This window comes from Bufo bufo, chromosome 6 (assembly GCF_905171765.1).
Source record: "Bufo bufo chromosome 6, aBufBuf1.1, whole genome shotgun sequence".
In the NCBI taxonomy this organism is placed as follows: domain Eukaryota; kingdom Metazoa; phylum Chordata; class Amphibia; order Anura; family Bufonidae; genus Bufo; species Bufo bufo.
In genome coordinates, this window is record NC_053394.1 from 294252395 (window position 1) to 294313342 (window position 60948).

The 60948-nt window shown below is 45.8% G+C and overlaps 3 protein-coding genes across 4 annotated transcripts; 2 read left to right on the plus strand and 1 right to left on the minus strand.

Annotated features, from left to right (window-relative positions):
- Window positions 1–2978: 2978 nt before the first annotated feature.
- ANKRD60 (ankyrin repeat domain 60) lies at window positions 2979–14465 on the plus strand. The gene is made up of 4 exons (XM_040437176.1): window positions 2979–3200; window positions 4899–5029; window positions 5908–6073; window positions 13988–14465. Exons 1-4 carry the CDS (start codon window positions 2987–2989, stop codon window positions 14383–14385), a joined length of 909 nt encoding a protein of 302 aa, XP_040293110.1. The 5' UTR covers window positions 2979–2986; the 3' UTR covers window positions 14386–14465.
- Window positions 14466–23924: 9459 nt separating this feature from the next.
- Window positions 23925–43612, plus strand: NT5C3B (5'-nucleotidase, cytosolic IIIB). Of its 2 annotated transcripts, XM_040438835.1 has the most exons (10): window positions 23925–24177; window positions 32204–32302; window positions 34245–34314; window positions 34409–34455; window positions 35015–35100; window positions 36207–36296; window positions 36388–36550; window positions 37983–38183; window positions 41234–41382; window positions 43512–43612. In XM_040438835.1, exons 1-9 carry the CDS (start codon window positions 24172–24174, stop codon window positions 41342–41344), a joined length of 873 nt encoding a protein of 290 aa, XP_040294769.1. In that variant the 5' UTR covers window positions 23925–24171; the 3' UTR covers window positions 41345–41382; window positions 43512–43612. The 2 variants fall into 2 exon arrangements, with proteins under 2 accessions (XP_040294769.1, XP_040294768.1); XM_040438834.1 differs by lacking the exon at window positions 43512–43612 and having other exon boundaries at window positions 41234–42120.
- Window positions 43613–45292: 1680 nt separating this feature from the next.
- FKBP10 (FKBP prolyl isomerase 10) lies at window positions 45293–60709 on the minus strand. Its single transcript, XM_040438832.1, has 10 exons — window positions 60516–60709; window positions 53925–54070; window positions 53617–53806; window positions 52828–52973; window positions 51916–52105; window positions 51381–51526; window positions 51021–51210; window positions 48250–48392; window positions 46710–46873; window positions 45293–45953 (listed from the first exon to the last, which is right to left on the minus strand). The coding sequence occupies exons 1-10, from the start codon at window positions 60707–60709 to the stop codon at window positions 45768–45770; spliced, it is 1695 nt and encodes a 564-aa protein (XP_040294766.1). The 3' UTR covers window positions 45293–45767.
- Between the last annotated feature and the right edge of the window lie 239 nt (window positions 60710–60948).

Genomic DNA, 60948 nt, shown 5'->3' on the forward strand with positions numbered 1-60948 from the left:
GGTCTCATGCTCCGGGTGCTGTGTCCTGACAGCAGTCAGTGTGAGGACATGGTGCGCACAGGAGCGATGTGAGGTCAGTACAGAGCTGCAAGAGGAGCGTGCCTGATCTCCACAGTGCCGGTGACTTCCGGAGCAGGGGAGGCAAGTTTCATTTTTTTTTTTTGCCTGATACAAGGTCTTTTTTATGGGAGGGATATTATAAGGGCCATTACTTTGGGGTCTGTTATGAGATCTGATTGATGGAGGGGGGCAGGGAGGTGTTATATTGGGGCCATGACTTTGGGGTCTGCTCTGAGGTCTGACTGATGGAGGGGGGAGTATTATAGGGGCCATGACTTTGGGGTCTGATCTGCGGTCTGATTGATGGAAGGAGTGTTATAGGAGTCATTACTTTGGGGTCTGATCTGAGGTCTGATTGATGGAGGGAGTGTTATAGGGACCATTACTTTGGGGTCTGCTCTGAGGTCTGACTGATGGAGGGGGGAGTGTTATAGGGGCCATTACTTTGGGGTTTGATCTGAGGTCTGATTGATGGAGCGAGTGTTATATAGGGGCCCTTACTTTGGGGTCTGATATGAGGTCTGATTGATGGAGGGAGAGTTATAGGGGCCATTACTTTGAGGTCTAATATGAGGTCTGATTGATGGAGGGAGTGTTATAGGGGCCATTACTTTGAGGTCTAATATGAGGTCTGATTGATGGAGGGAGTGTTATAGGGGCCATTACTTTGGGGTCTGATCTGAGGTCTGATTGATGGAGGGAGTGTTATAGGGACCATTACTTTGGGGTCTGATTGATGGAGGGAGTGTTATAGTGGCCATTACTTTGGGGTCTAATCTGAGGTCTGACTAATGGAGGGGGGTAGGGAGGTGTTATATTGGGGCCATGACTTTGGGGTCTGCTCTGAGGTCTGATTGATGGAGCGAGAGTGTTATAGGGGCCATTAATTTGGGGTCTGATATGAGGTCTGATTGATGGAGGGAGAGTTATAGGGGCCATTACTTTGAGGTCTAATATGAGGTCTGATTGATGGAGGGAGTGTTAAAGAGGCCTTTACTTTGGGAGTTTGTTCTGAGATCTGACTAATGGAGGGGGTGTTATATTGGGGCCATGACTTTGGGTCTGCTCTGAGGTCTGATTGATGGAGCGAGTGTTATAGGGGCCATTACTTTGGGGTCTGATATGAGGTCTGATTGATGGAGGGAGTGTTATTAGGGGCCATTACTTTGGGGGTATGATATGAGGTCTGATTGATGGAGGGAGAGTTATAGGGGCCATTACTTTGGGGTTTGATCTGAGGTCTGATTGATGGAGCGAGTGTTATATAGGGGCAATTACTTGGGGCCTGATCTGAGGTCTGATTGATGGAGGGAGTGTTATATAGGGGCCCTTACTTTGGGGTCTGATATGAGGTCTGATTGATGGAGGGAGAGTTATAGGGGCCATTACTTTGAGGTCTAATATGAGGTCTGATTGATGAAGGGAGTGTTATAGGGGCCATTACTTTGGGGTCTGATCTGAGGTCTGATTGATGGAGGAGGGAGTGTTATAGGGACCATTACTTTGGGGTCTGATTGATGGAGGAGTGTTATAGTGGCCATTACTTTGGGGTCTAATCTGAGGTCTGATTGATGGTGTTGTGTTATAGGGCTGTTACTTTGGAGTCTAATCTGAGGTCTGATGCATACCTCCCAACTTTTGAAAATTGCAAAGAGTGACAATATGTGCTGGCATGCATTGTGGCAATTTTTTTCAAATGCATTGCAAGAACGGATCCGTTTTGATTTTTTTTTCACATTTTATCGGTCTGCGCATTTTGAATGCCGGATCCGGCACTAATACATTCCTATGGAAATTTTCACTGATCAGGCAAAAGATAAAACCACAGCATGCTACGGTTTTATCTCCGGCGAAAAAGACTGAAGACTTGCCTGAATGCCGGATCAGGCATTTTTTTCCATAAGAATGTATTAATGCCGGATCTGGCATTCAAAATCCTGGAATGCCCGATCCGTCCTTCCGGTCTGCGCACGCACAGACCAAAAAAAAAGGTGAAAAAAATAAATGCCGGATCCGTTTTGCCGGATGACACCTGAAGCACGGATCCGGCATTTCAATGCATTTTTCAGACTGATCAGGCATTTTTCAGACTGATCAGGATCCTGATCAGTCTTACAAATGCCATCAGTTGGCATATGTTTTGCCGGATCCGGCAGGCAGTTCCGGCGACGGAACTGCCTGCCGGATCACTCTGCCGCAAGTTTGAAAGTAGCCTAAAACCATAGCATGCTGCGGTTTTATCTTTTGCCTGATCAGTCAAAAAGACTGAACTGAAGACATCCTGATGCATCCTGAACGGATTGTTCACCATTCAGAATGCATGGGGATAAAACTGATCAGTTCTTTTCCGGATTTGAGCTCCTAGGACGGAACTCTATGCCGGAAAAGAAAACCGCTAGTGTGAAAGTACACCAAAAGTCCTTCAATGGCTTTTAGCAGCGACTTATCTCCAAGTGGCAGGTGACCACAGAGGCTCAGCGCTGGAACAGAGCGGAAATGAAAAGGTACATTTTTAAATTTATGTTATTTTACAGGGCTTAACCGATTTCTGAAAAAGAGATAAAACTAGCAGCAAATGTTCTAAAATAAAATTAAAAAAACACTACTCGCACATTTGACTTATGTTACCATGACAGCAGCTTCGTGTGACATACGTCTTGTGACGTCATATGTGATACTCGGCGTGTCATAAACGGTAATGCTAGACAGTCCGTGTCGTCACACATCTCTGACTCGACTTCTCTGAAAGCTCGGCATAAGGGAAATCGCATGTGGGCGTTGTGATTGGAGGAAGTAAGGAGGCGGGAACTGAGGTTGCCTGGCAACGCGCATTGTGATTGGCGCGCGACTTCTTGTTGCTAAGTAACGGTACACACGGGAGGAGGGAGTGATTGGTCGTTGCCTAGGAAATATTGCTTCTTTCAGGATGGCTTCCCGGGGCAGGGTGAAGCCCCTACAGCCGGGGACCAGCAGTCCTCATGATGGACACTTCACTGTCAAAGTCCGGCTGCTCGAGACCGGGGAGAGGTTCTCGGTAGCCGGGTGCAGCCAGCGTATGAAGGTGGGAGAACTGAAGGAGAAGCTGGAGCTGCTGGCTGGGATCCCTAAGAACCTCCAGACACTGTCCCACCTGGATGATGGTGAGTGACTGCCTCTACATCTGCTGGGGATCACATCAATGGGCTGATCTGCAATACCAGACATTGCCCACAGACAAAAGTGGCGCTGTTTCTGGTCAAGAATAAAAATGGTTCTTTTGCCGAATCTTGTACAATCCCTTTCATTTGGAACATATATGTAAAGCCATAAAAGCTAACACTAAGCTCATGGGGTCATACTGACCCCAAACCTTTAGCCAACGAGGGTGTAAGGAACCATGTGGCTCCTGCAGGGGATCACTCTCTGCCATATACATGCAACTTTAGAAAAATCCAACAGCGGTGCCTATCTATACATGCCCAATCCTGCCAGTCCCCTTTGTGCCCCCTCACAGTAAGGATACCTGCTTAAATGTCCCTTTGGTGCCCCTCAGACAGTAATAATGCACTCAGTGCCCTTGGCACAGTATGATGTCCCTTTAGTGCCCTTGGCACAGTATGATGTCCCTTTAGTGCCCTTGGCACAGTATGATGTCCCTTTAGTGCCCTTGGCACAATATGATGTCCCTTTAGTGCCCTTGGCACAGTATGATGTCCCTTTAGTGCCCCTGACACAGTATGATGTCACCTTAGTGCCTCCCTACGCAGTATGGTGCCCCCCTTAGCATCCCCCATGCAGTATGCCACACCTAAATCCCCCCTCACAGTAGAATCTTCCCATAAGTCCCCCACCCAGTGTAATACCCATGACTAGTGCCCCCTCCACAATAGAATGCCCCCCTCACAATGTGATGTCCCCTTAAAGGGGTTGGCCCATCTGGGACATTGATGGCATATCGCTAGGTTATGCCATCAGTGTAAGAGATCCCATCTCCAGAAAGGGGCCCCCGATGTGAAGGAGAGCGCACCACACATGCTCATCCGCCCTTTGTTCACGGCTATGGAAGTTCCAAAAACAGCCAAGCGAGTGCGCTCAGCATTTTTCGGAGGTCCCATAGCAGTGAATGGAGAGCGCACCGTACATGCGCAGCCGCCTCTGTATTCAAAGGTATGGGACTGCTGGAAGTATTCGAGCTGGCGCTCTGCCATTTTCAGGACTCCCATAGCGGTGAACTGAGGGTGACTGTGCATGCGTGTCTGCGCTCTGTCCACTTTGAGGGCCCGTTCTAGAGATAGAAGCGGGTCCCAGAGGTGACATTGATGGCATACCCTAGATATGTGCTGTCAATGTCCCAGAAGGGCCAACCCCTTTAAGTGGCAAAACAGAATATAGAATATAGCAGCACTATGTACAGTATGCATGATCTATATATACACTAATACCACATGACATACAAAAAGACATAAAATAAATCTATTTTGATCAAAAATATCTGTGCCCGTCCACAACAACAGGGTGACCTCAGTCTGGACGGGAACCTACTCGATCACTATGCCGTATGGGCATCTAGATTCATGGAGAGTAGAACCCGCATATCTACTGTGTCTGCTACAATGGTTACCTCTCCAGCAGGCCACGACTTGTTACCTCGCTCTATGCCAGAAGACCAACTTCTGCTGAAAAAACCCATTGTGTGAACAGGCCCTAAATGAGGCACTGGGAGCAGCAGCATGTGGATAGTCACAGAAATCTCGGGCATAGAAATGGGCCGTATACATGAACCAAGAATAGGGGTGCCCAGTGTCAGACCCGCTGGACTTCATATTTTCTGTGTAGTCTGATGTTCTCTTCTCTTGTAGGGGACCTGCCAGATAGTTCCACATTCAAGTTCAATGGCATTTTTCCTGGAGCCAAGCTGTCTCTGAGCGTCTGGCCATATGATGGTTTGACTGATCTGATACAATTTGCAGCGACGGGAAACTTGGCAAAGGTATGACTCCTTGTAGAGGGTGTTCTAGGGAGTCGCTCAGCTATTTACCTGGCAGTATACAGCTAGAATGACATCACGGTTCACAAATGGTACCTTTCTCAGTGTTGTCTGCGGCTGTGATGTGGAAAAAAGAAGTTTTCAGAGTAATGAAAATGATCTGCAAGTGCCCGGGGGCGGTTCCTATTGCTGCAAGTGCCCGGGTGCGGTTCCTATTGCTGCAAGTGCCCAGGGGCGGTTCCTATTGCTGCAAGTGCCCAGGGGCGGCCCCTATTGCTGCAAGTGCCCGGGGGCGGCCCCTATTGCTGCAAGTGCCCGGGGGCGGCTTATATTGCTGCAAGTTCCCGGGGCGGCTCCTATTGCTGCAAGTGCCCGGGTGCGGCTCCTATTGCTGCAAGTGCCAGGGGAAGGCTCCTATTGCTGCAAGTGCCAGAGGGCGGCTCATATTGCTGCAAGTGCCCGGGGAAGGCTCCTATTGCTGCAAGTGCCCGGGGGCGGTTCCTATTGCTGCAAGTGCCCGGGGAAGGCTCCTATTGCTGCAAGTGCCCGGGGAAGGCTCCTATTGCTGCAAGTGCCCAGTCCCCCTTACTGGTCAGTAGCTGCTCCCCTGGCTTTCTGTAAGCCAGCCAGCGTCCTGCTTATGTCACTCTCTGCTCTCGAAATCCCACGCTACCACACATCACTGCCGGGCATACGGAGTCCGATCCGTGATGAAGGTGCCCACAGTGGAGGATCGGACTGCAATTCTAGAAGTTTATGGTGAGGAAAACAGCTGAGACTCCCTATTAAAGGGGTATTCCAGGGGTCGCATTAGGCACTGATGGTCTATTACCATATAGTCTCTGCAGCTATATAGTACCATTATTCCATTCTTCCACCAGCTGATCGGTGTGGGGGTCTCCCCTGATTCTTCATTCAACACAGAGAATTCCTTACGTTTAAATATGAAGCAGAAGAAGGAGTGGTTGGCTGCTAGGTCAGGGCTAGCCTTGTACGTCGCATCCCATCGAGGCCACCTCCATGTCATACGATTCCTTCTACAGAACGGTAAGAGGATTGTTTCACCCTTGACCTCCGCAGTTGGCATGCTATTCATTCATATTGTTATATCGATGGCCTATCAATATCAGATCGGCCTGGGTCTGACACCCTGCACTCCCTAATAGTCTGTTTTGGAGTAGCTTTGGCACTACAAAGGTCCATCCACCGTGTAGTGGACAGAGCTGGTTTACTGCATGGGAGTAATGCTGCAGTAACCAGCTCCGTCCAATACACATTGATGGAGTTGTATCCTTCTGGTGCCTATTTCCAGCATCAGAGCTAGTCCTGAACAGCTGATTGGAGGGTGTGGGGTCGCAGAACCTCGCTGATCTGATAATGGTGGCTTATCCTACTGGAAAACTCCTTTCAAGGAGTTGTCTACCTTGGACATCTTTTTGTTAGACTAGTTTTATTATCAGAGGGTCTCCTGCTTCTGGAAACCCCAGCAATCCACTGTAGTCTGCCGGAGAACCCAGCAGCAAGTGTTCATCTTCCCTCAAGCGCCTCTACAGGGGAACTGAAGCATTACACTTTTCCTACTGCAATCAGTAATACATAGTCAGGTCCATAAATATTGGGACATGGACACAATTCTAACATTTCTGGCTCTATACACCACCACAATGGATTTGAAATGAAACGAACAAGATGTGCTTTACCTGCAGACTGTCAGCTTTACTTTGAGGGGATTAACATCCAAATCAGGTGAACGGTGCAGGAATTACAACAGTTTGTATATGTGCCTCCTACTTGTTAAGGGACCAAAAGTAATGGGACAATTGGCTTCTCAGCTGTTCCGTGGCCAGGTGTGTGTTATTCCCTCATTATCCCAATAACAATGAGCAGATAAAAGGTCCAGAGTTCATTTCAAGTGTGCTATTTGCATTTGGAATCTGTTGCTGTCAACTCTCAAGATGAGATCCAAAGAGCTGTCACTATCAGTGAAGCAAGCCATCATTAGGCTGAAAAAACATAACAAACCCATCAGAGAGATGGCAAAAACATTAGATGTGGCCAAAACAACTGTTTGGAACATTCTTAAAAAGAAGGAACGCACTGGTGAGCTCAGTAACACCAAAAGACCTGGAAGACCATGGAAAACACCTGTGGTGGATGACCGAATAATTCTTTCCCTGGTGAAGAAAACACCCTTCACAACAGTTGCCCAGATCAAGAACACTCTCCAGGAGGTAGGTGTATGTGTGTCAAAGTCAACAATCAGGAGAACACTTCACCAGAGTGAATACAGAGGGTTTACCACAAGATGTAAACCATTGGTGAGCCTCAAAAACAGGAAGGCCAGATTAGAGTTTGCCAAACGACATCTAAAAAAGCCTTCACAGTTCTGGAACAACATCCTATGGACAGATGAGACCAAGATCAACTTGTACCAGAGTGATGGGAAGAGAAGAGTATGGAGAAGGAAAGGAACTGCTCATGATCCTAAGCATACCACCTCATCAGTGAAGCATGGTGGTGGTAGTGTCATGGCGTGGGCATGTATGGCTGCCAATGGAAGTGGTTCTCTTGTATTTCTTGATGATGTGACTGCTGACAAAAGCAGCAGGATGAATTATGAAGTGTTTCGGGCAATATTATCTGCTCATATTCAGCCAAATGCTTCAGAACTCTTTGGACGGCGCTTCACAGTGCAGATGGACAATGACCCAAAGCATACTGCAAAAGCAAACAAAGAGTTTTTTAAGGGAAAGAAGTGGAATGTTATGCAATGGCCAAGTCAATCACCTGACCTGAATCCGATTGAGCATGCATTTCACTTGCTGAAGACAAAACTGAAAGGAAAATGCCCCAAGAACAAGCAAGAACTGAAGACAGTTGCAGTAGAGGCCTGGCAGAGCATCACAAGGGATGAAACCCAGCGTCTGGTGATGTCTACGCGTTCCAGACTTCAGGCTGTAATTGACTGCAAAGGATTTGCAACAAAGTATTAAAAAGTGAAAGTTTGATTTATGATGATTATTCTGTCCCAATACTTTTGGTCCCTTAACAACTGGGAGGCACATATGCAAACTGTTGAAATTCCTACACCGTTCACCTGATTTGGATGTAAATACCCTCAAATTAAAGCTGACAGTCTGCAGGTAAAGCAAGTCTTGTACGTTTCATTTCAAATCCATTGTGGTGGTGTATAGAGCCAAAAATGTTAGAATTGTGTCCATGTCCCAATATTTATGGACCTGACTGTAAATGTGCCAGGTCCTCCATAAAGAGGTTCTCTACGTAGCTACTTTCCATGAAGGGATATTCCCATGTCATAAACTTATTGCATATAGGTAGAACATGCCATCCCTGTATAATTGGTGGGAACCTGCCATTCCTCAGAAGGAGTGGAAGCAGTCCCGATTCAGTGCTGTGGCCCTTTTCCCTGAACAGCAGTGCCCTGTCCACCCGACTGTGCAGTGAACCTCAGCACAGCTCTCTATGTGAATGGGGCTGGTATCTGTTCCCTGCACAATGCCTATGGGGAGCTGCAGCCACCAGATTCTCAGAAGTTGGAACCCCACAGATCAAAAGAATATGTAATAACACCCTAATACATGAGGGTCCTGAATGGCGGACCCTCCCCTCTATGAACTTCTAATTCTCTAATAGGGTTTATCTTACCCCCTTTAACCCCTTGCTGACACAATGATTTTCCATTTTTGCGTTTTTCGCTCCTGCCCAGAGTCATAACTTTTTTATTTTTCTGTTGACATAGCCGTATGAGGGCGATTTTTTTTTCATCACTTTTTATTAAATGATTTTTGAGAAGTTCTGGAAAAACTGCGAATTGGCCATTTTTTTCCCCCTTAACGCCATTCACCATATGGGATACGTTTTTAATGTTTTAATATTACAGGCGTTTTCACATGCGCCGATGCCCGTGATGTTGTTTTTGTTTTTAATTATTTTTATTTTGAGGAAAGGGGCATTTGATTGCAATTTGTATAGAACAGGGGTACTCAACTGGCAGACCGCGGTCCAAATACGGACCACGGCCGCCAGTTGTCCGGACCCCGCCCATCCTTCAGAGCGCTCCTCCTCTCCTGCACACTGTACCGTGCAGGAGGAAGAGCTTACCAGCGCACTTTTTCCTGTCCCAGAGCGCAGTGAGACAGGGCTCCCTCCACATGTAGCGCTTTTCTTCTCCTGCACACTGTACCGTGCAGGAGGAGGAGCTTACCGGCGCACTTCTTCCTGCCCCAGGGGCGCAGTGAGAGACGGCTCCCTCCACATGTAGCGCTCCTCCTCTCCTGCACACTCTGGTACGTGCAGGAGGAGGAGCTTACCGGCGCACTTCCTCCTGTCCCAGAGCGCAGTGAGACAGGGCTCCCTCCACATGTAGCGCTCCTCCTCTCCTGCACACTCTAGTACGTGCTGGAGGAGGAGCTTACCGGCGCACTTCTTCCTGCCCCAGGGGCGCAGTGAGAGACGGCTCCCTCCACATGTAGCGCTCCTCCTCTCCTGCACACTCTGGTACGTGCAGGAGGAGGAGCTTACCGGCGCACTTCTTCCTGCCCCAGGGGCGCAGTGAGAGACGGCTCCCTCCACATGTAGCGCTCCTCCTCTCCTGCACACTCTGGTACGTGCAGGAGGAGGAGCTTACCGGCGCACTTCTTCCTGCCCCAGGGGCGCAGTGAGAGACGGCTCCCTCCACATGTAGCACTCCTCCTCTCCTGCACACTCTGGTACGTGCAGTAGGAGGAGCTTACCGGCGCACTTCTTCCTGCCCCAGGGGCGCAGTGAGAGACGGCTCCCTCCACATGCAGGCACCAGCGCTTTCTCCCTCAGTGCGCTCACAGGTCCCTCCTCCCCTGCAGCAGCGGCAGCAGGTAAGGGAGCTTCAAGCTCCAAAGGACACTTACGTGCTGCTGGAGAGGGGAGGGACATCACCACTGCCACCAATGAAATAAATGTCACATTTGGGAAGGAAGGGGGGCGTGGAGAGGGTTACCTAGAGGCGGGAACACGTCACTGACTGCAGGAAAGGACTCCAGTCAGTGTCGTGTTCCCATCTCTCCTGGGCCATCTTCTTTAAAATTAACGGTAACCTGGGGCATTGGATGCGGACCCCTTAGTTTCAATGGAGCGGAAAAAGATGCAGACAGCACACAGTGTGCTGTCTGCATCTCTTGTGGCCCCATTGTAATTAAGGGGTCCGCATCCAATCCCCCAATAATGGGAATTGGATGCGGAACAAAACTATCATATGTCTGTTCTGTGGCTTGGGTTGCCACCCGGCCAGTAGTTCACCAGCAAGGCTGGTATTTTAGTTCCCTTGCTGGTGACAGAATTTTCCTGTAAGGACTGTTAGGGTACTTTCACACTTGCAGCAGGACGGATCCGACAGGCTGTTCACCCTGTCAGATCCGTCCTGACGCTATTTCGCCGGACTGCCACTCCCCATTGACTATAGCGGGAGTGGAGCTACAGCGCAGCATGGCAGTGCACGGCGTGAGGCCGCCAGACGAAAAAGTCGGACATGTAGTACTTTTAGTCTGGCGGCCTCTCACCGTGCTGCGCCGTAGCTCTGCCCCCATCCCCATTATAGTCGATGGGCACAGAGCAGCGGCACGGCGAAGTAGTGGCAAAATGGATCTGACAGGGTGAGCAGCCTGTCGGATCCGTCCTGCTGCAAGTGTGAAAGTACCCTTACTAATGAGCGCTTCCATCATGGAACGCCCATTAGTACAGCCTTTACCTCCACCACTACTTGTGCTAGTAAAAAAATAAATAAAATTACGGTACCTCCACCTCCATTTGCTCACGCTGTGGAGAACACTCCCTGCTGACTAGAAGCTCAGGACAGGACCTACAAGACGCCATCACGTTAGAGCCCCGGTCCTGAGCTTGCAGTCAGCAGCGAATGTTCACCGCAGCCAGGTGAATGCAAATTTATTTGTATTTTTTTGCAAAAGCAGAGAAGGGGGGCACTACTCTTACTGGGGGCACTAATGGGGACATTATTCTTACTGGGGCACTAATGTGGCCATTACTAATTCTGGGACTTACCCGGGGCGCTCCACTATAACGTCAGAGCGCCCCACGCGCATGGATCACATGATCGCATGGCATCTTTACTGTTGGCGTTCAGCTCGGACCTTCACCTGACTGCAGACCCAGGTATGTGGACCTTTAATAAAACTAGTTGAGTACCCCTGGTATAGAATAATGGAATCTCTATTATTCTATATAGAATTAGGTATATTAGTTCAGTTCAGTGCTGCCACCTGCTGGCCTGAACTGTAATATATAGGTAATGAGCTTAGGCTACTTTCACACTTGTGGCAGAGTGATCCGGAAAGCAGTTCCGTCGCCGGACCTCCCTGCCGGATCCGGCAAAACGTATGCCAACTGATGGCATTTGTAAGACTGATCAGGATCCTGATTCCGGTTTTTTGAATCATTCCTATGGAAAAAAATGCCGGATCTGGCAATCAGGCTAGTCTTCAGTTTTTGGACGGAGATAAAACCGTAGCATGCTGCGGTTTTATCTTTTGCCTGATCAGTCAGAAAGACTGAACTGAAGACATCCTGATGTATCCTGAACGGATTGCTCTTCATTCAGAATGAATGGGGATAAAACTGATCAGTTCTTTTCCGGTATAGAGCCCCTAGGATGGAACTCCTCTAGTGTGAGAGCCTAGTACAGGCTCAGACTCATTACCAGCATAGAATGCTTTCTCTGCTGGGGGAAACCTGACCACGTCATCTGAGGGGTTAAAGGGGTTGTCCAGACATACTCACATTTTCACCCAGACAGGCCCCCTGATAATAGCATCAGAATATTTCATGCTCCAATGCTCTCTCTTGCCCTGCGCTAAATCGCACAGGGCAAGGGCTTCTTTATTTATGTTTTTAGACTGCTAGGCGGAGGCTACCACCCAGCAGTGTATTCGGTGACGTCACTGGTTCTGATGGGCGGGCTTTAGTGCTGCCCTAGCCATTAGCCACAGGTGTTTGCTGTATAAAACAGCAGTCACCTGGTGGCTATGGCGCTCACTCCACTCAGGAGCAGACGCCATCTTTAAAGACCCAACATCCGCCATACATGTACGACGGATGTCGGGAAGGGGTTCAGTACTTTAATACCACAGACAGACAACCAGTGTTGTTGTTGCAGTTGTTGAGTGGAGCAGTTAGGTAGCTGGGTGATACACTGTGAAAGGTGGGCAGTATCTTAATAAAGGGGAATTCCCATATAGCAACCAAAGGGTTAACCTGCAATACTGTGCAGATAAAAGGGTATTCCCATCTCTGACTTTTCTGCAGATATACCTTAAATTTCTCATAGATGAGGACTCTATCTCGAGAACAGAATTACTGTATATCTGCCTACTGCAGTGTATGGAGAGGTGGCTCCACATGCGTGGCTATCTCCATTTACTTCTATGGGAGAATGGGACCCATGGTGGGGCCTGCATCTATCAGTCTTGTGAATGTCTTGTGAATGTGCCGTAAAAGTCTTACCTGCAGTCCTATGTAACACCACAGATCACACAATGATAGCTCTCTGAGTACAAATAATGTTGTAGATGTTACTTTCAGTCCTATGTAACACCACTGATAACTTAGTGATAACTCGTGGAGTACAGATGATGTAGTAGATGTTACCTGCAGTCCTATAAAGAAAGGGATGCAAATGAGCTCTTAACAAGCTTTGTAAGTCAATGTTCAACCCTTTAACTAGGCCTTGAGACATGACATGACTCTAGATATTAAATAAGCCAGCACCTCATCTGCAGGGAGCTGTTTTGGGGTGATTGCCCTCATCAGAGCAGAGTGTACTCACTTAACTGGGTGAGAGGCCTAAGTCAGGATTTGGGGGGTACTATTTCTCCTTGGGACCGAACGCCTTAATCGGTGGCAGCTGTCTGCAGATGAGATGCTGGCTTATTTAATATCCGAGTCATGTCTCAAGGCCTAGTTAAAGGGTCGAACATTGACTTACAGGATAGCTGCCTTACATCTGGTGGCATTAAAGGTAGAGTTTGCTCATGCTCATTTGCATGCCTTTCTTCCCAGAATTCCAGAGGAGCATGTATCGACTATAACTCTCCTCATGCCGATGAAGGCGCTCTCTCCCCAAGAAGAGATAATACTTCCCCCAAATCCTGCAGTCCTATGAGACACCACAGATAACACAGTGCTAACTCTCTAAATACAGATACTGTAGTTGTGGTACCTGCAGTCCTATGTAACACCACAGATAACACAGTGCTAACTCTCTAAATACAGATACTGTAGTTGTGGTACCTGCAGTCCTATGTAACACCACACATATCACAGTGATAACTCTTTAAGTACAGATAATGTAGTAGATGGTACCTGCAGTCCTATGTAACACCACAGATAACACAGTGCTAACTCTCTAAATACAGATACTGTAGTTGTGGTACCTGCAGTCCTATGTAACACCACACATATCACAGTGATAACTCTTTAAGTACAGATAATGTAGTAGATGGTACCTGCAGTCCTATGTAACACCACAGATAACACAGTAATAACTCTGTGTACAGATAATGTTGTAAATGGCACATGCAGTCCTATGTGCAGGGCTGAAAACTGGCTCTGCTGCCTTCTTGCTGCGCTGCTGCTGTGACTTGCTCCTCTTCCGGTAGCAGCTGCGCAGCAACGTCAGAACCTTATCAGCATCACTCTGGGGCCGGGCTGCAGCGGTGAGTGGGGCTTCAGAAGACTTGAGCGGGGGCGGCGTGAGGGAACACTGTAGACAAACCATGGATAAGCGTGGCGCTGTTTCCGGTAGAAAGTAGCCATGTTTTCCAACCTCATAAGCTAGTTATGTCATGGGAAGGTTAAAACCTTAAAGGTGCCAGAGTAAAACTGCCTAAACCCCTCTGAGCATTGTATTGACGATCTACTCGACTACATTGAATGTGGTTATCTTTTCTTCAGGATGCAACGTGCGATACAAGACTCATCTTGGAAATACTCCTCTTCACGCGGCAGCGGCCACAGGCAAATACGACTGCATAGATGAGCTCTTGGCTAACGGCGCGCAGATGCAAGACACTAACGGGGAAGGACACACAGCGCTGGATGTGGCTCGCGTCTGCGGTCACAAGAAGGTGGAGCGTAGGCTTTTCTTTTTCCAGTGGGAAGAAAGAGCAGCCAATTTGTCAATCAAGAGGCACCTTGACCCATCTGAACTCTTCGCTCATCAGAAACATGACTCAAAACTAAAGACTTGGTTGAACGGGTCTCATGCCAAACGTTACATGTCTAATCTGATCCCATTTCAAGAATTCCAGGGGTCGCACTTAAGTGCCCCCCCAAAGAGGAACCCAGTCTGAGGGGGCATTCACATGACCATGTGTGTTTTGGGGCCTGCAAAACGCAGATCCCGCAAAATACAGATGATGTCCATGTTGCATCCGTTTTTTCTTTGCTGACCCATAAACTTCAGTAGGTCCGTGAGCCACGTTTTGCAGCCAAGAATAGGACATGTTCTATCTTCTGCAGAACGGACATACGGATGCGGAAAGCACACGGAGGTCTTCTGTGTGCTTTCCACATCTGTATGGGGATAAAACATGGACTATTCTTGGCTGCAAATGTGGACCACGGACTCATTGAAGTCAATGCGTCTAAAAAAGGATGGACGTCATCCATATTTTGCGGACCGCAAAATACATACGTCGTGTGCATGCACCCTTAAAAAGACAAAAACATGAAAGCGTGGAGGATGAAAATGGTGGAGCCAAAAGACCGATAAGCAGGATAAAACCTCAGAAGGAAAGGACCAGGATAAGGTGGTGCCCAGAAGAAGAGATGATGTGGTGCAATAAGACCACGTCTCAGGGTCTGTATAACCATCTTCAGATCCCAACAAACGTGTAGCACAAAACAAACCCGTGCCATCCATGCAAATAAAAAAGCCCAAGTTTTTGGGGTCAAAGGTGCTCAGGCCTCCTGGAATCTAGAATAGAGGAGGGCTAGGCTACAGATATATAGGAGACGGCAGTCATGTGCTTCCTGACAATGGTATAAAAACGAGAAGCCCGGTGGTTATTACTAGAAAGGTTGCTGTATTAAAGGGGTCGTCTCACGTCAGCAAATGGCATTTATCATGTAGAGAAAGTTAACATAAGGCACTTACTAATCTGCTGTGATTGTCCATATTGCCTCCTTTGCTGGCTGGATTCATTTTTCCATCCCATTATACACTGCTCGTTTCCATGGTTACGATTACCCTGAAATCCATCAGCGGTGGTCGTGCTTGCACAATATAAAAAAAAGCACCAGCCTGTGTGTACTCCAACGTTCCCGGTCACTACAAAGGTCGGCATTTTTTTCCTATAGTGTACAAGCACGTCCACCGCTAATGAATTTCAGGGTGGTCGTAACCATGGAAACGAGCAGTGTATAATGTGATGGAAAATTGAATCCAGCCAGCAAAGGAGGCAATATGGGCAATCACAATACATTAGGAAGTGCCTTGTATTAACTTTCTCTATGTGATAAATGCCACTTACTGAATTGAGACAACCCCTTTAATGTGGGGGATTACACTGTGCATATATGGCTTAATAAATTTGAATTTAAAAATTGTTAAATTGTGAATGGATTTCATTGTGAACTATGTAGGGATGGAGAGGAAGTAATAAATGTCTAATATCCATAAACAGATGAATAAAGAAATCTATGCAGTAATTGTCACTTATGACTAAGGTCCTGTTCACACCTCCATCAAGTTTTCTGTTCTGTCCTAAGAGCAGAATAATGGATCTGTCGTACCAATCGCACCTGACAGGCACCAGGTATGACGGATTCCCTGACAGAAGTGTGAAGACAGCTTAAAGGGGTTCTGCAGTTTTTTTAAACTGATAATCTATCCTCCGGATAGATCATCAGCATCTGATCGGCGGGGGTCCGACACCCAGGACCCTCGCCAATCAGCTGTTTGAGAAGGCAGTGGCGCTGGCAGTAGTGCCGCGGCCTTCTCACTGTTTACCGCAGGCCCAGTGATGTCACGACTAGTATCAACTAGCGTGGGCGGGGCTAAACTCCATTCAAGTGAACAGAGCTTAGCCCCGCCCACGCTAGTTGATACTAGTCGTGACGTCACTGGGCCTGCGGTAAACAGTGAGAAGGCCGCGGCACTACTGCCAGCGCCACTGCCTTCTCAAACAGCTGATTGGTGGGGGTCCCAGGTGTCGGACCCCCGCCGATCAGATGCTGATGATCTATCCGGAGGATAAATCATCAGTTTAAAATAACTGCAGAACCCCTTTAAGAAAGTAAGATTAAAACATGCATATGAAATAAAGAACTATATACCATATTTTTTCGCTTTATAAGATGCACGTTTTCCCCCAAAAAAGTGGGGTTAAAATGGCAGTGCTTCTTATAAAGTGATTACTTATAAGAGCTTCCATTACGGATACACATACATACAGTTGCAAGAAAAAGTATGTGAACCCTTTGGAATTATATGGATTTCTGCACAAATTGGTCATAAAATGTGATCTGATCTTCATCTAAGTCACAACAATAGACAATCACAGTCTGCTTAAGCTAATAACACACAAAGAATTAAATGTTACCATGTTTTTATTGAACACACCATGTAAACATTCACAGTGCAGGTGGAAAAAGTATGTGAACCCTTGGATTTAATAACTGGTTGAACCTCCTTTGGCAGCAATAACTTCAACCAAATGTTTCCTGTAGTTGCAGATCAGACGTGCACAACGGTCAGGAGTAATTCTTGACCATTCCTCTTTACGGAACTGTTTCAGTTCAGCAATATTCTTGGGATGTCTGGTGTGAATCGCTTTCTTGAGGTCATGCCACAGCATCTCAATTGGGTTGAGGTCAGGACTTAGGCGTATTTTCTTCTGTTCAAGCCATTCTGTTGTTGATTTACTTCTATGCTTTGGGTCGTTGTCCTGTTGCAACATCCATCTTCTGTTGAGCTTCAGCTGGTGGACAGATGGCCTTAAGTTCTCCTGCAAAATGTCTTGATAAACTTGGGAATTCATTTTTCCTTTGATGATAGCAATCCGTCCAGGCCCTGACGGAGCAAAGCAGCCCCAAACCATGATGCCCCCACCACCATACTTCACAGTTGGGATGAGGTTTTGATGTTGGTGTGCTGTGCCTCTTTTTCTCCATACATAGTAGAGTTGTTGCGATACCAAATTTTTGATTCGGTTTCGATACCATGAAAAAGTATTGCGATACTCGATACCATTCGATACCACGCGAAAAAAATAAACAAAAAAAGCCACGTGCATTCCTCATTTTTAAAAATGGCGAATCGCGCAGTTTTTATTTTATTTTTTCTGTTCCGGCATTCACCACCTAGATTTTTTTTTTATATTTTAATAGTTTGGACTTTTCTGACGTGGCGATGTAATATGTTTATTTATATATTTTATATGTGAAATTGGGAAAAGGGGGGTGATTTATACTTCATATTTTAGTGTTTTTTTTTTTTTCACTTTTTATTTAATAACTATTTCCCCCCTTAGGGGCTAGAACCTGGGATCTTTCATCCCTTTTCCTATTCACCCTGATAGATCTCTATCAGGGTGAATAGGACTCCACACTGTCCCTGCTGCTCTGTGCTTTGTGCACACAGCATCAGGGATGTTACCATGGCAACCAGGGCTTCTGTAGCGTCCTGGCTGCCATGGTAACCGATCGGAGCCCCAGGCTTACACAGCTGGGGCTCCGATCAGAAGCTGCCACTGCACCACCAATGAGGGGGAGTGGAGAGGTCCCTGTGGCCACTGCCACCAATGATTTTAATACTGGAGGGTTGAGAGGGGCCGGCGCACTGTGCCACCAATGATTTTAATGGGATGGGGGGATTGAGGGGGAGGGGGTGCACTGCACCACCAATGATTTTACCCCTTTATACAGGAGGCGGGTACTAGCAGATCAGCGGCAGTTAACTGCCGCTGATCGCAGCTCCCTGTCAGGGACAGGGTGCCGGCAATGCGATTCTGCTGCCGGCACCCGCCTCCTGTATGTGTTAAAGACTGACTACTGTATATGAGTCCAGACTTTCACTATTAGGCCACACAGAGCGGCGCCCAGCGATGTCTCAGCACTCACCATTTAGTCCTGGGCGCCGCTCCGTTCGCCCGCAGTGCCCCATTACTGTCTCCTCTCCTGCTCCACATGCTGCTGATTACTATCGGAGCGATGGGAGGAGACATCAGCTTCACTAGTGGGCGTTCCTTCTCCCTGGCTGTAGCGCTGTCCAATCGCAGCGCAGGGAAAAGGAACGCCCACTAGTGAAGCTGATGTCTCCTCCCATCGCTCCGATAGTAATCCTATCATTGGTGGCGCAGTGCGCCCGCCCCTCCTCCGCCCCTCTCTTCTCATTGCCGCCCCTCCTCCACCCCCTCTCTTCTCATTGCCGCCCCTCCTCCGCCCCTCTCTTCTCATTGGTGGCAGCGGCAGCAGCACAGGGGGAGGGAGGACAGCTTCCTTCTCCCCGTGCTGCTGAGAGAACATGAGCGCGCCGATAGCAGCGCGCTCATGTTCAGAGATACTAGACTGCGCAGAAGCGCAGCCCAGTATCGAAAAAACGGAAATCCCGGTATCGTATCGATACCGGGACAAAAGTATCGATTGGGTATCGAAATTTCGATACCCGCAACAACCCTAATACATAGTGTTGTGTGTTTCTTCCAAACAACTCAACTTTGGTTTCATTATTTTGCCAGTACTGCTGTGGAACATCCAGGTGCTCTTGTGCAAACTGTAAACGTGCAGCAATGGTTTTTTTGGACAGCAGTGGCTTCCTCTGTGGTATCCTCTCATGAAATCCATTATTGTTTAGTGTTTTACGTATTGTATATTCGCTAACAGGGATGTTAGCGTATGCCAGAGACTTTTGTAAGACTTTAGCTGACACTAGGATTCTTATTCACCTCATTGAGCAGTCTGCGCTGTGCTCTTGCAGTCATCTTTACAGGACGGCCACTCCTAGAGAGAGTAGCAGCAGTGCTGAACTTTCTCCATTTATAGACAATTTGTCTTACCGTGGACTGATGAACAGCAAGGCTTTTGGAGATACTTTTATAACCCTTTCCAGCTTTATGCAAGTCAACAATTTTTAATCGTAGGTCTTCTGAGAGCTCTTTTGTGCGAGGCATCATTCACATCAGGCAATGCTTCTTGTGAAAAGCAAACCCAGAACTGGTGTGTGTTTTTTATAGGGCAGCTGTAACCAACACCTCCAATCTCATCTCATTGATTGGACTCCAGTTGGCTGACACCTCACTCCAATTAGCTCTTGGAGATGTCATTAGTCTAGGGGTTCACATACTTTTTCCACCTGCACTGTGAATGTTTACATGGTGTGTTCAATAAAAACATGGTAACATTTAATTCTTTGTGTGTTATTAGGTTAAGCAGACTGTGATTGTCTATTGTTGTGACTTAGATGAAGATCAGATCACATTTTATGAACAATTGGTGCAGAAATCCATATCATTCCAAAGGGTTCACATACTTTTTCTTGCAACTGTATATACTAACACTAAACCCTCTTAGTGCCACACACTGTGCCCCTGAATATAATCATGTCACATAGTATGCCCCCTGAAAATAAAGTGCCACACACAGTGTCCCTGTGTATAGTGCCACAGAGACTGTGCCACCTTTATATATGGTAGTGCAATATGTTCTGTGCTCCTGAATATACTGGCTCATGCTCTAACTAGTGCTATACAGTTCTGTGCCCCTTAAGTGCCTCATGCTATGTGCCCCCAATATATAGTGACTCATGTTCTGCACTCCTTGTATATAGTGACTCATACTCTGTGCCCCCTGTACATAGTGCCACAGACTGTGCCCCTGTATATAGTGTCTCATGCTCTGTGCCCCTTATATATAGTGTCTCATGCTTTGTGCCCCCCTATATATATTACCTCATGTTCTGTGCCCCCTGTACATAGTGCCTCATGCTCTGCGCCCCCTGTATATTGTATCTCATGCTCTGTGCCCCCTCTATATAGTGTCTCATGTTCTGTACCCCCTCTATATATATAATACCTCATGCTCTGTGGCCCCTGTACATAGTGCCTCATGCTCTGCGGCCCCTGTACATAGTGCCTCATGCTCTGTGCCCCCTCTATATATATAATACCTCATGCTCTGCGGCCCCTGTACATAGTGCCTCATGCTCTGTGCCCCCTCTATATAGTGCCTCATGCTCTGCGGCCCCTGTACATAGTGCCTCATGCTCTGTGCCCCTGTACATAGTGCCTCATGCTCTGCGGCCCCTGTACATAGTGCCTCATGCTCTGTGCCCCCTGTATATAGTGCCTCATGCTCTGCAGCCCCTGTACATAGTGCCTCATGCTCTGTGCCCCCTGTATATAGTGCCTCATGCTCTGCGGCCCCTGTACATAGTGACTCATGCTCTGTGCCCCCTGTACATAGTGCCTCAAGCTCTGCGGCCCCTGTACATAGTGCCTCATGCTCTGTGCCCCCTGTATATAGTGCCTCATGCTCTGCGGCCCCTGTACATAGTGCCTCATGCTCTGTGCCCCCTGTACATAGTGCCTCATGCTCTGCGGCCCCTGTACATAGTGCCTCATGCTCTGTGCCCCCTGTATATAGTGCCTCATGCTCTGCGGCCCCTGTACATAGTGTCTCATGCTCTGCAGCCCCTGTACATAGTGCCTCATGCTCTGCGGCCCCTGTACATAGTGCCTCAAGCTCTGCGGCCCCTGTACATAGTGCCTCATGCTCTGCGGCCCCTGTACATAGTGCCTCATGCTCTGCGGCCCCTGTACATAGTGCCTCATGCTCTGCGGCCCCTGTACATAGTGCCTCATGCTCTGCCGCGCCTGTACATAGTGCCTCATGCTCTGCGGCCCTGTACATAGTGCCTTATGCTCTGCGGCCCCTGTACATAGTGCCTCATGCTCTGTGGCCCCTGTACATAGTGCCTCATGCTCTGTGCCCCCTGTATATAGTGCCTCATGCTCTGTGCCCCCTGTACATAGTGCCTCATGCTCTGTGCCCCCTGTACATAGTGCCTCATGCTCTGTTCCACCTCTATATATAGTATCTAATGCTCTGTTCCCCCTCTATATATATATATATATATATATATAGTGTCTCATGCTCTGTGCCCCCTGTACATAGTGCCTCATGCTCTGTGCCCCCTGTACATAGTGCCTCATGCTCTGTGCCCCCTGTACATAGTGCCTCATGCTCTGTGCCCCCTGTACATAGTGCCTCATGCTCTGCAGCCCCTCTATATATAGTGTCTCATGCTCTGTGCCCCCTCTGTATATATATATATATATATATATATAGTGTCTCATGTTCTGTGCCCCCTGTATATAGTGCCTCATGCTCTGCGGCCCCTCTATAGATAGTGCCTCATGCTCTTTGCCCCCTCTATATATATATATAGTGTCTCATGTTCTGTGCCCCCTGTCTATAGTGCCTCATGCTCTGCGGCCCCTGTACATAGTGCCTCATGCTCTGTGCCACCTCTATATATAGTGTCTCATGCTCTGTGCCCCCTCTGTATATATATATATATATATATATATATATATATATATAGTGTCTCATGTTCTGTGCCCCCTGTATATAGTGCCTCATGCTCTGCGGCCCCTCTATAGATAGTGCCTCATGCTCTTTGCCCCCTCTATATATATATATAGTGCCTCATGCTCTGCGGCCCCTGTACATAGTGCCTCATGCTCTGTGCCACCTCCATATATAGTGTCTCATGCTCTGTGCCCCATGCTCTGTGCCCCAATGTCATCCTGCGATACGGACCTCGCCTCTTTTGGTCAGTCCTGGTGCTGGGGAATGTTGCAGATGGTGTGATGACGCCTGCATCACAAAAAAAAAGCGCCAAATGCAGACAGGTTCCTGTCGCACCAGTCATGAAGCTGCTCAATTGTGTCCTGGGAACCCATATACATGTAGGGAACTCTGGGAGAGTTGACATATATGATACCGGTTCAGCATCCTCCTGCTAATGAAGGTAACCTAGGCATGCTAGGCCAAATGAAGAGTCCGACTTTGTGACTGAAGATTCGTAACATTTTCTGCCAATTAGAATGTGTTGGAAAAAATGAAGCAGAGTCTTCACAAAGATGGCATTAAAGGGCTGTCTCACTTCAGCAAATGATGACATTTATCATGTAGAGAAAGTTAATACAGTGCACTTGCAGCAGCCCACTGCCAGCGTCTGGGAAATCCCTTGCCCCTTAGGAGGTTTCTACGAAATATGTCCATCTTATAGATCAAGTAAACGAGACACCAGCTGCGGTGAAGCAACAAGGACATGGAGTCCCTTTTGTAGATGGTAATGTTGGTACCCAGGGTAGGATTGCCAGAGTGGTGTAGAGTGGCCTACAGTCTCTGCAGATGTTGTATACACGTCTTACAGTGTTCCTACCTGGATATCCTTGGATCCCAGACGTGGTGTAGTCCGTAGCAAGTGCAAAAAGGGTAGTTAAACTTGGATGATGAATAAGTAGAATAAATGGAGTCCAGACTTGTAGTAACGTTGAACACAGCTTTACTTGGCATAAACGGTAATCCAAACAATTTCCAAACGGTATCAGCAGTTATTGGCTTAATCTGGCAGGCAAATACTTCTCTGCAAGAATCTCAGCTCTGCTATGCTGTAGCTTCCTTAGCTCTGCTATGCTAGCTGGAGTAAATAGGAACTTTTCTCTTCTGCTGGAACTTAGTTTAGCTGTAGTATGTCTCTTACTTTAATCCTAGGACCTTCTTGTCCTGGCTTTGGAGTACCTCAAGCTCACTTATGCTTGGGTGTGCACAACCTCCAGTGATAAGGCTGGCGTAGGGCTAACAGAACTTGTCCAGTCAGGACCAGGCCTTCTACCTTCCCCTAGCAGGGGTTAAGTCAGGCGAACTCCTCACACAACCTCTCCCCACTAGGGGGTAGGGTAGACTAACTTACTCACAAACTAAACTCCTCCCTCTCTAGAGAGGGCTGGCATGGAGCTAGAAGGTTCCTCTCGAGGGAAACTAACCTCGCCAATGTTGCCGCCATCTGCTGGTAAACCAGGCAATTACATGAACATAACCAGTTACATGAAGATAAATATGCACATTATGAGAAGATGACATGAAGCACATTAGGTGATATAAATTAGCACATAGGAGAAAGTAGCAAGGCCCCAAAAGGAGTGGTAATGGCACTCCGGGACATTACACACTTACTAATGTACTGTGATTGTCCATATTGCTTCCTTTGCTGGCTGGATTGATTTTTCCATCACATGATACACTGCTCCTATCCAGGGGTTATGACCACCCTGCAATCCAGCAGCAGTGGCCTATGCACACTCTCATGGTCCCGGACAATAGAGAGGCTGGAGCCTGGCGCATTTTTCTATAATGTGCAAGCACGACCACTGCTGTTGAGATTGCAAGGTGGTCGTAATCCCTAGAAACGTCTAGTGTATAATGTGATCGAAAAATGAATCCAGCCAGCAAAGGAGACAATATGGACAATCGCAGCACATTAGTAAGTGCCTTGTATTAACTTTGGCCACATGATAAATGCCGTTTGCTGAAGTGAGACAACCAGAAAACTGAAGTGTCGGTAAATCTGACCCAAGGACTGAAATAGTCAGTGTTGCTCAACTTGCTCATAGCAACCAAATTCCAGCTTTGATTTGTTGCTATGGGAAGGCCATGAACACTTTATGCCGGGGGCACGTTCCTATATATCTAACTCAGTACACACGCCCCTTGTACTTGGTAATTACATGTCCCTAACCAACAAAATGGCTGACGAACGTAACTGGCGACAAATGACAGTGTTTATGTCACCCGGAAGTACTATGTGTGACCCGGAAGCGGCGTTGTTTTCTGCCGTACCCGCCGTGCCTTGGCTACACGTCTGCTGCACATGTGGATGTTATCAGCCTGCGCTCTGGGGTTACTGTGATACCGGCCTCATAAGGGCCACTAGGGGGCGCTGTATTAATGTAAAGAGCGCTCTGTACTCTGCAGGCTCCATTCTCATAGAGTTCTATTGCCTGCATATATACAGTGTCCGCAGTGTGAACAGACGCGGGGACTGCAGAGGATTCCGAGGCGGAAGAGCCATGCTTGTGAGTAATGTACAATGTATAGATGTGAAGGCGGCAGCAGGTATGGGGGAGAGACGTCACCTTACAAAGCTGACCATCTGTCAGCAGGATTAACCGAGCTATAATGCTTGATAGGACTGACCCTGCTGACTAAACCATTGCCATACCTTTCTTTGCCTGATCCATTGCTGCGGTTTAGGAAAAATTAGTGTTGCAAAAGATATGCAAAAGTGCACCGAATCCGCAAGACACCTTTTTTTTTTTTTTTAACTTCTATAAAAGTATCCTATCCTTGTCAGCAAAATGGACAAGGGGCCGCGGAACGGACGTGCGGAGGCGGACAGCACTTGGGATGAATGGATCCGCATCCGAGCCACACCGAATCCACAGCCATGTGCACTTTAATCACCTCCTTTCTCTTGGTCCTATATTCACCAATCTCATGTTGCAATTACAACAAAAAAATACATAAAGAATCTCTTCGTGTCTCGGAGGGTTGTGGAGTCAGAGTCAAAGCTAGTTTTGGGTGGAGTCGGTACAAATGTATCGACTCAAGCTTTAAAAAAATCTGTCGTTATTATTGTGTAATTAACTGTCATAAATTTTAGAAAAGTTTAAAAATGTTAAGCATAAATATATTTTATGTTCTATCAATATAAGATGATATGTTTCAAAATCAGTGCTAAGCAGGGTGTTCTAGTGGTGATAGATATTCAATTCTCACCTCTCCTGTGTTCTCTACTGTCCTTATACTATGATCAGTGCTAAGCAGGGTGTTCTAGTGGTGATAGGTAATCAGTTCTCACCTCTCCTGTGTTCTCTACTGTCCTTATACTATGATCAGTGCTAAGCAGGGTGTTCTAATGGTGATAGATAATCAGTTCTCTCCTCTCCTGTGTTCTCTACTGTCCTTATACTATGATCAGTGCTAAGCAGGGTGTTCTAGTGGTGATAGGTAATCAGTTCTCACCTCTCCTGTGTTCTCTACTGTCCTTATACTATGATCAGTGCTAAGCAGGGTGTTCTAGTGGTGATAGATAATCAGTTCTCTCCTCTCCTGTGTTCTCTACTGTCCTTATACTATGATCAGTGCTAAGCAGGGTGTTCTAGTGGTGATAGATATTTAATTCTCACCTCTCCTGTGTTCTCTACTGTCCTTATACTATGATCAGTGCTAAGCAGGGTGTTCTAGTGGTGATAGGTAATCAGTTCTCACCTCTCCTGTGTTCTCTACTGTCCTTATACTATGATCAGTGCTAAGCAGGGTGTTCTAGTGGTGATAGATATTCAATTCTCACCTCTCCTGTGTTCTCTACTGTCCTTATACTATGATCAGTGCTAAGCAGGGTGTTCTAGTGGTGATAGATAATCAGTTCTCTCCTCTCCTGTGTTCTCTACTGTCCTTAAACTATGATCAGTGCTAAGCAGGGTGTTCTAGTGGTGATAGGTAATCAGTTCTCACCTCTCCTGTGTTCTCTACTGTCCTTATACTATGATCAGTGCTAAGCAGGGTGTTCTAGTGGTGATAGATAATCAGTTCTCTCCTCTCCTGTGTTCTCTACTGTCCTTATACTATGATCAGTGCTAAGCAGGGTGTTCTAGTGGTGATAGGTAATCAGTTCTCACCTCTCCTGTGTTCTCTACTGTCCTTATACTATGATCAGTGCTAAGCAGGGTGTTCTAGTGGTGATAGATAATCAGTTCTCTCCTCTCCTGTGTTCTCTACTGTCCTTATACTATGATCAGTGCTAAGCAGGGTGTTCTAGTGGTGATAGATATTCAATTCTCACCTCTCCTGTGTTCTCTACTGTCCTTATACTATGATCAGTGCTAAGCAGGGTGTTCTAGTGGTGATAGGTAATCAGTTCTCACCTCTCCTGTGTTCTCTACTGTCCTTATACTATGATCAGTGCTAAGCAGGGTGTTCTAGTGGTGATAGGTAATCAGTTCTCTCCTCTCCTGTGTTCTCTACTGTCCTTATACTATGATCAGTGCTAAGCAGGGTGTTCTAGTGGTGATAGATATTCAATTCTCACCTCTCCTGTGTTCTCTACTGTCCTTATACTATGATCAGTGCTAAGCAGGGTGTTCTAGTGGTGATAGGTAATCAGTTCTCACCTCTCCTGTGTTCTCTACTGTCCTTATACTATGATCAGTGCTAAGCAGGGTGTTCTTGTGGTGATAGGTAATCAGTTCTCACCTCTCCTGTGTTCTCTACTGTCCTTATACTATGATCAGTGCTAAGCAGGGTGTTCTTGTGGTGATAGATAATCAGTTCTCTCCTCTCCTGTCTTCTCTACTGTCCTTATACTATGATCAGTGCTAAGCAGGGTGTTCTAGTGGTGATAGATATTCAATTCTCACCTCTCCTGTGTTCTCTACTGTCCTTATACTATGATCAGTGCTAAGCAGGGTGTTCTTGTGGTGATAGGTAATCAGTTCTCACCTCTCCTGTGTTCTCTACTGTCCTTAAACTATGATCAGTGCTAAGCAGGGTGTTCTAGTGGTGATAATCAGTTCTCTCCTCTCCTGTCTTCTCTACTGTCCTTATACTATGATCAGTGCTAAGCAGGGTGTTCTAGTGGTGATAATCAGTTCTCTCCTCTCCTGTGTTCTCTACTGTCCTTATACTATGATCAGTGCTAAGCAGGGTGTTCTAGTGGTGATAATCAGTTCTCACTAGGGATCGACCGATATTGATTTTTTAGGGCCGATACCGATAATTTGTCAACTTTCAGGCCGATAGCCGATAATTTATACCGATATTCTGGGTATTTTTATTTTTGAGAAAAAAAAAATTTTCCTACACAAATCTGCTGAAAATTAATATGTTTATTGTTAACGTGTATTATTATTTTATTTTTTTGTAAATCTTTTTCATTTATACTTAATATTTTTGTGTGTTTCCTTTTTTTTTTTTTTTACTAACTTTTAGCCCCCTTAGGGACTAGAACCCTTGTCCTATTCACCCTGATAGAGCTCTATCAGGGTGAATAGGATCTCACACTGTCCCTGCTGCTCTGTGCTTTGTGCACACAGCAGCAAGGTTACTGACTATGGCAGCCAGGGCTTTAATAGCGTCCTGGCTGCCATGGTAACCGATCGGAGCCCCAAGATTACACTGCTGGGGCTCCGATCGGAGGAGGAGGGGAGAGGGGATCCTGTGGCCACTGCCACCAATGATTAATACTGGGGGGGGCTTGGGGGGGGGGGGGGCGCACTGCGCCACCAATGAAGATACCTCTCTCATTCACATACAGGAGGCGGGAGCTGGCTGCAGAATCACATAGCCGGCTCCCGACCTCTATGAGCGGTAGCTGCGATCCGTGGCACCTAAGGGGTTAACTACCGCGGACTGCAGCTGCCGTTCATAGAGGTCGGGAGCCGGCTATGTGATTCTGCAGCCAGCTCCCGCCTCCTGTATGTGAATTAATGAAAGACTCATCTTCATTGGTGGCGCAGCGGCCACAGCCCCTCCCCTCCTCTTGTCTTCTCCCCTCTCATTGGCGGCAGCAGCACAGGGGGGGAGGAGACGCTGCTTACTTCTCCCCTGTGCTGCTGAGGGAACACAGAGAGCGCTGAGAGCAGCGCGTTCTGTGTTCCCATTACGTTATCGGTATATCGGCAAAATAGATGCCGATACCGATAACTGTGAAAATCCTCAATATCGGCCGATAATATCGGTAAAACCGATAATCGGTCGATCCCTAGTTCTCACCTCTCCTGTGTTCTTTAATGTCCCTTATACTAGAAACTATGGTAAGCAGGGTGTTCTTGTGGTGATAGGTAATCAGATCTCACCTCTCCTGTGTTCTCTACTGTCCTTATACTATGATCAGTGCTAAGCAGGGTGTTCTAGTGGTGATAATCAGTTCTTACCTCTCCTGTGTTCTCTACTGTCCTTATACTATGATCAGTGCTAAGCAGGGTGTTCTAGTGGCGATAGATAATCAGTTCTCACCTCTCCTGTGTTCTCTACTGTCCTTATACAATGATCAGTACTAAGCAGGGTGTTCTTGTGGTGATAGATAATCAGTTCTTACCTCTCCTGTGTTCTTTACTGTCCCTTTATACTAGAAACTATGGTAAGCAGGGTGTTCTTGTGGTGATAGGTAATCAGTTCTCACCTCTCCTGTGTTCTCTACTGTCCTTATACTATGATCAGTGCTAAGCAGGGTGTTCTAGTGGTGATAGATATTCAGTTCTCACCTCTCCTGTCCTTATACTATGATAAGTGGGATGTTCTAATGGTGATAGATTAGGCTACTTTCACACTAGCGTTTTTGCTGCATCTGGCAGAGTCCAGCAAAAACGGTTCTGTTACTGATAATACAACCATCTGCATCCGTTATGAACGGATCCGGTTGTATTATCTATAACATTTCTTTAACATAGCCAAAATGGATTTGTCATGACCCCCAATGCAAGTCAAAGGTGACGGATCCGTTTTTCCCAGGAAGGTAAGCAAAATACAACATGTTGCGGTTTGCTCTCCAGTGTGGGAACTCAACTAAACGGAACGCATTTTGGAGCATTCCATTCTGTTCAGTTCAGTTTTGTCCCCATTGACAATGAATGGGGACAAAACTGAAGCGTTTTTTTTCCGGTATTGAGCCCGTATGACAGCTCTCAATACCATAAAACTTTAACGCTAGTGTGAAAGTACCCAAATAAGTTCTCACCTCTCCTATGTTCTTCCCTGTCCCTTATACTATAATCTGTGGTAAGCAGGGTGTTCTAGTGGTGATAGATATTCAGGTATCTTTATGCTGCGCCAAGGCCCTTAGTTACAATGCCTGAAACTGTGCAGCACATGCTCAGTGCTGAAGAGCAGGAATTTCTCTGCTGGGCATGCCTGCAGTCAACTCCGAACAGGAAGACAGCGTTGGGGTCCATTCACACATCCGTTCCGCAATATAGGCAACGGGTGCGGACCCATTCATTCTTAATGGGGCAGGAATCAATGTGGAGAGCACACAGTGTGCTCTCTGCATCTGCATTTCCGGAGCGCGGCCCCGAACTTCCGGGTCGCGGCTCCGCAAAAAAATAGAACCTGTCCTGTTCTTGTCCGCAATTGCAGACAAGAATAGGCAGTTCTATGAGGGGTGCCGGCCGGGTATATTGCGGATCCGCAATACACCATGGACGTGTGAATGGACCCTTAAATGGGTTATCAGGAAATAAGTCACTTTTCACAGGAGCCCGCATCCTGCCTCTGCTATGGAAGGAATCATACTTCCCGCCGCTTTGGTTTTGTTTGCTGGCATTCGTGTGTCCATCTTCCGGCCTGCACCCGTTTTAATTAGGCACAGGCATAATCCTCTGCAGCCGATGACTGGCTTTAGTGGTCATGTGGTCACCAGTTATTGGCTGCAGCAGATGGTCATGCCCGTGCTGGGGACAAATGACAAGAGCCAGTGTGCAGGACCGGAGCTGCGGATAGCGGGCACGTATGACTCTTCGAATAGCGGAGGCAGGCAGTGGGCACCTGTGAAAAGTTACTTCCTCCCAGACACCCCTTTCATGGCAGCACTAAATACAGCAGCCCCATTTTTTACATGTTTCTTTTATTCCCATTTAGACTTGCACGTGATTCTCTACATTTCCAGGACACGCACATAAAGCTTTTCTAACATTTTCTGAGGACAAATCCATAGATTTTTTTTTACAATTAAGTGTATAACAGTGTTTTCTAGTTATTAAATGCATATTTTATTACAGGAATTTAGAACATTTTAGAAATTGTATTCCAATAAATATGTTCTAAGTAGCTTGATTGAGAAGAGAAAGCCCAATGTCACCATTTTACTACAGGAAATTATTTACTAAATTATCGGCCATTTATAAAGGAGAGTCAGAACTTTGGCTTAGGCTACTTTCACACTTGCGTTCGGGGTTCCGCTTGTGAGCTCCGTTTGAAGGCTCTCACAAGCGGCCCCGAACGGATCTGTACTGCCCCAATGCATTCTGAGTGGATGCGGATCTGCTCAGAATGCATCAGTCTGGCACCGTTTGGCCTCCGTTCCGCTCAGCAGGCGGACACCCGAACGCAGCTTGCAGCGTTTTTGTGTCCGTCTGGCCGTACGGAGCCAAACGGATCCGTCCAGACTTACAATGCAAGTCAATGTGGACAGATCCGTTTGACGTTGACATAATATGGTGCAATTTCAAACGGATCCATCCCCCATTGACTTTCAATGTAAAGTCAGGAGTCCCCTATTAATATACCATCAGATCGGAGTTTTCTCCAATCCGATGGTATATTCTAACGCCTCTATGTTAGAATATACCATCGGATTTGAGTTAGATCGTGAAACTCAGATCCGACAGTATATTCTAACACAGAGGCGTTCCCATGGTGATGGGGACGCTTCAAGTTAGAATATACTGAGAACTGTATACATGACTGCCCCCTACTGCCTGGCAGGTGCTGCCAGGCAGCAGGGGGCAGACCTACCCCCCTCCCCCCCCCCCCCCCCTGTATTTAACTCATTGGTGTCCAGTGCGGCCCCCCCCTCCCTCCCCAGTATTAAATGTGACCAGTGCGGCCCCCCTCCCTCTATATTCATTGGTGGCCAGTGCGGCCCCCCCCTCCCTCCCTCCACAGTATTAAATGTGACCATTGCGGCCCCCCTCCCTCTATATTCATTGGTGGCCAGTGCGGCCCCCCCCTCCCTCCCCAGTATTAAATGTGACCAGTGCGGCCCCCCTCCCTCTATATTCATTGGTGGCCAGTGCAGATTCCCAGTATTAAATGTGACCAGTGCAGCCTCCCCTCTCTCCCCCCCATCATTGGTGGCAGCGGAGAGTTCCGATCGGAGTCCCAGTTTAATCGCTGGGGCTCCGATGGGTAACCATGGCAACCAGGATGCTACTGCAGTCCTGGTTGCCATGGTTACTTAGCAATTTTTAGAAGCATTATACTTACCTGCGAGCTGCGATGTCTGTGACCGGCCGGGCGCTCCTCCTACTGGTAAGTGACAGGTCTGTGCTATAAGCAATGCGCCGCACAGACCTGTCACTTACCAGTAGGAGGAGCTCCCGGCCGGACACAGACATCACAGGTAAGTATAATGCTTCTATTTATTGCTAAGTAACCATGGCAGCCAAGACTGCAATAGCGTCTTGGCTGCCATGGTAACCGATCGGAGCCCCAGCGATTAAACTGGGACTCCGATCGGAACTCTCCGCTGCCACCAATGATGGGGGGGGTGATTTTAATTGGGGGGGGGGGGAGAGGGGAGGCCGCACTGGTCACATTTAATACTGGGAATCTGCACTGGCCACCAATGAATATAGAGGGAGGGGGGCCGCACTGGTCACATTTAATACTGGGGAGGGGGGGCCGCACTGGCCACCAATGAATATAGAGGGAGGGGGGCCGCACTGGTCACATTTAATACAGGGGAGGGAGGGGGTCTGCCCCCTCCTGCCTGGCAGCACCTGATCTCTTACAGGGGGCTATGATTCGCACAATAATTGTGCGGATCACAGCCCCCTGTAAGAGATCGGGTGCTTTCAGGCAGCAGGGGGCAGTCATATACACAGTTCTCAGTATATTCTAACTTGAAGCGTCCCCATCACCATGGGAACGCCTCTGTGTTAGAATATACTGTCGGATCTGAGTTTTCACGAAGTGAAAAATCAGATCTGTAATGCAGACGGATCCATTCTGAACGGATGCAAGCGTTTGCATTATAGGAGCGGATCCGTCTGTGCAGACACCAGACGGATGCGCTCCAAGCGCAAGTGTGAAAGTAGCCTTACTTACGCCACAGCCCTGGTGTCTCAGGGGATCTCACTGTCCTGTGACTGGCTGGAAGACAGCTGGCTGCAGTAGGAGCCTCCCCCTCTGCCTTATCTGCAGTAGGACCAAAAGATTACTAAGCCCCATCCTTCAGGCAGTCCCCAGCCAAAAATGGAACAAATCAGCAGGGTTTCTATAAGACGTGTTTGCCTCAGGAACATGCATAACATCCTACAGACTAACAACCTGTGCGGGCAAGATTATCTGCTGTTTTAATTAAGGTCTTTAATACCTCCTTAGATCCCGGAGCTGAGTAAAGAGACAGTCCGCATGAAGGACCCAGAAAAAGTCAGACAACTGATCCTGGCATTAAAGAATGGAGGCGATAAGAAATTACAGGTCGGTTACAAAGTTCCATAGTTCAGCATTAAAATGGTTTTCTGAGATTTTTATACTGATGACCTATCCTCTGGAGAGGTCATTAGTATCTGATCGGGCAGTCTGACACCCGGGACCTCCACCGGTCTGCTGTTTGACAAGGCACCAGCACTCGCGTCCCTCGCTCTGCTTTTCCTAGGTCAGTGATGACATGTTCATTGGTCATGTGGCCTAGTCGCAGCTCACTTGAATGGGGCTGAGTGCGATACCAAGCACAGCCGCTATACCAGGGATCAGCAACCGTCGGCACTCCAGCTGTTGTGAAACTACAATTCCCAGCATGCTCCATTAATTTCTATGAGAGTTCTGAGAAGAGCAGAGCAAGTATGCATGCTGGGAGTTGTAGTTTCACAACACCTGGAGTGCCGGAGGTTGCCTACCTACCCCTGCGCTATACAATGTATTGCGCTGTGCTTAGTGAGCTGCAAGAAGGCCTTCTCAAATAGCTGATCGGTGGGAGAACCGGGTGTCAGACCCTCACTGATCAGTATAAAAATCTCGGAAAACCCTTTTAACATTATAGTGTCTAATTTTTTGTCCTCCTCATGCCGCTAAAATGGCAGTGAACAGTGGAAACATGGACTCCACAAGATCTCTGAAGGTGTTCTGTCATATACGGCACCAAGTCTTGAGCACCAGATCTTTTAAAGGGGTTGTACAGCTTTTCTACATACTCCACAGCATGGCCAGACCCAAGGTTGTAATCATACTTACATGATCCCCGCTGCCATGTTTCAGTTCGATCGCTGCCTTGTCGTCTCTGTGCGGCCGAGTCTCTCCTTGTCAACGTCCGGTTTGTGGTCACATGCCATATGGGTGACGCGTCACGTTGTGGGGTCTGTAGAAAAGCTGTACAAAGGTGAACAACCCCTCTAAGTCCTGTAAATTGTGAGGTATAACCTCCATCGATCAGACTTGTTTTCCAACACATCCAACAGAAGGATTGAGATCTGGAGAAAGTGGAGGCCAAGTGATCACCTTGAACTCATTGTCATGTTCCTCAGACCATTCCTGAACACGTTTTGCAGTGTGGCAGGGTTTATGATCTTGCTGAAAGAGGGCCCTGCCATTAGGGACTATCTCTGCCGTGAAGGGATGTGTTTAGGTAGGTGATACGTGTCATAATAACATCCACATGAAAGCCGGGCCCAAGGTTTTTCAGCGGAACATTACCCAGGGCATCATACTGCCTCCACCGGCTTGCCAACGTCAGATAGTGAATCAATCCTGGTGCCATCTATTTCCCGGGTAAGAGACACACACCTGAACTTGCACTTAATGTAATTGGTCCAGTTCTGATGCTCCCATGTCCATTGTAGATGCATTCAGTGGTGGACAAACATCAGCATGGTCACTCTGACCTGTCTAGCTCATGGCCCCAAGCTGTGATGCCCCGTGTGTTCTGATACCTTTCGGTCATAGCTAGCATTACATTTTTTAGCCATGTGTGCCTCAGTAGCTCTTCTGTGAGATTGGACCAGATGTGCTAGCCTTCACTCCCCATGGGCATCAATGAAACTTGGGCGTCCAAGACCCTGCACTGGTTTACCACTTATCCTTCCTTGGACCTCCATTAGTAACCACTGCATACCAGGATCACCCCACAAGCCCTGCTGTTTTGGAGATCCTCTGTCAAGGTCATCCTTATGCTTGACCATTATTCCGGTCAGCTGTTTTAGGCTGGGTTTCCACATAGCAGCCGCAATGTGGCTGAAACACTACCTTCCTGTTGTAGCCAATGGGCGCCTCTAAACTGTGTATATAGCGCTGTGGGAGCAGAACGTATACATTTTAGGTCCTATGGAGAAGACTTCATGTATCTGCACAGCTAGTATTTGCTCTTTGTATACATTATGAGCCTCATTTGTCCTCCCATTCATTTCTATCATATTCCATATTTCAGGTGATCTCTGATTTTGACATGACACTGAGCCGGTTCCAATATAATGGAGAGAGGAGTCCCACATGCTATAGTGAGTATATATGCCTATCGCCCCCTGCTGGCCTCCTGTGACATTCTGTGGTTTTTATACCTGCTGCACATCTCATGCCATCTCTCCTACACAGATATTATTGACAACAGCAAGATGATTAGTGAGGACTGCAGGAAGAAGGTAGGTCATGAGTTTATCTGGAAGTTTAGGATTAGTTATACTTGGAATTCCTCCCCATAAATACCTACATGGCAGTTACAGTGGTTTTAGAAGCTTAAAAAGGCATCTCCTAATGCAGGGCTGGCTGTGTCTGGTTTTGCAGTTTAGTCAAGCTGCAATATCTGATGCAGCCTGTGAACAGGAGTGGCGCTGTTTCTTAAAAGTTGGAACGTTTTTTTTTTGTTTGTTTTTTTAATCTTGCACAACACATTTAAATGTCTTGTGACTCGGCACATTTTGTTATGACTACATGCGGTCCTGTGGATGTGACTGTTGACTTAAGACAAAAGTCGCTGCCCCTGAGGTCCTTTTCTCAGCCTTTTAGTCATAGGCGTAGTGATGACAGTGTGTAAAATATAATGCTATGCCTCTTGGGTACAGTGAAGCTCGAGTCTTATTAGACAGGTGACCCTATAGGTTTTCTTAGACACCTTTCAATGGGGACATGTTTTTAACTGTTTTGATATTTTTGGTGTCATTTTTTTAGATGTGTATTCCAAATGTTTTATCCTTCCTGTAGTTGAAGGATCTCTTCAATACCTACTACCCCCTTGAGATCGACCCAAATCGGACCAGTCAAGAAAAGTTCCCGCTCATGGTGGAATGGTGAGAGGAACGTCGGATAAATGTTATTCTGTTAATCTGTTTTACAGGACAGTGAGACCATTGCTTGAATAGCAGTTCCCTAATATATTGTTCTCTGTATCACTACTTTGTGTTGCACTGAAAACCCCATTGGGGCTGTGGAGGAACATGTATCTTCACCAGTGTATCTGTAGACCTTAACCCTTTGGCAGTCATTTGGTGTTTTGGACATTTTACACCTCCGGTAACCAGGACAGTTTTTGCAGTTTTGACATGTACAAATAAAACCTAAATTACAAAATAAAAAATCGTACTTACCCCCATACCCATATATTTCTTCAAAGTAGACACTCGGCACACTGTCAAAATGCCGCTCAGAAATGTATACACACAGACACAGCTGTAATTTTGAACTGGAAAGTTGATATTGGTGGGTAAAAGTGTGATCCAAGCAGAAAGTTATGTGCAGAGTTCATGTATACCAAATAGGCCTAACATTACATCTCTTCATAAAATCGCCAAAATATGGTTTTATGCTGGAAATGTTTCATAAAGGAGCTACCTATAAAATACAGGGATTACAGTCCTTGAAAAGTAAGTGCACCCCCCTGAAAGCAGACAACTTGACAATTGCAGTTCCCCTAAAGGATGAATGTGTCCACCTTCAGGTAACTTTGTGACAAACAGGAATAATAAAATAAAAAAATGCTTCAAAACAAACATTTGCACCTAAAACGCAGAAGTTTACACATAAAAACAACGCTATGTATACCACAAGTGTATATACGTCAACAAGAGCTTGTGGTTTTAACCCCTTGGATACCGGATAATTTTTTTTTATTTATTTGTATTTATTTTTTTCATTTTTCTTCCCTATCTTCCTTGAGCCATAACTTTTTTATTTTTCCATTCACATATCCATATAAGGGCTTATTTTTTGGCGAGACAAATGGGGTGGAATTGGAAGGAAAAAAATGTATACGTATATTTCTTCCAGTGCAGGGAAAGAAGACCACTAAACCAATGTAACCCCCGGAATAATATCCAGTATGTTATGTATTTAACCCTTGACCCTCAGGGATACATTGGCTGGGAGTTGTGTGCCCTGACCTGTCTGTGTTTTCCAGGTGGAGTAAAGCTCACACTCTGCTCTGTGCACAGAAGATTGAGAAGCAGATGCTGTCACAGGTTGTGAAGGAGTCACAGGCGAGGCTAAGGTAAAGAAATGCTCTGCTATATGGATGACGTCCTCTTCCACTGTCTCCCCTTCGACATATCTCTTTCCTCCAAGTGTCTGTGTTTTTCCAGGGAAGGGTTTGAGGCATTTTTTGACACCTTGCACCTCAGTGAGATCCCTCTTTTTATCTTCTCCGCTGGGATCGGTGATGTTCTGGAGGAGATAATTCGCCAGGCCGGGGTGTATCACCCCAATATAAAGGTCGTCTCTAACTACATGGATTTTGATGAGCAAGTAAGTAACCTGTGGGGCTGAGAGGGGTTTGTCTTAAAGAGGATCCATTATCTTGACATGTATGGTTTTGTAAGTGCTTTTATTCTCCATAAGAAAACCATTATGGAACTCGGTATGGTGCTGACAAGAATGACAAAGCCCAGTTGTAAATTTAGTTGCACATTTTCAGGAGGAATAGCAGAGGATTAGCGCGAGATAAAAGATGCACCAGAATAAAAGTATTTATAAAAACGGAGTCAGTAGAGCCAAGTCAGGTGCTATTTAAAGGGGGGCTTCCAAGATGAGTAAAATATAGGCTTTGTAACATAGCAATTCTCCTCTCTTCGTTCTCCTCAGTCTAATCTCTGCCACCCACGGTGATGTTTTTACCAGGTAACATGTCCCATTGGTGTCGGACATTGCTGTGTCATGTAAAAGCACTATGGATGAAACTCCATGATGCAGTTTTTGCACTCCATGAAGGCGGAGAGGTTGGGTAGAGCAGAGTTGATCTGAGGGTTAGGAAAGTTTTGTGAATTTGGAAAAGGTGAGTGTTACATGCCCCTCTACATGTAGACATGTATTGGGGAGTGAAGTATAGATACTTATAGCTGTGTATTGATTGTGTTTTGCATAATGCAGTGCCTAAGGGGCAGAGCACGGCACAGAGATTCAAAGAGCACCAAAAAATAACCTCGGTCATGTTCTACCCTCTCAGGTCCAGCACTTGACATAATACATGGTAGGGGTTTTGCCAGATGTGTTCCTTTTTATTTGGATGTCTTGGCACCTGGAGGAGGAGAACACATCTTCGTGCTCATATATGAGGAATTCAGATGTACATATCCTGTATATTTAGTACTAGGAGAAGAAAACACACACGTTTTTGTGTATCAGGTCATGTATACTCAGGACAGGTGATGAGAATGTATGTATTCTGGTGGCTTCATACTGGGATAGGATTGATGTAATTCTGTACATTTAAAGGGAGTCTGTCAGCAGGTTGGACTGTGCTAAGTTGCTGACGGCAATGCGAAGGGCCTGGGGGAAAACAGTATAAACATGGCTTTTGTAAGCGTTTATCATCAGGAGTAGTGTAAATATGAAGTTTTTATTCTGGCAGGTTCTGCTACTGCAAGTGCCAAGGTGGCAGAGCTTTCACAGCTCTTCCCCTCTGCTCTGAGTGACAGCTGTAGCATCCAACCAGGAGACATAACAGCTGTCACTTAGAGGAGAGGGGCTGTGAAGCAGATCAGTGCAGAGAGCACTTAACAGAGAAGCTCCGCCTCCTGGGCCCTTGCAGGAGCAGAACTTGGCAGAATAAAACTTTATATTTACATATAAGTCTTCACAAGAGATGTTTATCTTGCTTTCCGCAGTTCATACCTAGTGCTGTCAGCAGTTTAGCATAGTCAGTACTGCTGACAGATGCCATTTAATCATTTCCTTCTAGGGTGTCATGACCGGATTTAAGGGTGAAATAATTCATACCTATAACAAGAATAACTCTGTCCTAAGAGATACTGAGTATTTCCAGCAAATCAGCCATCGCAGTAACATCCTGCTCCTGGGAGATACTTTGGGCGACCTCACAATGTCTGAAGGAGTCACAGCTGTGGAGAACATTCTTAAGATCGGCTTCCTGAATGACAAGGTGAGGATCAAACAGTAGAATTATAGATGGTAAAATGACCACCTGCATTAAAGGGAACTTGTCACCGGGATTTGGGGTATAGAGCTGAGGACATGGGTTGCTAGATGGCCGCTAGCACATCCGCAATACCCAGTCCCCATAGCTCTGTGTGCTTTTATTGTGTAAAAAAAACGATTTGATACATATGCAAATTAACCTGAGATGAGTCCTGTCCCTGACTCTTCTCACGTACAGGACTCATCTCAGGTTAATTTGCATATGTATAAAATCGGGTTTTTTTACACAATAAAAGCACACAGAGCTATGGGGACTGGGTATTGCGGATATGCTAGCGGCCATCTAGCAACCCATGTCCTCAGCTCTATACCCAAAATCCCGGTGACAGGTTCCCTTTAAAGTCGTGTGTCACGAAAGTTGTAGGGGCATCAATCCAGAAATGGTCCAAGAAAGTTTTTCAGCACCATGACTTATCATCAAATCCGAGTTTGTTTTTTTCAAAGCACTTTAAATGGCATACAGTGGGTAAGGACATGTTTCAGGCTTCAGACTGGGCTCTGACTAAGGCCTCATGCACCCGACCGTTTTTTTTAAGGTCTGCAAAAACGGTGTCCGTGACCGTTTTTTCGTCCGTGGGTCTTCCTTGATTTCTGGAGGATCCACGGACATGAAAAAAAAGTCGTTTTGGTGTCCGCCTGGCCGTGCGGAGCCAAACGGATCCGTCCTGAATTACAATGCAAGTCAATGGGGACTGATCCGTTTGACGTTGACACAATATGGTGCAATTGCAAACGGATCCGTCCCCCATTGACTTTCAATGTAAAGTCAGGAATCCCTTTTATACCATCGGATAGGAGTTTTCTCCAATCCGTTGGTATATTTTAACTTGAAGAGTCCCCATCACCATGGGAACGCCTCTGTTAGAATATACCATCGGATTTGAGTTAGATCGTGAAACTCAGATCCGACAGTATATTCTAACACAGAGGCATTCCCATGGTGATGGGGACGCTTCAGGTTAGAATATACTAAAAGAACTGTGTACATGACCCCCTCCCCCTCCCTCCCCTGTAGTTAACACATTGGTGGCCAGTGCGGCCGGCCCCCCCTCCCTCCCCTGTAGTTAACACATTGGTGGCCAGTGCGGCCGGCTCCCTCCCCTGTAGTACTGTAGATTCATTGGTGGCCAGTGGGCCTCCCCCTCCCCCTGCAGCACCTGAGGGGTTAATTGTGCGGATCACAGCCCCCTGTAAGAGATCGGGTGCTGCCAGGCAGCAGGGGGCAGTCATGTACACAGTTCAAAGTATATTCTAACTAGAAGCGTCCCCATCACTATGGGAACGCCTCTGTGTTAGAATATACTGTCGGATCTGAGTTTTCACGAAGTGAAAACTCAGCTCTGAAAAAGATTTTATGCAGACGGATCTGCGGATCAGTCTGTGTGAAAGTAGCCTACGGCCACGGAAGCGGATGCCAATCTTGTGTGCATCCGTGTTTTTTCACGGACGCATTGACTTGAATGGGTCCGTGAACCGTTGTCCGTCAAAAAAATAGGACAGGTCATATTTTTTTGACGGACAGGAAACACGGATCACGGATGCGGCTGCAAAACGGTGCATTTTCCGATTTTTCCACGGACCCATTGAAAGTCAATGGGTCCACGAAAAAAAAACGGAAAACGGCACAACGGCCACGGATGCACACAACGGTCGTGTGCATGAGGCCTAAGGCTACTTTCACACTAGCGTTTTTATTTTCCGGCATAGAGTTCCGTCACAGGGGCTCTATACCGGGAAAGAACTGATCAGGTATATCCCCATGCATTCTGAATGGAGAGTAATCCGTTCAGGATGTCTTCAGTTCAGTCATTTTGACTGATCAGGCAAAAGAGAAAACCGTAGCATGCTACGGTTTTATCTCCGGCAAAAAAAAACTGAAGACTTGCCTGAATGCATTTTTTTCCATAGGTATGTATTAGTGTATTAGTTCAAAATACCGGAATGCCGGATCCGTCCTTCCGGTCTGCGCATGCGCAGACCTTTAAAAATGAGAAAAAAATAAATACCGGATCCGTTTTGCCTGATGACACCGGAAAAAACGGATCCGGTATTGCAATGCATTTTTCAGACTGATCAGTCAGAAAAAATGACATGCGTTTGCATACAGTTTGCCTGATCAGGCAGGCAGTTCAGGCAATGCAACTGCCTGCCGGAATCAAACAACGCTCTGGTTGAGGCCCGAAACGCGTCATCTCCTACTGTGTGCCATTTTAAAGTGCTTCAAATAAACTCTGATTTTATAAAAATTTGGGGAACAAAAAGTAGACCTCCACTGGCCAAGACATTACATTTCATCAAGAATCGCACCACAACATTTTATTGTAAAACTGCAATTTTATGAGTGTTAGGCCTGTTTCACACTTGTGCTGTTGCTTTCCGGTTTTGAGATCCGGCAGAGGATCTCAAAACCAGGCCAAAGCAGACCCGTTTTGTCCCCATTCATTGTCAATAGGGACAAAACTGATCAGGATTTATTCTGTTCCACTTTGTTGCTTTTTTGTGACCGGACACAAAACTGCTGAAAGCTGTGGTTTTGTGTGTGGTCTTTAAAACGGAACAAACTGGATCCGCCATGAAAATCAATGTAAGTTAATGGTGCCAGATCCGTGTTTAGTTTATTTTATTTTTTTTGTGAAAAAAAACTGGCTCCCATTGACTTACAAGGATTTTCATATTGGATCCGGTTTGTTCAGTTTAAAATTAATACAACCGAATCCGGCCGAAACGGATTCATCCGAATGTATTAAATGGCACAGATCCATTTAATTCTGGTTTTGAGATCATCTGCCAGATCTCAAAACCAGAAAGCCAAAGCCAGTGTGACACTTGCCTAAAAGTACAGGGTAAAAATGAACTTTAATAGCCAATGCTAGGCAGCTGCTGCTAAAGCCAATGCAAAATTGTGATGCACATAAAGGGGCCAGGATGAGAACATAGCAGAACAGTATCTCTTTCTTCTACGTACTACTCATTGTGGGTCATTTGTCACTACAGGTTGAGCAGCTGACAAATCAGTTTTTACAGTCCTATGACATTGTCCTGGTCAGGGACGAAACCCTGGATGTGGCGAACGGTATTCTCAACTTCATTACTGCCACGAACTGATCGATTCCAGCACACTAGAACTCCATTAATCCTCAAGCCGGTACGGATTCCTTCCATCATGACATAGGGATGTCGTTGACTTCTATTGTTGTGTTACCAAGACCCTTCTAAAATGTGCAGTACTAAGCGGGGGGTGGGGATGTCACTGTCATGAAGATGTACAAGAGGTTTATCACTTTGGACGTTTATGTTGTATCTGATGTTCTACATGAGAAGAGGCTGAGTCTGCACCATTGCGCCACCTTGTGGATGCTCAGATAGCATGTCCTGTACGCAGTGTATGAGATTTACAGGATCCATTATCTCTGCGGCAGATTTGCTAATCCTATAGATGGCATAAAGGTAGGACGTCTAGACCTGCACTAGATTTATTACATTGCCTGAGGCTGCTTTCACATCTGTGCTTTTGCTGTCCAGTTTTGGGATCTCAAAACCACAGCAAAATCCTTCCATTATAATAATACAACCCGCCGTATCTGTTCAGAACGGATCTGGTTGTATTATATTGAAATTGAAGAAACCGTATCCGGCACTAAAACCATTTAAAGTCAATGGGGGGCTGGATCCGGTTTTTTCGTGTCCGAAAAAACCCCAGATCTGGCACCAGTGACTTACATGGTTTTTATTGATGGATCCGGCTTCTTCGGTGTCCCATGCCGCACACAAAAATACTGCTTGCAGCGATTCTGTGTCCGGCATGGGAACGCAACAAAACGGAATGGAATGCATTTTGGTGCACTTCGTTATGGTTTGTTCAGTTTTGTCCCCATTGACAATGAATGGGGGCAAAACGGAAGCGTTGTGCTGCGGTTTGGAGACCCTCTGCCGGACAACACAACGCAAGTGTGAAAGTAGCCTAAATCTGGAGCAGGGATTGACGCCTTTCTCTGATGCTATACCAGCCCTCGGTTGGCTTACTTTGAGACAGAATTGTGGGACAATTTTAGAGCATAATGTCACTCACAATATTAGTCCACGTCCCACCCCCTTTTCAGGCAAGATGAAAAGGGTGTAGGAACCCTAGTGTCATGCATACAGCCACTGCCATTTTGCAGTCCACAAACCGCGGATCCACAAAAAACAACAGGTACTGGCCGTGTGCATCCCTTACTTTCCTTGGTCCCGATTATAGAACAAGAATAGGATGCTCTATAACTTGCAGAACTTCCACATGGATGCAGACAGCACATGGATGAGATCCGTGTCTGTGTGCTGTCCACGTTTTGCGGCTCCATATGAATGAATGGATCCGCCTGCAAGCCTTAAAAAATGCCGATGAGCCATGGACCCAAAATACGGTTGTGTCTGGGAGACCTAATTGTGTCAATTTGCACTACTTTTTAGACAGATTTTAGATGCAGACACATTAGTAAATCTGGGCCGATGCGTTATAGGGAGGGAACAGACTTCCTTTATAAAACCCCTGCCGTACAATGATAGATGTAGGTGTACGCACACAGGAAACCTACACTTATAGACAGACCAAAGAAACGCATAAACAGCAGATGGCTTCTAACTTCTTAGGTGATGTTTTCCCAGCTTGCTGTATGGCAGCTCCATTACCCACCAAAGATTTGGGAACTATAAACCTACCTCTGTGCCCATGTGTGAGGACAGAGAATACTGCAAGGCAACCAATGTAGAGATGTAGCGGTGCTCATCTTGATTTCTAACTGGTTAAAGGGGTTTTCCGAGATTTTAATACTGAGGCCCTATCCTCTTGATAGGTCATCAGTATTTGATCAATGTGCTTCTTTTCCACCCAGACGACAAGGCCTCATGCACATGAGCATATTTTTGGTCCAGCTAGAACAGCCCCACAGATGCAGACAGCATATACATCAAATACATGTGCTGTCTGCATTTTTTGCCACCCCCTTAGAAATTAACGAGTCCGCATCCTTGGGCCTGTTCTGCAGATTACAGAACACGTCCTTTTCTTGTCTGTTTTGCAGACAAGAATAGCCATTTCTATAATGGGAACCAAGGACAGTGTGGGATGCACACGGCAGGTATCCATATTTTTCAGATCCGCAGCTTGCGGACTGGGAAATACAGTTGTGTGCATGAGGCTTAAAAGGGGGTCCTGGGCTATCCCTTTAATTCTGCAGGTATTCTTTATCACAAGAAGGTAATCTGAAACAGGACTTCTTTATCTTTTCCTCCTGGGGCCCCACCAGCCAAAAAAGGACTATGCCTGGACCTTACCGTTGGCTGTCATTCATGCCAACATGTATAGTCTGTTATGAGATCACTGTACCATATGATCTCTTAGGCTGAGTTCACACGAGCGTGTCAGGATAAGGTCCGGATGCGTTGCGGCAAACCCGCGCGAGTAGGTACCCAATTGCAGTCAGTTTTTACTGCGATTGCGTTCCGTTGTTCAGTGTTTATCGCACGGGTGCAATGAGATTTGCACGCGCGTGATAAAAAACTGACTGTGGTACCCAGACCCGAACTTCTTCACTGAAGTTCAGGTTTAGGATCGGTTCTGTGTAGATGTTATTATTTTCCCTTATAACATGGTTATAAGGGAAAATAATAGCATTCTTTAATACAGAATGCTTAGTAGGTGGTCAATTGAGGGTTAAAAAATAATTAACTCACCTTCTCCTCTTGATCGAGTAGCTGCGCGATCAAGAGGAGAAGGTGAGTTAATTTTTTATTTTTTTTAACCCTCAATTGACCACCTACTAAGCATTCTGTATTAAAGAATGCTATTATTTTCCCTTATAACCATGTTATAAGGGAAAATAATACAGTGAATAGACTGTCATCTTAGCAACCATGCGTGAAAATCGCACCGCATCCACACTTTATTGCGGATGCTTGCGATTTTCACTCAGCCCCATTCACTTGTATGGGGCCTGCGTTGCGTGATAAACGCACAATATAGAGCATGCTGCGATTTTCACGCAACGCATAAGTGATCCGTGAAATTCACAGCTCATGTGCACAGCCCCATAGAAATGAATGGGTCCAGATTCAGTGCTGGTGCAATGCGTTCACCTCCCGCATTGCACCCGCGCGGAAATCTCGCCCGTGTGAACTCAGCCTTACTGTCTCGCTAACAACTGGGGGCATTCTGAAGGTTGTGTTTACAGGTGCTTCACTCAAAGGGGTTTTCCCACTTCAGACAATGGGGGCATATACTGCGCATGCGTCCTCCGAAAATAGCTGAGCTCTGGCTCGGCTATTTCCTTCAGGCTCATAGAAATGAATAGGAGCAGTGGCCACTCAAGCGTTGTGCGCTCTCATTCACTTCTATAGGGAGACCGCTTGGTGGTGGCCGGGGTCCTCCAGCAACCACTTTCCCCGCTCCGTTCTTGGTATAGGTGTGGGTCCCACCGCTGGGACCCGCACTTATCAGACAATGGGGACATATCCTAGCGATATACTTCCATTGTCTCAGATGGGAATACCCCTTCAATAGATTTTTGGTCAGTGTTACGTCCTTGTATAGAAGCGGATTCCATCATAGGAAAACTTATCTCAAAATTTCCTACTTTTCCACTTCTTGTTTTTAGTTAGGTTCTCCATGCTGGTGGAAGGGGACCATCAACCAGCACTAGCATCCAAAAGCCACCATGTATGACTAGCCTTATACTGAGACCCTTTCACCAGCTGTTCATATCATAGCTCCCACGATTCATCCTGTCCATCCATCTCTTTAAATTGAGGCATAGACCAATTTCCCATCCCCCACAGTAGGATAATCCTTTGTTATCTGGTTTTAAAGTCTATCAACTATATGTCCCATGTAAAGTGTTAGGGTGTAGGTACAGTCACATTCTAACATCTCTGTACATATTGGACCTCTAACCCCTATCTTGTTGTCCAAAATGCATTGCTTTTAATAAAACTGATTACTATCTTTGCCCTGTCTGTGTCTCTTGTAACAGCATGGTAGTCAAATGCTGACCGTAATAAAGAAAAAAGAAGGGTCAATTTTATTGTAAAATTCAACCACTGGTTTTAATAGTCAAAAATTTCATTGCAAAAATACAATTTATGTCCTGTTGTAAAGGGTAACACTGGGGTGTTGTAGATGTGGTTTGGGGGCTGAACCACTATATCAATGGGATTCAGGAATTCTTTGAAATATGAAAAATGCAATAGAAAACAAAAAACCTAATAATACATACAGTCTGCTGCCTTAGCAATTACATGGAGTCTCTTCCCCATCTGATCCGTCCTTGAGATCAGGACAATAACCACAGTTGTGGATTGTATTGTGCAGAGGTGTCTAATAACGCACTAGAAGAGCCTGTTACCCCCATGATCTGCAACGGGTCACAGTCGCCCCTGGCTGGAATAGGGTTCCAAAAAGTTGCAGTCTATACCAGCATGCTTGCAGTGCACAAAGGACCCAGATGGGGATGGTAGGACTGTCCTCTCCCCTGACTTTTAAGCACCGTGCCTCCTATAATTCTTCATGAACATTCTCTGCTTCCTCTTCAGTCTTCAGTTTCAGTTCATCCGCAGTGATTTTCTCATCCTTGTTTCGGTCCTGATTGACAAACATTTCAGAGATGGAATTTTCACGGTCTACACCAGGAAGGAACCGGCCTTTTCCTTCTTCCACCTGAGCTTTCAGGAATGTGGAAAACTGGAAATATAAAATGATTAGACTAAATGGTTTATTCTGCGTAATTACAGATCTATTTTTTCAATCACATGGAAGGGAAACCAAGAACCAATTTTGCCCCAACAGTTATCTGTGGTTTCTCACTCAGATTCCAGCCCAGGGCGATAGTTGGATACCAATAGCTGCTATGACAAAAAGAGGTCTAATAATGTCCTCCACGTCTGCAAAGTACGGAAGCCTATTAGGCCCTGCCAGAGGCTGACAGGCAGATATAATACAATTCACTATATAAATATATACAAATCCTCTTGTGGGACTAAAAAAAATAGTCCCAAAGTATCAATTTTAACAAAAAGAGGCTTTATTATGTTTAGAAAAACAACAAGAAAAAAAACTTTACAGTAGTGGTATTGCTGCATCTGTAACGGTCTGTACTATAACATTATTGAGTCATTGAACTGAAAGGCTGTTTTTTTGTTCATAAAGTAATCAAAACTTTATACGTACACACCTACAGCTGCACTGATGGAAAAATGAAAAAAATTACTTCATTCCAAAGGCCCAAAATAGGCCGGTCCTAAGGGATTAAAGGGAAATGCAAAATGCAGTAGGAAGCGGCAGTTTCCTACTGAAACTGTTCATTAGAACTAAACTGTCGTTAAGGAGCAGCACCCAACTATGTTCAGCCTACTTTATGGCTAGATATGATAAGTTACCAGGTGACACATCAGGGCCCCAGCAAGAGGCGAACTATAAAGAGAAGTGACATTAACTCACCTCCTCCAGCGGAACCTCTCCATTTTTATCTAAGTCCATTGCTTCAAATAGATTCTCAGGAGTATCTCCAAGCCAGATAAACAGATACCCATCTGGGACGCCTTCTTCTCTATGGAGCAGCTCTATGTCGAATTTTATCACCGCACTTGCAGGTACTCCACGAGCTACGGTAACAAAACAAAGGTTTCAATCAGCAAGTCGAGAGACCATGTTATGTGCTTCAACAGGGGACAGATAAAGATTCTTTCTTTTCTCAGTCATTGGTGCTTAACCCCGATGTATTAGGCTTGCCTGTAAAGGCAAGGTCTATCCACATCATATTCCATATAGAATTCATTTACATGACAACTTGAGTAATTGTGTAAATCCCTTGTAATTAGCTCACCAATCTGTGCATAGGGGTAACTCAAGAACCACCCAATGGCAGGCATTAGCGTAAATCAGTATCGCGAATCTTGGTCACAACATGCTCTTGGGAGATGGAGCCAGACTTTTTTTTTTTTCTGGCGCAACATTGCCTGAAATTACTTGAGTAAACCAAGTACAAATTTGGAGAGCTATACTCGTAACCAAAGGGAAGGGCAGAATTATCTACATATTTGCCAATTTACTGCTCAGACATTGGAACTTCTAACACCATGGACCAGCAGGATGTGTTGTCATGTATGCAAAGGAGGAGAAATGTTCCTGAAACATCTCAAACTGTTTGGCCAGCAGGGCATTCTACATGGTGCCCATCTTCCCTCACTATGTAATTAACCACAAGTAACAATATCCTGTTCAACAAGACTTGTTTCGCTGTCTCTGGTAAAACACACTGTCTTAGAAGTCAGCAAACTGGAGCTGGAAACATCTGGTTTTAAGATTTTGAGTAATAAGCCAGGAAACCGTATGTTGTCATCAGAAGAACTGGTCTTTGACCAGCTTACAAGTAGAGCACTTATTCCTTCATAGACCTGTTCGGACACTAGTCATTCTGTTCGGATAGCCAACAGGTTGTTGGTTCCAAATAAAGTTATTGCACGTTTCTGCCCATCTTTGTGACAGGTCAGCAAAACAAAGTGGCACAGTAAGGACTAATATGGATGTGGTGACTCCTTCCAACTGTGTTGAAAGTGTCAACCGAAGCATCCAAGGACTAAATGGGCAATATGATTGTGACTGTCCTATAAAATAGGATTAGGTGTAAGGATATGCATGGAAGCCTTTGTGATTTACAATACAATGATGAGATTCAAATCTAAATCTAATTTCAACAGGTCAAGTTTTGTAAAATCTTCTTGCCATGTATGTTGAGTTGCTGCCCTGCCCACATCATGTTCTTCAGTGAGATGCATTGCCTATGTTTGTCCAACTAGCCACTTGGCCACTGCTCTGTTGATTATCATGCTGAATGATCAGACCACAGTGCACCATCTAACTAGCTTTAGACCAGATATAGATATGTGTTGTGTGAGGGACAATCTCAGTGGGGCACCCATCAATTTCCCACCTCCTCAGCCTGTTTCAAGAGGTATTAAATATTTCAGAGAATATTCACCTCCGCTTTCTCCATGTGCCAAGTGGGGAGGCACAATGACCGTCCTCCTCTCTCCTACACACATTCCTGTTAGACCGATATCAAGACCATCAATGACTTTGTTCATGCCAAGGGAGATCTGCTGTGGATTTTCATAGTTGTTTCTGAAAGACAATTGAATAAGATTTAACTTTTCCATTAGCCTTAGTTCACAACAGAGGGGGCTATGATGAGACCTAAACATGTGCTTTGTACACTAACACTCTGTTTCTTAAGAGAACATTATTTAGGCTGCGTTATTGGTTTTCAGTTTCAAAGAGTACCCACAGTGTATGTAAACAGGTCACAGAAACATGTCAGAAAATGATATTGGTGGATGTCGTGTCTAGGTCCTGAGATCCCAACCAATCGCAGTGATGAAGAGGAAGAAGGTCTTGGCTGAGAAATTTGCCCCTTTGGCTTACATCAACATTTTTTTGACTGTCCTCAGAGGTGAAGTTATATATATTTATATAGATCAATGGTTATAAATATATATATGCACACACCACAGTACAGCAATACAACACTACACTAGCAAATTACACAATACACAGTTCCAATTCCACCCCAAATGTACCTAAATAATACACTTACATGCACACATATATTTAGCAGCAACCCACCCACCTGACTCTATACGCTGTCCCTATCAATACCAGCAATGCACACTGCAAGGGTTAACACCAATACCAGCAATGCACACTGCAAGGGTTAACACCAATACCAGCAATGCACACTGCAAGGGTTCATGGTGGCACTGCAAGGGTTAACACAGATGCAGTACCGGGGTACAGCAGGGGTTATTGCACTAGGGGTGTTTGGTGACAGGCAGCAGGGGTAGGAAAGGGTTGAGGGGAATTATTGCAGGGGCTGCTGGGCAGTGAGATCAGGGGTTATGCTGGGGTACAGGGCATTTGATACATATGCAAATTAACCTGAGATTAGTCCTGTCCCTGAGATTAGTCCTGTCCCTGAGATGAGTCCAGCACCGCCCCGCATCCTTAGAATCTCCTCCTTGCTCCCCGACGTCAGAAAGCTAGAGCGCCGTAATCTTGCAATGCGCGAGCTAGCGAATGCGCAGTGTCGTCATAGTGTTCCTTCCCTGTGCTGGCATCAGCCTCAGGGAACGAACTGTGCATGTGCTAGCTTGCGCATCACGAGATTACGGCGCTCTAGCTTTCTGACGTCAGGGAGCAAGGATGAGATTCTGAGGATGCGGGGCGGTGCTGGGCTCCTTCACGCTGGACTCATCTCAGGGACAGGACTCATCTCAGGTTAATTTTTTACACAATAAAAGCACACAGAGCTATGGGGACTGGGTATTGCGGATGTGCTAGCGGCGATCTATCAACCCATGTCCTCAGCTCTATACACAAAATCCTGGTGACAGGTTCCCTTTAAGGAGGAGGCAGGGCAGGGAAAGCGATACTTAGCCATTCCAGGGTTCAGGGGCTGCCTGCTCTTTCCTTCTTCCCCCACCCCCTCCCCCCCTCCTGTCTGGGGATGGCGGGGTCCTCTGCCTCCCTCCTACTCCTGAGCGCTGGCTGCCTCCTTAGCTATTCTGTCTCCCAGCGCAGCGCCGACTGCGCTTTCTTCCTGGAGGGGGGAGCAGGTCTTGTCTGAGCACTGTCTGCGCTCTTCTGGGGTTCTTCTGGGAGGTGGGTTGGGATTCACTCAATTGGAGCGCAGTGCCGCCGGGGTATTTAAACCCTGCGGCGCTCGCTCCCGTCCTCTCACGCTGCAGGAGTGCGCATGCACGCCTGCTGAAAAGGACACGTGGGCTGGCGCGGTGAAATGACGTCACCACACCAGCCTGCGCATCCCTGCATGCGCATCTAAGGACCACTTCCAGGCGGGGATCTCTTTCATCCTCCCGCCTGTGAAGCGCCTGCATATCCCAGGTGCTGTAATTACCGCCCCAGGGATATGCAACAAACAGAGGGAGGGGAACTCCCCTATCTCTGTTATGTTAACCATCTCCAGCCCTGCTGGGGATGTTTAACAAAAGGCAGCGGAATCTATTGATCCCTTGCCTTTTGAAGTCACCAGAGACTGGACATAATTGTCTGGCCATCTGGTGCCATCTCCACCTCCAGGAATGCAGGAGGGGGGGGGGGGGGGGGGCAGTGACTGGGGGACATTACTGGCCACATTTAACCATATATATCTATATAGATGCTTGGGGCACAAATGGGCAGCTATAAGCCCACACACACACACACACATTATATATATATTAGACCTGCATGCTGACAAAGGGACATACATACATCTCTCTCTCTCTCTGTGTGTGTGTGTGTGTGTGTGTGTGTGTGTGTGTGTGTGTGTAAACACATATATACACACACACACGACCCCCCCAACCTCGATAGGCCCATGTACTGGGCTCACACTGTTAATATATATGCATATATAAGTAGGCAGGCATATATATGTTTAAATCTAACACTTGCCTCTACACACAACTCAGGAGGCAGTTAAAGGATGAAACTGAGCATGTGCAGCCATCTCAGTGAGCTGGGCAAAGAAATAAGAAAATAAAACAGCAGGTGGCGCTATACAGATAGATTTTATTGAAGAACTCTGTGGCTAAGCTACATTTTTAATTATACACAATTACAAAAGTATTCAGATCCGGGTGCTGGTTTGAAAACTGTAGAAAATAATTTGTGGGACAACCCCTTTAAAGCAGGATGTTCAAGACCACAATGATAACTTTCATGTACAACTATGTGGATAAAGATACTTACGATGAGAAGAGCAGGGTTCCATCCAAGAGGGAACAGTTGTAGTGATACAGGATGAATTCGCCCTTCTTAGAGGTAACATTACACACTTCTGGCTTGTACGTCACCTCTATATCAACTGAGTCTTTGGGATTGTGGAAGTCAATCACATGAACATCAAAGATCAATACAGCAGATCCAGGAATACTGTTTCCTATTTGTGGTAAATAAAGTTCATATAATTCGAAATGATATACAGCTGTCAAATGATTGGTGGTCTGAAAAATAGTGCTCAATGTACTGTGCTGCACGTAAAGCAATGCCTGGGGTTTTAGGCATTTATTTAGTAGAAGTGTTCATTGGGTCCTGGTTAGAGGCACTTACCTGCTCCTTTTTCTCCATACCCAAGATGAGGTGGGATAATGATTCTTCTCTTTTCTCCTATACAAACGCCTTGAAGACCAGCATCCATACCCGGAATAATGTAAGACATTCCAATATATGTGTTGTATGTGTTATTTCTGGAGTAGCTGCAGAGAAGGTCATAAGACATATGTTAAGATTAATAATAATTTAAATAATCTTACACATCTCTTGGTGGTTATTGGGGGAACATCAGAGAGCCAACAGTCTACTGAGGTCTTCTCATCAGCAAGCCTCCCTTGTTACTGGAGCTCAATATAGGTAGAACGGAACTGGAATCCATTTAAACCCACAGACCATAGGGGTACATGTGTGCTATACATGGTATTCTGCAGAAAGCTGTTTCGTTACGTTAATGCACTTGGTGTGCATTCAAGAAGGTAGCTTGCATGGTCTTCAGTGCTGAAAGTAAGTCATCCAAGACAACCATTGCAGTTTTGGTAATATATGAGGAGCATCCTGAGGAAGAACAGTTTATTATAGGCAACTTACTGACCTGGAATCGAACAACACTCCATCCATGAGGGTGCCATTGTAGTGATAACGGACATAGTCTCCTGTAACAGCCCTGCGCTTGCAGTTTTGGGGGATGACTTGGTCCTGCACTGTAATCCCATCTTTGGGGTTGTGAAAGTCTATCAGAAAAACGTGGAACACCAGAGAAGATTGTGGAGGGATGATTGTTCCTATAGAGAAGGACAAACAAGTTACATATGGAAGTATTTCATTAGAAGGCACTCTCTAATATATTATTAAAGGGATTAACCCCGGTGTTCTCCTTTGTAACATGGATGTTGTCTAATTTCTTAATGTAGCCTTATAGCATTGTCTTCCTGATACAGAGCTTCACATCCCCTACATAGCCATAGATTTAGGAGATAACATACTAGTGGCCTACAGGCACCACTAGAGAAAGCATGAGTGCTTCCTGCATACCATCTTATCATTGAGTCCAATGTATTAAGGGTTCATTCCCATCTCAGCCATTCATGACTTTGATCGGAATACCTGTAATATGCGGCAGCAGGAGTGGCCAGAGTTACGGATACAGCTAAATGGCCTGTGCTACACTGTTTTTGTAAAGGTGAAGAGGAGCAACTGAAACGGCAAAGCACAGTCCGTTTGGCTTTGGACACCCTTGCTACTGTATAAGACAAATATTCCATTCTCAGCCACAAATGGCAGAGATAGGAATACCCCTTTAACATTAAGCAGTGAACAGCTAAGCTCCCTCTTATAGTGGCTGCAGTCAGCATGTTGTGTTACATTTATGGCTATGACAGGAATTTGGAGATGTCCCCTATACGTATATATTAAGAAATTAATCAGTACAGAATTCTGAATCTGTTAAGATAAACGGGTGGACATTGTCCTTATGGAAATTAGTGAGACTATTCACAATACTTACCATATCCCTTTTCTCCATAGGCTAAAAATGGTGGCACAATAATCTTCCTCCACTCTCCAGCACACATGCCTAATAGACCTTGATCCATGCCTTTAATTAGCCACCCTGACCCCACATAGGTATCATATGAGCTTGAACGACTATAGCTGTAGGGAAAGTTCAGATATATTGCTTTACAACATGAACAATTTCCAGATGCATAGTCAAAACTCAATTTATATGATAATAAATGCAAGTGCATTAAAGACCGAATTTACAATTCATTAGACAATACATTTTTGTTAAAAAGGTCCAGTGATATTAACCTGATCGGGGGTGGACACCTCTTGATCTGTGGTGGGACCAAGCAGTTAATATTCAATTCCCTGTGATGCCACCACAGGCAAATATAATTCCTTGTTTACTTGTTGTATGCATGCTTGTGCCCCAAAAACTTTTGCCCTTCATATCAGTTCTCCAAGCACAATGAGACCTAAATCAGTTCTTCATTCTAAATACAGAACTTATAAAAAGCACTATAAGTCTCAGCTTCACAAACCCTTGTGAATATGACTTGGGCTAGGCTAGAAATAGGCCTTTCTCTATAAAGGTCGTCAGCTCTGTCTATAACCTCATCTTTAGTCCATACTGGTTGCCTCCATGTTGTGGTTCTTCAGCTTTTAGGAGACTAGAACTTCCAGAATGGTCTAACAAGCCATAAACTATACCCTATAACATCTTCAGATATAAAAACTGTGTACACTGATGGACTTTAAAAAAATTAATGAATGCTCTAAAGCAGATTGTTACCTTGAGTCAAAATATGTCCCATCCAAAAGCGTACCATTATAATGGTATCTCACAAAGTCTGAATTCTGTACGGTTCTGTTACATTGGCTGGGCTTTTCTAGAGTTATGATCTGCACCTCATCTTTCTTATTCCACACGTCCACCAGGATGATGTCAAAGTAGAGAGTAGCATCGGCAGGGATCATCCCGGCTGAGAAAGATCAAATAACGAGTTAGGAAACCTAGATCCGGTTTACTCCTGCGTCATATCAGAGTAGTGGTCAGCACAATCACACAGCGGCATACTAGAGAACATCAGTGTCACTTACGAACTCCTATGCTTCCATATCCCAGATGTGGAGGTACAATCAGCTTCCGTATCTCGTTCACGCACATACCCAGAATCCCTCTGTCCAAACCAGTGATCAGGCGACCTATTCCCACAAATCCCGCTACTGCATTTCCTCTGTCATAACTGCAAAAAGTGTAAAGAGACAATAAAGAATGTGTTTAAAGGGCAGGTTCACTTTAAAAAGGTCATAAACAGCTGGTGAAAGTGAAAAGAAATACACTTGTAATACATATTCATTTTTTTAATTGGTTTATCTAGAAGAAGATAAAGGGAGGAAATCCATTAGTTGTTTTCTGGTTATGTAGTTTGTGTAGTCTGGACCGCCCCTCTATTTCCATGTAACAGGCTCAGAGGGGGCAGCCCAGACTACATAGCCAGACAGCAACCAATGGGTTTCTCTCCTTCAACATTTTCAAGTTTTGACAGACAGATAGCTCTGTGGCAACCAACTGATTTAGCACCATCTGTCCCTGTAAAAGTGATCACACCGCAGCCGGGAAGAGAAAACATGAAAAGTCATAGAAAGTCAGCGATGTGTGCTGCCCCTGCATCGGTTTCTGGTAGTAGGTGCCAATGTACAAAGCTACACAAAGCAGCCATCAATATATTGCTGTATGTAGCTTCTTGTTAACACTGGGCACATGAGGTATGAGTACAAAGAGAAGAGCACTGCTGTGACTGTCTACTGAGGTAGGACGAGCGGCCCTGGAGTGACTACTGGGAAAGTGGTAGGTACAATTGCTTTTCTACTACTAGCAGGGCACTGCTGTGACTACCATGGATCTCTAATTTACAGCAACTGCTCCTTAAAGAGGACCTTTCACTTGTAAAAACAATGTGAACTAAGTATGCTGACATATAGAGCGGCGCCCGGGGATCTCACTGCACTTACTATTATCCCCGGGCGCCGCTCCGTTCTCCCGTTATGCCCTCCGGTACCTTTGCTCTGTAAGTTATAGTAGGCGGTGTCTGCCCTTGTCCTGTGGGCGTCTCCTTCTCCTAGGCTGTAGCGCTGGCCAACCGCAGCGCACAGCTCACAGCCTGGGAGAAAAAAAAATCCCAGGCTGTGAGCTGTACGCTGTGATTGGCCAGCGCTGCAACCTAGGAGAAGGAGACGCCCACAGGACAAGGGAAGACACCGCCTACTATAACTTACGGAGCAAAGGTACCGGAGGGCATAACGGGAGAACGGAGCGGCGCCCGGGGATAATAGTAAGTGCAGTGAGATCCCCGGGCGCCGCTCTATATGTCAGCATACTTAGTTCACAATGTTTTTACAAGTGAAAGGTCCTCTTTAAAGGGATTGTCTCACTTCAGTAAGTGGCATTTATCATGTAGAGAAAGTTAATACAAGGCACTTACTAATGTATTGTGATTGTCCATATTGCTTCCTTTGCTGGCTGGATTCATTTTTCCATCACATTATACACTGCTCGTTTCCATGGTTACAGACCACCCTGCAATCCATCAGTGGTGGCCGGGCTTGCACAATATAGGAAAAAGCACTGGCCTATGTGCACTCCCATGGTCCCAGCCACCAGAGAGGCTGACTCTTTTTCCTATAGTGTGCAAGCACGACCACCACTGATGGACTGCATGGTGGTCGTAACCATGGAAACGAGCAGTGTATAATGTGATGGAAAAATTCATCCAGCCAGCAAAGGAAGCAATATGGATAATAACAATACATTAGTAAGTGTCTTGTATTAACTATCTCTACATGATAAATACCACTTACGGTCCATTTACACGTCCGCAATTTCGTTCCGTAAAATAATTGCGGACCCATTCATTTCTATGGGGCAGCACGATGTGCTGCCTGGATCCGCACTCTCGGGTCCACAATTCCGATCCCGAAAAAAATAGAACATGTCCTATTCTTGTCCGCAATTGCGGACAAGAATAGGCATTTTCTATTAAGTGCCAGCGATGTGCGGTCCGCAAAATGAGGAACGCACATCGCCGATGTCAGTGTTTTGCGGATCCGTGGATCCGCAAAACACACACTGACGTGTGAATGGACCCTTACTGAAGTGAGACAACCCCTTTAGGGTACTTTCACACTAGCTTTAAAGTTTTCCGGTATTGAATTCCGTCCTAGGGGCTCAATACCGGAAAAAAAAAACTGTTTTATCCCAATGCATTCTGAATGGAGAGCAATCCGTTCAGTATGCATCAGGATGTCTTCAGTTCCGTCCCTTTTACGGTATTTGACCGGAGAAAATACTGCAGCATGCTGCGGTATTTTCTCTGGCCAAAATTCCGGAACACTTGCCTGATTCCAGATCCGGCATTAATTTCCATTGAAATGTATTAATGCCGTATCCGGTACCAAGTGTTCTGGAAAACCAGATCTGGTTTCCCGGTCTGCGCATGCGCAGATCTTTAAAAATATGAAAAAAATAAATACCGGATCCGTTTTTCCAGATGACACCGGAGAGACGGATCCGGTATTTTAATGCATTTGTCAGACGGATCCGCATCCGGATCTGGAAACAAATGGGATCTGTTTGCGCACGGATTTCCGGATCCGTCTTACAAATGCATTCAAATACCGTTGCCGGAACTGCAGCCGATTCCTCTAACGCAAGTGTGAAAGTGCCCTTAAACATGCTTTGTGGGCACAAACCTACGAGGTATTTGGCTGGTTTCTAAATTTTGTGGATGGCATCTAGACCAGGCGAGATATATCAGGACTATGTAACTTTATGGTACCCCAGGTTACAGTCATGCAGATTACCGTGGATTGTGGGAATCTGTCAGCAGAAAATTACCTACGTTTTTATGAATGTAATTTTTTGGGTATTTTTTAGGACACTTTCTATATATAAAAAAAGGCCTTTAGTTTTCACAAGAACCACTGATACATCCTGTTCTGTACAGACCGCTTTTCAGGAGTCATGTCATTATCGTCACAGATAGGAATAAAGTAAAACTGATAACACCAATGTATAGATAACACACAATCCACTATTCACAGTAGATGCTCATTATTGCTTATCCCCTCCCCCTTCCTGTACAATTTTTTGACTATGGTCAACTTTATTGACTTTATTCCTTGCCATATAAACTATGGCCCTCACCACATTAGCTCTCTTGTAGAGACCTGCATTGACCCATCATTTACATTGACTCATACTGCCCCCAATCCTTCCGCCTCATTTTAGATTTCTGCTTGGGGATACTTGTGGCTGGAGGTCAGAGAAGAGGTTATCAGACTGCATTCCCCCTCTGGCAGAAGTTCTCTAATGATAATGAAATCATTACTTGTAGGCTGTACAGTTCTGGACATGTTCCGATGATGAGACTGTGTATGAAAGAATCAGGTTTTTACACGTTCACCACTCCTCAGTCATTCCAAGACATTCTTGGTGAAGTGTAGGTCCTAGTGTAATATCAATATGAAACAAGTATGAATGACCAGGTGGGGTTCTAAAGAAAGGGTGGTTTTAGACATCCATCAGGAACATGGTTTAGTACTACTCTTCCATTTGGTATGCGAGTGTTCCTGGGTGGGTCGAGGGGGTGGCTTATATGATCCGCAAATGAGGATTCAAAAGTTTGGAGATAGTTGCATACTTTTAATTGTACATATTCTTTAAGATTGATTACATCATAGGATCTTGGATGCCTACAATTTCTAGGTTATAGGCAGGGGTAGACTGAACAATCTTACATTTTAAAAAAGGTCAAGGATATATGACCACTTATTTTACACTCCAGGCAAAATCCCCCTTGTGCTGCCAGAGGATTCGCCTAATTTATGACATGGCGGCCACCTCGTCATAAATTAGGCGCAACTCCGGCAGTCCATCAGCTTGGAGTACAAACTACGCCTGCCCTTGACTGGAGTAGTCCTTTATGCCTGTAAATTTGCCGGAATCTAAGTTCCGGCCCCCGCCACGCACTCATCACTCTCAAGTGGCAAGGACAGTGTAAAAATGCCCGAACGATGGATGTTTAAAAATCACAAAAAGGGGTTGTTCAACTATTTTTACGCCAAAAACTGGCGTAAATATGTTTGGAAATGACCCCCTATATGCACAATTTATCTACATATTAGCTTCATCAAGTTGTAATTTCTTGCCAGGTTGTTAAAATCTCTCTCATGGATATATCACGATCCACAAAAGATGGCTAACAACCAAACTGGTCACCAACGCAGCTACACATAAACGTGACTTGTTAACACTACCACACCCTAGCTTGAGGTCCTAATGCTTGATTGACCCTCACCCCCCCCCCCCCCCCCCCTCCCTCCCCTTCCCCCATCTCCTTTCCAGGATCCTTGGTAGAATCCATGATACTGCTGTTAACATTGTAGGGTCTATGGAGAAGGGACCCCTGCTGTACATCCCACCCATTAAAATAAGAGATGCAGACATGGCTTCCCTCTTCAGGAGTACTATAGCAGCTACATGGGCTTGAATTGAGAAGTCACCCAGCTTCCCTTGCTTTCTGAATGGCAAAACTACCTAATTTTGAGGCGGGGGGGGGGGGGGGGGAGGAGAATACAACTCTAGAGAGGAAAAGCTTATTCAATTGGTGCAGTATGCATGCAACTATGGTTGAATAATAATTTGGCATCTGATGGAAAATGGCAGGGTTGTTGGAAATTGGTGGCATGTGAAGGGGCAGGAGGGACTTCTATGGTGGTTGTACAAAGCCATCTTACGCCTGTGTGATTAAGGCCTTAGGATTCTGGAAGATGGAATTAAATAATTGTGCCGGTAGTGCTAGAATTTTCGACAGGAGATGATCCAAGAAATTTAATTACTGTTAATTTGTGGTGGTAATGCTCATTGGTATTATACGCAGTAGCTGCGTGGAGCATCATACAAACCACCATAGCTCATGTAAGGGGACATCTACAGGCAGCCAGCTGCAGGCAATGCTTGGCTCAGCCACGTCTACAAATAGAAGCCTGAATCCCACCCACCACACAGGCACTCCTCCCTAAATCCATTTACACAGCGGCATCATCTGCTAGGCCCAGCCATCTAGTAACGGTACACTGTGCTGTGCAACAACTGGAACAAAGACAATGAAACATTTACTAGTACTCCAACCTTCAAATATAGAGCTCTGTGGTGTGCTGCAGGATATAGCTTCCTCCATAAGGAACTAGAAACTATCCAAACATGCAAATAAGAGGTCCAAAATGAGCTGACAATCTCTCCCCCGACCATAAGAACGATCTGGTATCAAAATGTGCATCTCATAATTCCAAGATGTTTCCAATGCAAACTTTCTAAAACTGAATTTGTGCATTGTCCTTCATGGGTGTTCCTATAAAGGGTCTTATTTGCACAAGCAATGCGTTTTTACACCACTCACTCCACCTTTGAAAGGTCGGAGGGAAAGTCGGCGTGGTTAGCCTATCAGGCTGATTTAGACCAAATGTATCTACGTGTGACTTTGAAAAAAGTCTGAAAAATTGTTGCAGTTGTATAGGAGTGGCAAAGCAAGTGGAGTAAAATCTCATGACAGCTGTTAGATTTGAGGATGCATCAAATTTATCATCATGTGGCATTTGATCAATTTGGCACAAATTATGGCAACACAGACTCCTGCAAAACGGTCTTTAAATATACCCCTCATGATAAAGATGTAGATGAGGGACAATCATTTTTAGCACGGCAGAACAGATTTCCATCACGTTTGGTTACTATAGAGATGAGGTCCATCACTCTGAACGTCACCTCTATGGTTGTCTCATTACAGATAGTAAGTAATGCCATATTGGTAGGATATTCCTTCAATATCCAACTGCTCTGACCCCCAATAATCATGGCAGTGGTTCTAGGAGTGGGCTAGGCCACTTGAGGTCCTGCTGGTTCTTCTGCATGGCTTTTTTTTTTTTCAAGATCCCCCTCCCCCGCAAAAAAAAATAAAAAATCAGCATAGCTATCACCTTCCTGCCACTGCTTCTGCTTCATGCTAGTGAGTGTTGGGGCTCAACATAATGATCTAACTGTCCCCTCCCCCCTTCCCCACAATGAATGGCACAGAGATATTACATCAATATCTAGAGATAGACAATCCATTTAAATGTTATAGACTCAGGAATCAGAAACCTTCTGCACTCCAGGTGTGGTGAAACTACAACTCCCAGCATGCACACTTGCTTGGCTGTTCTCAGAACTCCCATAGAAGTGGATGGAGCATGCTGGGAGTTGTAGTTTCACAACGGCTGGAGTGCCAGGGCTTGCTGACCCCTTTTATAGTCCCTACAAATTCTTCTAACCTCTTTCTTATTCTAACGCTTACATATTTGTAGAGAAATGTGTGCAGGAAATGGTCGCCTCCATCACAAATCCCAAAAGCAGAGTCTAATGTTGTTCCTTCACATAAAACATACCTACGGAGAGAATTATCCTGCCTTTTATAATACAGTAAGGGTAGTTCTACTACTTTTGCCTATTCTGATAAAATTATCATTGGTCTTCCACCACTAAAACATCTAATGAAGGTTCTGAAGTCACCACAAAGGCTTGCCAGATGTGGATCACCACTGACCTCCTGTTTTTATAAGCATATATATATATAAGATGGTTCAGTACTGTACCTGGCATCAAACTTCACTCCGTCTTTAAGAGTCCCGTTGTAATGGTATCTTACAAAGTCTCCCATCTGAACTTCCCTGGGACATGTCTTGGGAATGTCGTAGCGGTCAATTACAACATCTTCCAAGGGTCCAGATTCTGAAGAGACGCACAAGATTAGGAACTGTAGCCACAAAACAAGGCTATTGAAAATCATATTTGCTGGAGGTTCTCTGGCCTTGCAGACTGTCACTGCTGCCTCTGCCTTCTCTCTACTGTTCCTTCATTGACTGCCAAGTCTCTGGTTATAAAGGAATTTTTGTTAACGTGGAAAGCGGGGCTTCAGGCTGGATATTTAGTTGGCTGGGGATATTTGAGCCGGGGGAGGAGACTGAACTTCCCAGAGAGAAGAGAGGAGGCAGAATTCTCTACTATGCCCTGTCCTAAAAACTTACA

Bases quoted from the DNA above. Each gene is read 5' to 3' on its own strand.
- ANKRD60 (XM_040437176.1), top strand. From the start codon at position 2,987: ATGGCTTCCCGGGGCAGGGTGAAGCCCCTACAGCCGGGGACCAGCAGT. The intron at 3,201-4,898 runs GTGAGTGACTGC...CTTCTCTTGTAG, and splicing joins ACTGTCCCACCTGGATGATG to GGGACCTGCCAGATAGTTCC. The intron at 6,074-13,987 runs GTAAGAGGATTG...TCTTTTCTTCAG, and splicing joins ACGATTCCTTCTACAGAACG to GATGCAACGTGCGATACAAG.
- NT5C3B (XM_040438835.1), top strand. The intron at 34,315-34,408 runs GTGAGTATATAT...TCTCCTACACAG, and splicing joins GAGGAGTCCCACATGCTATA to ATATTATTGACAACAGCAAG. The intron at 35,101-36,206 runs GTGAGAGGAACG...TGTGTTTTCCAG, and splicing joins TTCCCGCTCATGGTGGAATG to GTGGAGTAAAGCTCACACTC.
- FKBP10 (XM_040438832.1), bottom strand. From the start codon at position 60,709: ATGATTTTCAATAGCCTTGTTTTGTGGCTACAGTTCCTAATCTTGTGC. The intron at 48,393-51,020 runs GTAAGTATCTTT...ATTGTCTTTCAG, and splicing joins GGAACCCTGCTCTTCTCATC to AAACAACTATGAAAATCCAC. The intron at 45,954-46,709 runs GTGAGTTAATGT...TTATATTTCCAG, and splicing joins GAGAGGTTCCGCTGGAGGAG to TTTTCCACATTCCTGAAAGC.